At 47.4% G+C, this 66,644-nt stretch overlaps 1 protein-coding gene across 2 annotated transcripts; it reads left to right on the top strand.

The window, feature by feature from the left end:
• The first annotated feature begins 6,250 nt into the window (after positions 1 to 6,250).
• Positions 6,251 to 20,288, top strand: SPRY4 (sprouty RTK signaling antagonist 4). 2 transcript variants are annotated; one of them, XR_010413037.1, is made up of 3 exons: positions 6,255 to 6,460; positions 15,588 to 17,964; positions 19,294 to 20,288. XR_010413037.1 is itself a non-coding variant. In XM_045894398.2 (2 exons), the coding sequence occupies exon 2, from the start codon at positions 15,635 to 15,637 to the stop codon at positions 16,532 to 16,534; it is 900 nt and encodes a 299-aa protein (XP_045750354.1). In that variant the 5' UTR covers positions 6,251 to 6,460; positions 15,588 to 15,634; the 3' UTR covers positions 16,535 to 20,288. The 2 variants fall into 2 exon arrangements, 1 of the variants encoding a protein (XP_045750354.1); XM_045894398.2 differs by having other exon boundaries at positions 6,251 to 6,460; positions 15,588 to 20,288.
• The last annotated feature ends 46,356 nt before the right edge of the window (positions 20,289 to 66,644 follow it).

The raw sequence follows: 66,644 nt of genomic DNA, 5'->3' as shown, positions 1-66,644 counted from the left end.
TTGACAGAGAGAGACGCAGCGAGAGGGGAACACATGCAGGGGGAGAGGGAGACAGAGAAGCAGGCTTCCTGCTGAGCAGGGAGCCCAATGCGGGGCTCGATCCCAGGACCCTGGGATCATGACCTGAGCCGAAGGCAGAAGCTTAAGGACTGAGCCACCCAGGCACCCCTCCCTTTGTAGATTTTACCAACATCTAAAATTGTTATTATTTGGGTGTTTACTTTTGATAATCTGCCACCACCATTAGACTAAGCTGTATTAGAACAGGGGATTCCTAGAACTTCTTTACTGTTGTATCCTCAGGGCCTGGCATGGCACCTGCGACCTAGAAAGTGTTGAATGAATGAGTGAGTGAATGGATAAATGACCAAAAGAAGTGGCATCAGTGGAAGTCAGGGGAGAAAAGGTGGCCCGAAGCACAACTGTCAAGTCAGAAAGAAGGACACAGCCCCCATCACCCTCATGATGAAAGATGGGCCTCCAGAAAGTTGCTGACCCCCCTAGTCTAGACATCCATTCTTTATCCTTGTGTTTTCCCAGGGTCCCCATTCTGTTGTATGAAGGACAGAGGCATTTATGAGGTATTTACTGGACCATTCTACAGAGTAGGAATGAATCATCATGCCCATTATATAGATATGATTGAGGGTGTAAAGGATCAGTAACTCACCTGAGATCCATCAACAGTTAAGTGTCCAATTCTTTGGATAAAGTCTAAGTCTGTTTATTCCTAAAGCCAGACCTTGCCAACCACTATATCACCTGATTTTTCAATGTTACTAGGGAATTTCTGTGATTTGCAAGCAAGGACCAAGAGGGCTACTCTTGGCCATTTTTTTTCCCTTCTCTTTCTGTTCACTGCTCTCAATGGTTGCTTTCGATTTAGCTCCCACACCTGAAATGAACAGTGTGCTTGCATTTTATGTGAATTTGAACTAAGGCAAATCTGAACTGTGCCACAGAAATATATTCACAAAAATCTTGACTCGGTAGCCAAAACTGATAGCATGCAAATCTGACTTCACAGTCACACCCTATGAGGAAATTGCTCTTGAATTACGTGAGGTCTTCTGGAATGCTTCTTTTTCGTACCATTCTACTGCCCTGCTCAGCAAACAGTGAAAACCCAGGGTCTCAGAGGAAAAATAGGGCAAAGGAAGCTAGAGAGCTGTATTATCACAACCAAGTTAAAATCTGTAAAATATTCCTGTTACACAGATTAATTTGAGGACCACAAAAATGTGCACTTGGTTCTCAGCTAAGTTACTTGAAAAACATCATGTTTAGTGCTCACAATTCTCTGAAGCAGATACTATAACTATCATCCCCTTTTTTACAGTAGAGGCTTGAAGAGATTAAGAAATGCAAAGTCACCGGGGCGCCTGGGTGGCTCAGATGGTTAAGCGTCTGCCTTCGGCTCAGGTCATGATCCCAGGGTCCTGGGATCGAGTCCCGCATCGGGCTCCCTGCTCAGCAGGGAGTCTGCTTCCCCCTCTCCCTCTGCTGCTCCCCCTGCTCATGCTCTCTCTCTGTATCTCTGTGTCTCAAATGAGTAAATAAAAAAAAATCTTTAAAAAAAAAAAAGAAAGAAATGCAAAGTCACCAAGTGCTTGATACAACAGAATCATCATTTAGCACACATTCAGCATTATATCACACGTGCACTACTGCCGAAATTCAAGCATCTGTATTGGCCATGGTTAAAATCAACTCTTGGGTCAACTGTCTAAGATACCCAGCCACACAGCTGAAAATACCGTAACTTTCGTCCTGCAAAATTGTACTAGTTAAAGCAGTGATGACAGCCACAGTATTATGGTTTTAACTGTTTATTAACAACGAAAACCTTGTTTACAGTTTAGGTTGTTTTTCTCTTTCTCAGGTTTTGATACACCCACATAAATGGACTCCTCTTAAAATTCTAACTCATTCCTTGCATCAAAATGGCCGGGTATTTTGAATAATCACCTAAATGCATATTTGGCATTTACAATTTGCCAGATGCTGTTCTAAGTGCTTTATGTACATTTTTCCATTCAATTGCCACTCAACCCTCTGCGGTAAGTACTACTATTAGTTTTCACATTGCAGAGGAGGAAACTGAGGCACATAAAGTTTGGATCACTTGTCCAAAGCTATGGAGCTTGTAAGGGTAGGACTGAACTCAGCAGTCTGTGGTCAGTGTCTGCACATCTGTCTTTCATGGTCTCCAGCCTTCAAAGCTGAAACAAATGAACACACTGAGCCAGAAAGCCCAGGAGCTAGGGCCAGAACAGAGCTTTAACTCAGGCCTGACATACCCTCCCTTCCTCAAAGGACTAGGGAAACTGTAGCTATCTTCAGTTGCTCTAATAGTCCTTGAGACTTCTTTCCACTTCTGAGCCTTCTGTCACTGAGCCCAGCTTGGCAGAGACTGCATTCTGCAGATCTGAGCTGCAGGGAAGCTTCTCCAGAGCCCCTAGGCTGTGTCCCCCTACTTCGCTCTCTGCACTCTCTATCGCATCACTGATGTTAACTATAATTAAATCAGTCTTCGATCAATGGTTTGTTTAATGTCTTATGTTCCCTACTTGACTACGGGGGAGGCAGGTGATCTGTTTGGGTTGAAGGGCTTGGCTTCCAGTGCTTAGTATGTGCAATAAAGTTGAGAAATGTCAAGTGAACAAAGAAATGAATGAGGGCGCTGATGAAGATTATGGGGGAAAGCACACCCTGCCCCGGCCCTCTTACCACTGACTGAGAGCTCTATAAAGGCAAAAATTGTGTCTATCTCTTTTATCACTATAACCCCAACACCTGGCACTGTGCCTGACTCACAGGAAGTGCATAATAATTTTTGGTGGAATTTAATAATTGAAACATAGCCTCTGACTTCTTATTTGACAAAGAGGGAGAGTAAGACCCAGAACACAGCTTTTTAAAGCAACAGTCCACATGAAAACATGCTGAGCACAGGCATGGCACACAGCAAGTGTTCCATGAATGTCTGTCATTCAGTTGGAATTCCTGCCTCTCCTAACGCTCACTAACTCAGCTTCTAGGTCTTGGCAGGGCCAGGGGCTTAACAAGAGGGCCAAGCCCAGAAGTGAACCCCCTCGCCTCCCCTGGCCATGATCTGGTAGGGGTGAAGATGTTTACATTGAAATTGGGGTGAGAGGACTGTAATTAGCACAAGCAGGAACACAGGGCCGTTAGCATCTGCCTCTAACATAAAAGTTATACCTGGGCAGGAGACAGCCCCTTAGGAGTAAACAAAGTCAGATGAAGTAGAAGAGAAAAAACAGCACAGGCCTACAGGCCACCCAATCCGAAATAACAAATATGGCACCGTCAGGCTGTCAGGAGCAAACATCCTGCATTCCCCTGTCACTCTGTCCCCTCACCCCCAGCCACCAGCCTCTGGGCTGCTACAGAGGTTTAGAACACAAACCAGAATATGTCATGACGCTGCTTGAAACCCTTGAGGGGATAATATCTGAACTCCTCACCAGGCCAACTTCCACCTTGTTCGCCAAGCTGTGGCCGCAGAGGCCTACCATCAGCACTTCCACGTCAGGTTCCCACACAGGGCTTCCACCCAGGCTCCCTCAGCCCCACCTGTCTCCTCAACCTCCCTCAGGCTCATGGCTTCTCAGATTTCAGGTCTCGACTCAGACCCCCTCCCAGCACTTAGCACAGCCTGAAATTGTGAGGTCTGTCTGTCTCCTCAAAAGATAGTGAGCTTCACAAGGGCAGGCAACACGGGCTGTCTCTCACCACTGAGTCCCCAGAGTCAGGGCAGGCTCCTAACAGAATAATATGTGAATGCATGCATGCATGAATGAACACATGCACACACTTCTCATAACACTTGCTCCAAACCTCTCTTTAGGTTCCAAGTAGAGGCAGAATATAATCCTCACTTACCTCCCAGACACTCTGAATCACACTCTGCTTACAAATCAGGGGCCCTGCCCAGCCCAGGCCTGGGGGCTCCTCCATTCTCTCCACTATATCACCAGGGCTGTGGTGTCTTCATCTCATCCTTCAGTAAAGCTGAGAAAAGACCAGGAATGGAACCCCATCTATCTCTTGGCTAATTCCTCTAAATAAAGGAAACAGAACAGCAAACACACACTGCCACCACCATCTTGCTTTCCTTTGATAGTTTAGGAAGGATGTATTTACTGCCATTCTTTTAATTGTTCAAGCAAGTCCCAGAGTGAGCACTGGCTGCAAAATTACTACTCCAACTTCCCTTGTTTAATGTGCTTAAATGACTTAAAAAAAGAACAGGTTTTGGGTTTGTGATGCCAAGAAGGGGTGGTAGCAAAGTAGAGAGAGTTAGGTTGCAAAGATCTGGAAAATCAGCTCTACATTTACTAGATCTTCCATTGAGCAGGTATAGGACTCTTGCCCTCAATTTCTTTCTACCTCTGACAAATGGGAATAATGATACTGAATTCAAGACCAGCAAAGGTCATCCTAAACAACTGTACTAGTAAAGAGTTTTTCTTTTGGCTTTAAGTAAGGTCTTAGCCTTGAAAGACTGTGGTCCTCTAGGGAAGGGGGGGTTCTGCCCCCAAGAGCTAAGTAAGTAAATCACATTGCAAAAGTACCTCTGAGTAGCAAGAAGACATTTTTAGACTGAGACTCTGTGACCCCGAGTCCTAGTCTGGGTTTGCAAAATGTCCTTCACGGCCCATCTTCAGAGCCCCAGACCCAGCTCCAGCCCAAGGCCAGACCTCTGACCTGGACTGGAAGCCTTTCATTGGCTCCTCGGCAGCCAAGCGCAGTCCTTCGGTGGTGTAGAAAGAAAAAGACAGCTCACAACCTCGCGGTCAAGCCAGAACACCAGCAAGACAAACTTACGGGGGATTCAGGCCCTGGCCTAGCTCTTATTCAGGCATCAAAGCCATCCACATCCCCTCCGCCCCCCTCCCCCCCCAACTCTCCTCCCCTCCCAGGCTACAGTCTCCTCCGTTCCTGGGCGGAGCTGGGCCTGCTGCTGTTGTGAGGGCTCCCAGCCTTCCCGGAGTCAGGCCTAATGGCGGGGGCTTTTCTTTTCAACAGCCTGGGCTGATGCGATACCCCCCACCCCACACAGCATCATTAACTGCAAAGAAAGATCCCTGGCCCTTTCCATTTCCTCTGCGGCTTCAGTACCCTGTTGTTATTTAATCCCAAGGCCACTCCCGCAGCATCCTCTGCTAGGCCGACTCCACCCATCCACCTGGCTAATTCTGGGCTGTTCCCGCTTCCCCGGAGGGTAGCTGATGGGGGTGAGTGGGGATAGGCTCCCACCGCAGCAAAGGGCAGTGGCCTTCGGTGGACAGAGGCTCCTCAGGCCCGCGTCCCGTGAGAGTTGGGAAACGCAAAGGGGTGCAGAGGGGAGCAGCTAGTCTGGGCAGCCTAGGGCGGGCAGGCGCCAAGGCACTGAGGACATTACACTGGGGTATGGCGGGGGGTAAGTGGCGCTGTGAGGCTAGAGCCCGGCCTCTAGCTGAGCTGCCAGCGTCGGCCCGGGGACAGGGGGTACTGGAGATGGAAGAGGCCTAGGTCCTGTCGCTGTCCACACCCAAGAAATGGTGGAGTGGGGGTGGGGTGGTCTGTACTCACTCAAGGAAGAATCTGTCTTAGGAATGGAACCAGATTCATTCAAGCAACCCCCACAATGCCCTTCCTTGCTATGGACATTTGACATTTTCTTAATTTTTGGTAAGCGCAGCTTCAAGACCCCTCCCCCCGACGCCCCTAGGCTAGAGAAAGATAAGGACCCCCGTAGGGGTCTTCCCGTCTCCCGCCCCGCCCCCCACCCCTGCGGCGGGTCGAGATCCCTAGATCTAGCTGACTCCTCCCCACCCAGCACTCGACCCAGGATTCAGAGGCTGCAGTGCCCCCCGCCCCCCAACGACACTGACGGTTCCTGCCCAGGCCCGCAGTGGCGTGAAGGTGGCCTTTACCTCCTCTCGCAGGCTGGGAGGGGGTACAGCCCGCGCAGCTGAGCCAGCTGCAGCAGTCGCCGCCGCCCTCCATTCATTAAAAAAAAAAAAAAAAAAAAGACAACAACAACCTCCACCCCTTTTTGTAAAAGAACGACGGCCTCTGGAGGAGCTAGAGTCAGCCCCAGCAATCAGGGGTTAAGTTCTTTTCCGGCCCCCCATTCATAAAAAAAGGAGCGCGGCGCATGCGCGCGCGGGGTCTCTTGTGCCCACCCATTCATAGAATCGTGAACGGAGCGCGTGCGCACTGGAGCTCCCTTCCCTCCCATTCATAAAAAAGCCATTTTCCCAGGCAGTGGTTGCAACACCGCCGCGGAGGCAGCGAGAGGAGCTGACAGCGCGGAGCTGGCCCTGCGGTGCGCAAGGAGTCCTATCGGTTTCTCCCGCCGACGTCTGCGTGAACAGCGGCGTCTGACCCGCCCGGGTTCGGGGATTTACACAGGCGTGGAGCAATGCTTGTGGTTCTGCGGCTCCTCAAAGTAAGTCCCTGGCCGGTTTCGGGATCCGAAAGTACCCCCTCTGAGTCGCGACACGACTCCCCCTCCGGCTGGGGCAAATGGTGCGCTATTTCTAAGCGCGCCTCAGTGTTCCTTCCCTCTCCCTGCGCCTCCTCGAGCCGCTGCGGTGTGCCGCAGCTCCCTGACGCCCTCGGCTGGGCCGGCACGGCGCCGGGGGTGTTCACAGCCTGGCACCGGAGTTTCCGACCCCGGGGCACTGCCAAGCCCGACTTCCCCACTCTGCGACTCAGAAAGCCCCGTGCGTGTCCCGGGAGTTTGCTTCTGGCCTGGTTTCTTTTCTCCTGCCACCACCCGCCTCGAGCGTTGGAATGGGAGGCTCTGGGCTCGGTCAGGAGCCACCTCTTGGGTCCGGCGGGCGCTCTTGCCCTGGGCGGCTTGCCCACCCCGGGCTCCGTGCCCACGGTGCCAGCTCTGCCCAGATCTCCCCAGCCCACTGCAGCGGCCTATGCTCGACGTAGGTTTTTCTTTTCCCTTCGGAGCCGTGACGGACTGGGTTTTCTACCCTTCTGCCTCCTCCTCGATGGTCAGCACCGAGATGGCTCGGGACTGGGCATTTCTGCTCCCTCTCTTTGGCGAGGCGGTTCCTCGCCGTCTGACCTTTGATCTGCTGCTGCATTTTATGCTGTGCATGCCTTGCAGTTGTCTTTCCCTTCCCCGGCCTCTGCAGGGCCAGAGGCCCCTCGGCCTCCTCGTGCCCCCCTTCTCTGGGCACCGAGCCGTGCCGGGCCCCGGGGCCGGGCCGCGCTGGGGCTGTGGTGGGGGCTGAAGGTGCGTTTACATAACGCCGGGCGTGTGGGAGCTGGAGAAAGAGGTTGCATGCGTAGGAGAGATAAGGTTCCCGCTTTCCCTCCTTCTTGGTGGTACCAGGTTGACATCACCGAGAAGAGAGAAATAGAGAGACGGTACGTTCTGAAAATTCTGACTCTCCAAGGCCAAAGGGGCAAAGAAGGGGGGCAAAGGCGGGTTTGGGCATCCAGGGCAGCTGGAGGTTGGCTTCATCACTGGGGCCAGGGCTGTGCCCAGTTCCCCCTCTATGCAGACGATCAAAAAGCATTTAGACAGTAGCTGCTCTTGTGCAAGAAGACGATTTCTCAATTCTCTGATTGGGGCTGGGGGTTGTGGGCAGAGAAGGCAAGAGAGAGGAAAATGGTTGCATGACTTGACGGCTGAGTGACGGCCAGAGAAGCAAACTGGGCCGGTGGGGCTGAATGGTGGTGATTAGAGGGGAGAGCTGCTGGCTGCCTCATTCACCAGCTGCTGGATGGGCGTCCATGTTGCCAAGGCTGGGTGAGGGCAGGAGGCTGCGTTCTGGCGCACTGAGTCTCCGGGAACCCCCAAGCATGGTTAGCGTTGAAAGGAAAGGTGTGGGTTCAGTGGGGTGCCCAGATCCAGTGGGAACCCCCACTTTCCTGCCTCCAAATCAGTGGTGTGATTCTCTCCCGTTTGGGGAGGGGCAGGAGCAAGTGCATGCCTGTCTGGTTAGCTGACCAAGGCTCTCCAATCTTTCTGATGAAAGCACACAAAGCTGGAAGGTGAAGGCCTAGAGCATTTAGGAAATACGGCCTTATCAATCTCTTAATAAGCTCAGTCTGGCCTGCAGCCCTACCCAATATTGCACTGGTGATTTCACAATGTTTAGAGTTCTCTGGATCTTCACATGAATGGAGCATAAACATCTGAATTGTTCAGTTTTTTTTTCCTTTAGTCTGTGGGTGTGGGGTGGACTAGGAAAAGGAAGGCTGCAGTAGACTCTTTTAGCTCTGTTTCAGCAGAAGGGTGGGAAAGATGTAGACTTGTCCAGTGTGAAATCTAGTTTCCTCTCTTTGCCAGACCTTGGGAGCAACCTCACTTGCCAGCAGGCTTCAGACAAATCCATTAATGTAGGCAGTGCACACAATGACCAACTGAGATGCTACGTTTGGCCAGTACCTGGTAGGAGGCATTTTGATGGCATATTTCTGAAATATCCATGATGGACAAATGTTGGTCAGTTAGGTTGAGGAAGACTTTCATAAGACATCTCTTATTTTCCTTTTTTAGATTCTGAACCCAGGAGTCATTCCTCTTTTTGTGGAGTGGAAATCCTCCTCATTCCCACGACCTTTTCCAGATTACCATCATTTTGAAATGACAACATTTCCTTAAAGCTTTGGTTAGGCTTGGTGGGAGGAGACAGAACACATAGACTAGAATGATTCCTGGCTAAGCAGGACAGAAACTGGTGATCATTTGGAGCTTACAGATGCCATTTTTGTTTTAATCCTTCCAGAATAGGTATTCCACCCTCTGTCCAGCGTATTTACTCACTCCTCCATCTCCATCCCCCCCCCCCCACTCCCACTCTGGTAAACCTGACTGATTTAGTCTTTACCCAGAGGTGTGGCTGACTTGAATAACAAATGAAGGCAGCCTTTCAAAGCAAAATTCGAAAGTGAGTGATTCAAAAATAAAGGGAGGAAAAAACACTCATTAACACCTTCAGAAGTGGCCCTTGAAGGGGTACTGCTCTGCGGTTTGATACTTTGGGATAACACATGGGGACTTCCGCATCCAATTCCTGATGCTAGCCCCTTGGTGTGACATCTTCTAGCCCCAAGTGTGGGGCCCCCACAAGCATTTTTCTTTCCTCAGGCCATCCTCTTGGGTAGGACCTAGATGTTTTTACCAAGGAGGTTTGGAAAGGAGCCCCCTTTCTTTAGTCAGAGAAGTTCAGTGTTCTTAGAGCGTTAAGGCATTTAATCTGGTTCTGACTCCAGAGTGCCTGTCCCGTTGTCGCTTCGGAGTTGGAAGTTCCCCTGTGAGGAAAACTTCAAGGAGTCTTGCACAAAGCTGGATTTAGGGACACGGTTGAAAAATTTGGATTTGGGATGTAGATATGAAAGTGTTCTTAAGGAAAGGGCGAATGGCAAGAGTGGAAAGGTCCCATCTCAGGGCAAAGCTGGATCTCCCTGATAGAAGGGAAAGCAGTGACCTGTTGGAATATATTTTTGGTCTTTCAAAAGAGCCAGAGGAAAAAGGTGATGAAGAGCAACATACAGAAAACTATTACTCCTTTCAGACCAAGCTAGGGGCCAGGTCAGAGCAGATGAGTAGCTAGGAAACCTCCTAAGTTTGGGCCTTAGTCTCTCCATCTGCAGAGTCGGGGAGGGGCGAAGGAAAGAAACTTCCCAAGGGGGCTGGGCTGGGCTGGGCACCTCAATGAGGACCTGGTTCTAAGGGAGCCACTTCCTACACAGGAGTTGCATGAGGTTAGAATATGGGGTATTCTTGGCTCTCGGGGGTCTGGGGCCACCCTGCGGATCGGACAGCTGACAAGGCTGGGAATGTATCCGGGACATGTGGCTGGATTTAAGAGGCTCCACCATTCAGCTGTAATCGTGATTGTTCTTTCCAAGGACAGTCAGTGGAGGAAGCAAGGGCACTGGGGAGGGAGCACAGATGTGCTGGATCTAGTGGAGAAGGGAAGAGGCCCTTCTGGGGCAGGTGGCCATTTACAGAAGAGTGGCTTCCCTTGTCCGGTAGTCTTTCTTTTTCTGGTTGGGAGAAGGGGGCAGTCATCTCCTGCCCCATCCCAGGAGTAAACTAAAATCTATTATTAGGAATCTATTATTAGAATCTCTTAGAAATCTCTGGTGGAGGGTGGTGAGACAAATTATCTTGGTGTCAGTGAGCAGGGCCCCTCCAAACTTTGATGTGGGCCAGGAGTTCCCAAACTGTGATTTCTAGTATCTCTTTAAGGGGATCTGAGCAGATAAACAATGAAACCAACATTTAAAGCCAGGTAGAACAGCCCAGAGCCAAGTACAGCAAGACCCTCCCCGCTAGCTAGTCCTTATGCTGGGGCTTTGGCGCTCAGCTGACTGGTTGTGGATGAGGAAGAGGAGAGGGTTGGGAACTGCTAGCTGGTAATGGCACAAAGGGATGAGAAGCAGCTGCTTTCTTTTGTGATCTCTAACGGATTATGGCCAGAGGTGAGCTCCTTAGTGCTGGTGCTGGAGAGGGGTGGGATTCTCTGAGAAATCCAGCTGCATCAATGCTTTGTTCTCTGCAGAGATGCAGAGATGGTCTTCCTCAGTGGGGTGTAGGGAAGGCAGGTCCCTGGCTTTCCTCACCACCACCACCACCACCACCACCACCCCGCCCCCGCCAAAACACCTTTTAAAGTCTTTTTGAAGTAATAAGGCATTATTCAGTTGGAGTTTAATTAACTAAACTGGGCTGTTGTCACAAAGAACCAAGTGGCAGTGGGGGCGGGATCCCTGGCAGCCTAGAGACCTTGTCTTCTGACCTGATAAAAGGGTTAAACAACCCTTTTCCTGGGAGGACCTGCCGAGACTGACTGGAGCAGTGCAGAAATGGCCCATTCATTCAGAGCCTCTTGCCAGTCTGTCATGTGCTGACCTCTAGGTTCGAAAGCACAGCTGTCAGGTTTTCCAACTATTTCCCAACTCCTCTTCCCAGGGTAAGTCAAGGGGAAGAGGTGGGTGGGCGGCGTGGACCTTTCACACACCCCTTGATTCTTTTCAGCCTGCCCACCTCGTGAGGTCTGCATCCTGACGCCCAGCCCCTCCCACAGGTACACAAGCCACAGACCACAGACCCCCAAGTGGCAAAGACACGAGTGTATGTGCTCTGGGCTTTGCGATATCTTGCTGATTCAGTATTCTAGGACTGGCTTCTGGCTCCCTCTTACTCAAGCCCCTCCCTCCCTTCCCCACAGACCTGGAACAGAAAGCTCCATCTGAGAATGTGCCCTAGGGACCCTTAAGTTCAGCTTTGTAGGAGAGAGGAGAGGGAATTCCCTCCCATGTCAGGACCTCCTTTAAGAGACTGCTTTGTGGTGAGATCCTACAAGTGAGACTTTAAAAAAAACCCAAAAAACTAAAAATGAACACACTTAGTAAAGCAGCGGTGTATGAGGTGACAGAAGGGATGGTAAAGAAAACTGAATTGGAAGCCAAGGTAACTTGAGCTCTGGGCCTTCCTGTAATGACAGATTTCAACCCCCCCCCTCCCCCGCCACCAGCCTCCACTCTGCACGGTGAGAATTCCCTCAACGGGGGCGGTGGAGGGCGCAATCTGATGTAACCCCTGTCTGGCTTCATTTCCCTACTGGTTTGGTTAAGAACCCCATGAATGGCCTGATGAGGCTCCCTGAGGGCTGGTGGCAGACTGGGGAGACTAGTAGAGTTCTTGGCGGTGAAAGTGATCGGGGCTTTCCTGCCTTCATGTGAATACCCAGACGTTACTGTAAGTCAGGACTGTGGGGTTGAGGTGGCAGGCTCTGGAGCCTTTGCTGTCTGGGTTCAAATCGTGACCTAATCACTTAGCCGCATTATGACCCTTTGTTCTTCATTTCTTCCTTGCAAAATGGGTGTTACTCTCCAAGGTGATGGTGTGAGGATTAAATGAGAAAATCGCTGAGGGCTTAGCACAGACAGCCTGACACGAAGATATGTTTCATAAATATTAGCTGCTTCCACAATTATTGTTATTTATTATGAGAAGTTGGGAGTCGAGGTAAAAGTTTCCTTTCCTTATGCTAATCCATAATAATGCCACCTAAAACTCGATAGTGGTGCTTCTCTGACTAAGTGGAGTGCTGGCTTTGTTTCTCTGTCCACAGTCTTCCAAATTGGCCATCAGTCTTCCAAAGAGCCTAAATGAGGCAAAGCCTCCTCTCCCCTATTTATATTATAAATCTCTTCCTTCCTTGCAGGGGAAGCAGAGTACATATTAAACTGCACTTAAGTTCCTCAGCATTGCTTAGGCTGGAGGCAGGGTGTGTCCCAGTGAGTAGAGATTGATCTTCTAAACCAACTGAGGGTTGGGGGTTTTTTTGAGACCTCATTTAGCTATGCTGAGGGGTTATCAAACAGGCTGCTCAGGAAGTAGTTTTTCTCGGTCAGCCAAATGAGTTCTACCCTCCTGTGGAAGTCCCCGCTAATGGGGCGGTAAGGCAATGAGGCTGGAGGAGGGTTTTGGGCACAGCAGCTCTGAGCCAGCCACTGGTTTTTGCTGAGCTGGTGGCCGGAAGGAATCCGACATCAGGTTATGATAGGGAAGATGCATTTTGGAATATGCCTGCTGGAGCCCTCTTGGATGGAGCATGTCCCAGGAGAGCTGAGTCATCATGGACCAAGCTCCCACCCCCATGTCTGGCCCCAGCTCTAAGTCCAGATGTTGACAGCTACCTCTGGAGGGTGATGGGAGCCTGCTGAGGCCAACATCCCATTGCCTGCAGGCTCTGCGCCCACCCTGGCATCCTGGTGGGAATTTTCCATGAAGGTGCCTTCTGATTCCAGGGCCTGTTAAAGTCCTTGAGCATTGCCCATGCCTTTTGTTTTACCCACAAAAAAATGTGGCTGTTTTGAAGAATCCCAGGAATAGAACTGGAGGAAGAAGAGTGGATAATTTTCTTCTTTCCCCTTACTTTTTCCAACAGCATGGCAAGTCGCTATCCTAGCCCTAAGAGACAAAAGCCCAACTACATGGGATAAGACCCTGAGCAGTCATGACCCAGGCTTCTGGAATAAGGGAATCACGTTGTCTTTGTCTGGGGTAGGGGTTCAGGCTGAGACACCTCTTGGCTGGTGCCAGAGAGTCTCATCCTATGCCTCCGTCAGCATTTTCCCTTCTTGTGCCCAGTCACACCTTTTCCTCCAGGCAAAGTTCCTAATCCTCGTCTGTTGACCCTAAACCCATTTCTTTTGGAGCTTGGAGCCCCTGCAAAGAATAAGTGGGCTGAGAGAGCATTCCCTAAAGTTCTGCCCCACGGTTGGCTGGGTCCTTGGAAAAACTCCTCTCCGTAGATGCATATTTGACATCCCCCCCATCCAGCCCTGACCACAGGGTCCCTATAAGAGGCTGCCTTGGTAAATGACCATTCTTGGTGGCAGAAGTGCCAGACACTTAAGGCTAATTCTGCTACAGGGAAGTCTGCCATTTGAAGAAGATGCTCTCCTTTCCTCCGAAGGGAGTGTGGAGACGGGAGGCAGGTGTTGCCATTAGGCAGACTTGGTCCCACATGAGAAAAACCGCACAGAAGTCCCGGCATCTTTTAAGTAGGTAGAGCCATGGAAGCAAAGCCCCATGGGCATACATGCCCCGTGCAAATGGGAAATCCCAGTTGACTGAGCACTGAGCCTTATGGAAAAGACTTGATGGCTTTTTTTGCATTTGCAGTATAGATGAAATACAGATGAGAAGAACCCTGTCGTAAAAGTGGGTAAAGTTCCCTTTTATCCCCTTCATGAACTCTGTATCTAGAGCTAGCTCTTTCTTTTAGACAGATCAGAAAGCATCTATAGAAGCCCTTCCCCCAACAAGTTCACCATTTCTGATCAAATATTGTTTCCAAGTAGGGGAGTATAAATGAGTTATCCTGAATGCCTGCCCCCCCCCCCCATTCCTCAGTGTAGACATTGATAAGTGTGGATGAGTTACCTGGGGCAAGGTGTCATTCCCGTGATTGGAGTACTGGGATAGACCAACTGTGTACCCAGTCTGGAGGGGCAGGGGGTTAACTGGAAATGGAAACCTGTCAACCTCCGCCCTCTTCTTAGCATTACCTCTTAGGCCAGATGAACCTCACAGCAGAGGCACAGGGACCGCTCTCCTAATGAGAACCTCATTAGCATCATGAAAAGGCATTTACCAAACTCTACCCCGTAACACATTTATTCAGTGGTCTGTTCTTTTTTTTTTTTAAGACCATTATCTTTCCCTTCTATCCGCACCTTGTTCTGTCTCACACCCCCACTCCCTAGTGGACTCTTCCCAGAGTCTAATCTTTCTCTTGGATTCCAAATTGTGTCCCCTTGGGCAGAGGTCTTGGCCTTCTGCTGCTATTTCTTTAAATTGATCTCCAGCTGAATTCCGAATGTAAAGGTCAGCAGGCGAGGAAATGGCACTTCTAATAGAAAACAATGTGCACTTTCTAAATTTGAACCAAGTCGTTTCCGCTCTTTGATTTAAGTGACTTCCTGGGGTTCCGTGTCAGGCACTGCAGTTGAATCTTTGGCGGGATTCCAACTTAAAATTGCACTCTCTTGGTGAAATTAGAAACTGATCCAGAGTTGGCTTAGCTATTCTAGTAAATAGCATTTAGGCTGAATGTTCAGCTCAGCATTTGGAAATGGGTGATGTGAGTGCCCCTCGAGAGGATTTCCCATCCAAGTTGTCAGAAGTGCTCCTAGCCAGGGGTTATTAGCCACTGGAGGTTGCTGCTCTTAGAAGTGGTGGTACTAAGTTAATATCCTGGATGTGCAGGCATCCCGTACAGCCCTTCCTTCTCTTGTGGCTCTGTGAAATAAAGACTTGTTTATCCAGCTGATACACTCCATGGGAGCTTACCGGGGGTATCTGTCATGGTCACTACATCCTCAGCACAATGCCTGGCACACAGTCCTTTGGGTGTTCAGGAAATCCAAGCTGACGCTCTCTGGAATAGTGACAAGATTACTGGCAGGCAAGATGCTAGGTACTGGATAGCATTTTCTCATTTAATCCTCACAAGAACCCATTTTAGAGATGACAAAACTAAGGCATAAAGGTTACAGAACCTTACTTAGGGCAACATTGCTAGGCAGGGGGTGAGAATTCAAACTTGGATCTGATTCCAGAGCCTGTGTTTATAACCACTGAGCTATCTATCTTGAAAATAGAGCATATTTCACAGCCGTTGCAAGAATGAGTTTGGTCGGGCTAGGTTTGAACTCCTGCTGAGTTCTGTTGATAGTTTTGTGTGCCTTTGGACAAGTTACTTTGAACCTTCGTTTTCTATAAGTACAGAAGGGATAATCATAGTAGTTACGTTTTAGAGTGACGCGTCAATGACGTAATATATATGGTGCTTAGCAGAGCGTGTCGCTCATCAAGTGCTGAATAAGTGTTGTTTCTGCCACTCATTATTAATTGTTATTATTAATCATCTAAGCCTCCATGCTGGAGAGTCCACTCAGAGAATCCAGTTTCCATTTCATTTGTACTCCCGACTACCTGTTGGGAGGGGTGGGGGTGTTAACAGGCCAAGTACTGATGCCTGGAATCCACTCTCTCTTCCTTTTCCCCACCTCCCCCCACCCAGGGCCCCTAGAAGCCTGTTCCTCTGCACAGTCCAGGACCTCCAGCCCCATGGAGCCCCCGATCCCACAGAGCGCCCCCTTGACTCCCAGCTCAGTCATGGTCCAGCCCCTACTTGACAGCCGTATGCCCCACAGCCGCCTCCAGCACCCACTCACCATCCTCCCCATCGACCAGATGAAGACCAGCCACGTGGAGAACGACTACATAGACAACCCTGGCCTGGTGCCCCCGGTTGGCCCCAAGCGGACCCGGGGCGGGGCCCCAGAGTTGGCCCCGCCACCTGCCCGCTGTGACCAGGACGTCACCCACCACTGGATCTCCTTCAGCGGGCGCCCCAGCTCCGTCAGCAGCAGCAGCAGCACGTCCTCTGACCAGCGGCTCTTAGACCACATGGCACCCCCTCCCGTGGCTGATCAGGCCTCCCCGAGGGCTGTGCGCATCCAGCCCAAGGTGGTCCACTGCAAGCCCCTGGACCTCAAGGGCCCGGCGGTGCCCCCGGAGCTGGACAAGCACTTCCTGCTGTGCGAGGCCTGTGGCAAGTGTAAGTGCAAGGAGTGCGCATCCCCCCGGACCCTGCCCTCCTGCTGGGTCTGCAACCAGGAGTGCCTGTGCTCGGCCCAGACCCTGGTCAACTACGGCACCTGCATGTGCCTGGTGCAAGGCGTCTTCTACCACTGCACCAACGAGGACGACGAGGGCTCCTGCGCCGACCACCCGTGCTCCTGCTCGCGCTCAAACTGCTGCGCCCGCTGGTCCTTCATGGGCGCCCTGTCCCTGGTGCTGCCGTGCCTGCTCTGCTACCTGCCGGCCACCGGCTGCGTGAAGCTGGCCCAGCGCGCCTACGACCGCCTGCGCCGCCCTGGGTGCCGCTGCAAGCACACGAACAGCGTCATCTGCAAGGCGGCCGCCGGGGACGCCAAGGCCAGCAGACCCGACAAGCCCTTCTGACACTTGGGGTCGAAGCCCCCGCGCGCCCCCTGAAAACCTGGTTCCCTTCTGACACCTGAGAAGACCACAGCGGGGCCGGAGGTTTTAGCGTCCCGAGGCTGACCTTGCCGGGCTGCCCACTCCCCACCCTCCGCTTCGGAAGCCGTGGGGACCACCGCTGCCCGCCCTCTCGCCCTCTCTTCCCCGAAGGGATGAAGAAGCACTTCGAGTCGTGTTTCGGTTTTCTTTTTCCGGGCCCTGGAACTCTGTGGCAGGGGCGTGGTGTGGCGGGGCGGGGGGGGGGGGGGGGGATGGGGGGCGTTCTTTTTCAGAAGACCCAACACAGATGGGGGCACATATCCGGAAGTTGCAGCTGCTTGAACCGCCTTCCCGGTCCCTCCTCCCACCCCCCCCGCCCCCCCCCGCCCCTCCCCTCCCCGCCCCTCCCCGCCCGCCCTTCCGTTCTCTTCGGCTGCCGGGAAGGAATCATTAACTGCGGGACCAGGGGACCTTTGAAGAAGACCCTTGGAACGCTGACTTTCGTACTGCTCCTCCCCCCCAGCCCCGGTTGCCCCAACACCCTGGGGAAGGCGAAGACCCTGGCAATCCCTGTTGTATATACTTGGGACCCCCCTCCGAGCAGGGGCTCATTCCCCACTCTGCCTCCCTGGAGCTGCAAATGGATTTAGGAGCCACTACACCGTGCAGTTCTCCCTTCCAGCTTCATCACTAACTCTCGGGGGTGTTGCGCCCATAACACCGTCCTTCGGTTCTTACCGAGTCACAGACTCACCTGCCACTACGTGCCCCGAGTTCTCTCTACCCAGATCCTTTCCAGAAATTTTATGGGTAGAGAAGGCCGGGGCGGCACACGCGAGACCAAATATCATTTTGCCAATGAGTCTGAGGCTGTGGTCTCTGGATCCAGTCATTATGTTTTTATAGAACAATTAAACCAGATGCTATAACGGTGTTAAAAAAAAAATAATAATGAAACACTTGCTTCCTTTTGGGCCACCCCCCAGGAAGGGCTGATTTCAAAATCTGGGGGGCGAGCAACCTCAAGGACCACAATCCCCCTTCCCACCAAGAAGAGGATTTTAACAGCAAAGAAGAGAGGCAACACCTGTTGGCAGAGTGACAGAGCCAAGCTGGGTGTGGGTTCCTTCTCTTCTGAGTCTGCTGCTTGCTGTCATAGCCTTTTGTGTACAGTGATGTGTCTGTATCTTTAATGTAAATAGACAGATGATGAAAAAAGAGTCTATTTTAGTGTTAGGAAGCCCTGGCGGGGAGTAAGAGCAAGGGGGGTCGGAATTCTCCAGGGGCTTCTTGGGATTGAGCCCTGCTTCTGTGTGTGGCCACACCGCCTGCCCCCTCCCAGCAGCCCCCAAAGACGTAGCAACTCTTTCTCTCAAGGTGCTAAAGGACTCAAAGTGCAGCACGTCCAGTGGGTAGGTACTTGTTGCATGCAAAAGCTATATTGTGTCTGGTCCTTCCTCCCCAGCTGTTGTGCAGGGGGTTTTGCCTCGTGTGATATTCTGTGTGTCGTCCCACCCCCATGAGAGGAGGTGGCCTGGGTCAGAAAAGCTACCCCAGGTGAAACTGGAAGTGTATTAGGCAGACCTTGCGTAGCATTTCCAGTTTGTTCTGTAGGAACAGAACTGCCTCCAGGGCGGAGGCAAAGAGGCAGGTAGCTGTGATTGGCATGCACCCAATGCTCAAGGACTTTTTTTTCCTTCTTGAAGACTAGTAACATCTTATGATTTAGAATAAGTTAATCGTAACCGTAGGTATTTATTGATTGGAGGAAAGGAGGGGAGGGTCTTATTATTTTAGGCTTTATTTATATAACATTTGCTAGCTTGTAAAAAGTATGAAATATTGCATCTGCATTTTTCTAAGGCTGATTCATGTAGCTACCCTTGCCATAGTCGTGATGGATGTATGGATGTTCTTGCACAAATAGGAGGGAATGGTAGGAAAAACACATTCAGCCAACCACTTATTCTAATTGAATGTATCAGATGTGTACTGAAGGGGCTGGAGATGTTTTCCTCGGAATAGGCGTGCAGAGGTTACCCCCAAAATGAAGGGCACGCGTCCACTCTTGGCAAGGCTTCAGAACTTTTCCCAGGGCCCCTCTCAAATGTCTCCATGGGAAACTTGACCCAGTGGCAAGTTGCACTTTGGTGATCTTGGTGTTCTACACACCCGTTCTGTGGAGAATTGATTTACATAAGCTGTGCACACACACACACACACACACACACACACACACACTACAAACCTACCCCACCGACCCTCTATCTACACAGACCCTGTTTCCTGACAAACAGCCTCCTGACCCCTGATGAACCCTGACTTTGTGTACATAGTTGTAAACACAGATTTTTCTGGTTTGGGTTTTCTTTTTTCTTTTTTTCTTCCCTCTGTTTTGCCTTGTTCTTTTTGGTTTGCATTTAACCTGCTAGATGGATGTGTGCCGAGCTCCCGGTGTCCCCTGTGCTCAGTGGTAAAGGGAAGCAGTGAAGCAGCTCTGGTTCTCCCAGCTCTGTTGCAGGGCAAGCCCTCAGCATGTTTTTCTCAGCTTCTTGGCAAAACAACAAAACTGGCTTGCCCGTGGGTCCTGGGGGCCAGTCAAGGGCCACTGAGGGACTGAACTCTCAGAAACACGACACATTTCTCTGGGTGCTCTGGCTGATTGTGTTTCCATCGGCAATAGCTTGCTTGGCTGGATTATGCCTCATTTTAACCTTTTTTTTTTTTTTTTTTTTTTTAAGAGCCAGCTGGTTCCCACTTCTGTTCAGCCTGGGGTGGGTGGTGGTTCTGCCTGGAACTGGGGATAGGGTCCACAAGCCTGGGTCCAGGACACATGTCCCAGTAGGCCGTGGCTGCTCCCACCCTGAGGGTGGGTTTGTGAAGGCCCAACACTCCAAGAAGCACCCTGAGAACTGGCTCTAGGATAGCCCAAGATCTTCCGGATGGATGTCAGGGTGCAACCAAGGCTTCTCACAGTCCCTCGCTGGAAGGAGGTGAAGACCAATCCCCGCTGCTGGTATGGGCCCCTTCACAGCCAACAGAAGTGAAAGACCTTCATGTGACACGTCTAGTTCTTCAGCGCTGTGGAGTCTGCGTGGGTCCCCAATGTACATTGAGTGGGGCCCAGTTAGATAATGACTGGCCCAAGTTTGCACAACATGGAAGGTATTGGTCGGGAGCAAACACCCCGTTTCCATCACCTCGAAGCTTCATAGTCTCCCCCGCTGCCCCAGGAAATGGCTGATGGGGTCGGGGCAGCATGACTTTGCACTGTACAGTTCTCTAGGGCATCTCCCAAGCTTCACCGGCCTTCTGGTTCATGCCTTCGGTAAGCATTTCCATGCCCTCTGCTTACTGTGACAGTTGATGACAAATCTTGCGCTGCCATGTTTGCTGTGGGTAACTCCGTGTGGTGTCTGTCCTACTTTGCTTTCTCTTCTCACTGCCCCACAGTTTGGTTTTGTGTTACAAACAGAAAAAGCTGTTCCGAGATTCCCACCCCACCACATTCCTCCTTCCTGTTCCCTCTTCACTGTAGCCCCTTCTCACCCCACATCAAAAGTTACCACAGAAGGTTTCCTTTGTATAGAATATTTATTTTGAAGCTCTATTTTAATAGTATTTATTTTAGAAAGTCTACTATTGTAAGAGTTCTTCTGTTTGTGAAGAAAAAAACAAGTTAAAAACTGAATGTACTGATCTAGAAAATATATATAAATATATATTGTTAAATATACACAGGACTGCCGTTTCCCGTGTGTTTGTGTTCACACCCCAGCACCCTCATCCAACAAGACTCTGAATTTGTCAGAGTTTGTCATCAAGTGGGAATGCGTACCCCAGCTCTGGCAGGACAAAGGGGCAGAGAGGGGGCTCTTTGTGCCAGAACAGTCCCTCGTTCTGCCTCTAGGACACACTGATAACCACTGGAGGTGAGCTTCACTTTCTTATCTAGCTGAATTCTGCCAGGTGCTGCCACCTCTTCCCTACACAGGTGTGTATTTGTAACAGATGACAAACCTCAGGGAGGCAGAGGAGGTGGCAAAGGGTCATCTGACCTGTCCAGTTTAGAAAAATTGTGCAATTTTCTCCTTTTGGTAAGCCCTGGTGCCCCCAAAGCAGATCTCAATGCACACAGACACATACAATGCTTTGAGAAGGCAAACAGAAAACCTCTGGTTGTTTCCTTATTTTCACCAGATTGGTGGATATTGTACAAAAGCAATTCCTTTGACTAAGAAGTCTCCCATTTAATGCCTTGCCTTTGCCCTTCTAACGTACCTTCTATGTGTTTCCCCTGTCCCCACCCCATCCCCTCAAAAAAAAAAAAAAAAAAAAACTGGTAGAGACCTGGCCACTTCTCACTTTATGTACCTGGGGGAACTTTTTTTATTTTGAACATGTGAACACCTGCCTCTTGTTTTCTGAAAGAAAAGGAGTTGAGTGATTTTTTTTTTTTTTTTCTGTTGCCATTAAGCACGGGCACACAGGCAACAATGATGGGCGAGGGGGCCTGGAGGGGAGGAAGAGAAGGAGCCCAGAGTCCAGTTCTGGTTTTCTCTGGAGTCATCAATTTCTGGCATCTTCCAACTCTTGGTTAAAGTCTCAGGTTCCTCTTGAGATAGCTAAACCCATTCCAAGGACCCTCTGGTCAATGCCAAAGAAGGCACAAAGGATGTTTGTCCTCAGCGTGGTCCTGTCTGCTCTAGAATTTTAAGAATAAAGATAGGCTCCCATTCCCAAATGGATGGATGAAGAGTAATCTGTACTCTGAAGTCTTCCTGTGCTGACAAGGTAAGTGTCACATTGCTGATGCTTTTCTTTCTAATCCCCCTCAGTCCCAGTTGCTGTATATCAGGCTTTGATTCAGCCTTGGATTTTCCTGATGCTTGGCCTGACCCTGGTTTTACTTGGTCTCTCCTATTCAGAGATGAAAAATAACAAAAGCCTATGCAGGGTGCTGGGTGGTTAGAATCTCACTAATCCAAGTGCTGTTTAAACAAACATGCACTGGGGGCGCCTGGGTGGCTCAGTCGTTAAGCGTCTGCCTTCGGCTCGGGTCATGATCCCAGGGTCCTGGGATCGAGCCCCGCATCGGGCTCCCTGCTCCGCGGGAAGCCTGTTTCTCCCTCTCCCCCTGCTTGTGATCCTGCTCTCACTGTGTCTCTCTCTGTCAAATAAATAAATAAAATCTTTAAAACAAACAAACATGCACTGGTTTTTTAAAAACTCGATGTCCAGAGAAAAAGTTCCACATCTGCCGCCCTTGTCTTTCCTTCCCCGACTGGCCCTTCCTCCCCTTGCTTCCCAGTTACAAAATGACTTTGGGTAATAATAATAGTTAGCATTTGCTGAATAGGATGTTTTCTTTCTGCCCGGAATTGACTGATACACGGCAGATAGTACTTTTAGCTACCTCTTACAGGTGCAGACACAGGCTCATAGACCAGGGCTCATGCCCAAGACATGGTTGGGAGTGGATGGAGAAAACAGGGAGTTGAAGGCTTAGCAGCTCAATTTGTGTTAGAAGCAGAGAATAGAGTAAAAAGGCTCCCCAGTGATTGAATTTTAAAATAAGGGGGAAGAAGCAGAATTTCTACCCTCTCTGTGCTGAGAACCACATATTCCTAAGAGGTACTACAGGCCTGGTGCTCATTCCACAAAGAAAGGGGGGCCTTGGTTTGCCTGCACTGGGGGCAAAAAACAAGATTACCCCCTGGACAACTCTGTTGTATGGCCAGGAAGCCCCAAGCCCCGCCTGTAGCTCCCCAGCCGTCCCCTCCAGCCTGCTGAACCCACAACTTAAAATGAGCTCCACTTTCTGAAGTACGTTGGTGAGGTAATCAAATGAACCCAGGCAGTCCGACAGCTCCATGCCGGAGGTGTGTGCCAGATGAAAGCCAAGAGGACATTTTTAAGAGTCTGAAGTTTATTCATCGGAACTTTAATAAAACAATATGTCCATGGCCTGGGGCAGGTATAATTTTCATAATTTATGGGTCTCCGAGACAGGAAGAGAGCTCAGGGTTTTATTGTGTTTTGCACGATAAATGGCATTCCAATTGTCTACATGATGTACCTTAAGGACTCTCATCTGGCAGGAACACGGGCCTTCTGGAGCCCACCTGGGCCTCAAGGCCCAAGGCGAAGGATAATTATGAATACATCTGTATCTGTTAAGCAGGAGATGATAAACTCCCTCGTTTCCTTCTGTCCTTAGAAGACACTTCCTATGCCGACACCCACATTAATATTTAACTGTTGCAAGGTTTGGAACCCTCCCTGTTCTCTTCCTCTCCACCTTCTCCTCCCTTGGGTCTGGCCTCTCCTTCCTGCCTTCCTGTACGTGAAGAGACTCAGGTCAACTTATGACTGGCTCCCCTCCCAGGGAATGGTGAGGGAGGGAGCGGCCTCGGACTCTGAACAGAAAAATGTACCATCCACGGAGCAGGATAATGGAGCTCCAGATGACACGCTAATTGAGATCAGTAGTCAGAATACCTACCATCTTCTGGCAAGCCTTCAACAGGGGAACAAGAATCAAGTGGCCAAAAAAGAAAAAAAAAAAAAAAAGAATTAAGTGGCCTTATGAAATCACTACAAAAACTACTGCTTCTGAGCAAAGATGCTGTGTTATCATCTACAGTCTTGAAAACATTCAAGTTAGGGTGATATAATCAGTCTCATAGATGAGAAAGCTGAGGCTCAGAGAGGTTAAGTCATTTGCCCAAGGCTACACAGCTGATAAGTGGTGGGCCTTTCCCCGGAGCCTGTGTCTTATTTTAATTTCCAAACCCAACCCAAGTAACACCTCCCCTTGGATACTTTCCTGTGTTCCCAGAAAGGTTTCCTTCCGCTTGTGCTTTTGTACAAGTTGGCAGAGTAGGTGATCTTTAACCAAGATTTCATGGACTAATTGACAAGAGATTTGAATTCTGGTCTAACCACCTCACCACAGCACGGCGTTTGAATTTTGAGGCTACATCTCCAAACCGATCTCAGGAGGGATCCTCCGTGACCACATGACATTACAAGAACCCTCCCGACATTGCCCCTGGCCAGGCTTCCTGATTCCTTGTGCCATCAAAAGAGGAACTGTTTCCCCAGATTATGGAATTAATTTGGGCTGTGGTGGCCAGGGACGAGAATCCTACAGGGAAGTGAGGGAGATGTAAGTTGCCCCTTATAATTCACACATGCGTTCTGCTGGCCTCGTGGGTGAGTGGGGCAGCAGCTATGAGAGGAGAGATGCCTACCCAGGGTGAAGGGCATAGGCCACCCCTCTGCACGTCCAGGGGCCAAGTCACATTCTTTGCACCAGTCCTGGGGCAGGTGGATGGGGCACAGATCAGGGAGCCAGAGCAGTCAGGGTGGAGATGGAGGGTGGCAAGGGTAGGGGGCCCCTAGTTAGAAGCAGTGCTCCTCCCAACCCCCCAGGCTACTGCTTGATTGATTTCCAGGCAATGCTCCAGCCAGCCCTGGATTACTAAAGCTCTTGGAGATGCCAGGCCTAATCTGATTAGAGAACTAGTATCTATCCAGGCAGGGCTAGTCCCCAGGGTGGGCACAAGCCTCCGGGCTCTCTGAGTAGTGACTGCCACTTCCACAGGCCACCCCTCGTAGGGCAATGTGGTGAGAAGAGCACTGAGCCTTAGGGTCCCTAGGGCTCAGGTCCCTGTTCTGTCATCTTCACTAGTGTGACCTTGGGAGAACGCTTGCCCTAATAACTGTTGGAGGATGAGATAGTGGCTGTGCACAACCCCGATAAATGCTGTTCCTACTATCAGAGATGAAAATGGAGCTCACGTAGGAGGGCAGGGAATAGAGGAATTTAGGTATCTATTCTTGAGCCTCAGTTTCTCCATCTTATGCTGGCATCCTGGACCATGGAGGCAGGAAACCACAGAATGCTGGTCCACAGTGTTTTCAAAAACTGATTTGAAAAATAGATTTTCAAACCCCATATACAACTTCTCTTGGAAAATACAAACAGCTGGTGCCTCTGAGCCCCCATTCCCCATGGTAGGAATTGGCTGGAACGGAAAGGCAACTGCCCTTTCCAGACTGGGCAGGGTCCCCTTGCCTTCCCATAGCATCCCCTCTCCTTGCACTGCCCAGTTCCCCTGGGTTGAATGCCCACCAGCATTGATGACATTTGTACCATGATGTCCCTTGATCCAGCCTGCTTCTCTTTTTTTTTTATATTACCTGCCTGGCTCTCCACTCCTGATGCTGGCTGGTGTTAAGTCTGATTGGCCTCGCTGGGCACTTTAACCCAAATCATGATATCCCAAACCCCATCTGGAGGCTTCCTAAGGCTGTCCACCCTGCAGGCTTGTCACTCAGATACATGTACCAGAGTCGTGATTCCAGAAAGCACATCTAAGCTCATGGAGGCCAGTGGTTCTTAGCCCAGAATTTGGGGAGGTTTAAAGGGAGCCATTTGACATTGTTAGACAAATTTCTGTATGTTTGTGCTTTTTGTCTGAGAGACACTTGTGACCCTCCCAAAATGTTAAGAATCCCTGGTGCAATCCACCCACCTCCAATAAATGGACGGGGATGTGAGACCAAGTGGCTTTTCCAAGGTCACATAACAGGTTAGCTGTAAAGCGAAGAATAGGAGCCAGGTTTTCTCTCTAGGGAACAGTTCATGGTTTTCAAACATTTATGAGCCAATCTATAGTGTCTCCTCCAAAAAATTCCCCCAAAATGGCCTCAACCATAATGATACCATTAGTAATCACCCGACTGTCTTGCCCCGACTCTCTCTGATCTTTATTTGGCTCTTCCTGTCACTTCTGCAATATGCAGCGATTTGATGACCTGTCTACTTGTTCGCAACATGTCTCATCCTCACTAGAGGATGCATTCTGTGACGGTGGGAAACTTGGCTTCTTTTGCTTGTGACTTCAGTGCTGCCTGGCCTTTGTCACAGCACACAGAGAAACTGCCCCCTCAGGTAAACCGGTAAGGTCTCCCGCCAGTGATGGGCAGCAACACCCCAGAGTCCAGGGGCTCCGTCCTCCCCAAGCTACACCCACTGCCCTGAACATCCAGGGGATCAGTGTTTCAATACACCCCACATCCACTGGGAAGCTTCCAGCACAGCATCTGGCACATGAGGGGCAGTCAATAAATATTTGTCAAATGTAGTAATCAATTAATGATACACTGAGAGGAGAGTTAAGAAGGAAAGAACAAGGGGCGCCGGGGTGGCTCCGTCAGTTAAGCACCCGACTCTTGATCTCAGCTCAAGTCTTAATCTCAGGGGCATGAGTTCAAGCACCATGCTGGGCTCCACCCGCGTGGAGCCTACTTTAAGAAAAAAAAAAGGGGGGGGAATGAACAAGTGGTCTCAGGCTTTATTTCAGTCCTAAAGCTAGCCATGTGAGAGAATGTAGCATTTCATAATCATAATGATATGAATAAGACCAGCTTCCACCTTAATACGGTCGAGTATAAATACCTGAGTATTTACCACATGCCTAGCACCATACCAATCAACTGCTTTTTATCCATTTTTCCTTTAGTCCTCACTCTGTCTTAGTACTTTTATTTCGCCCATTTTACAGATGAAGAAACTGAGGGTCTAGAAGGTGAAGTCATGTGCTCAAGGTCACACAGGCCTGACTCCTGAACCCCTACTTTCCTACCCGAGTGCCCAGCCACGGACGCTGGGAAGAGGCATGAGCATGCTATCTGGGCAGCCAACTGGGGGTGGTTGAGGAGGAGGAGGGAGGAGGCCAAGTAAGAAGGCCTAGCTGCATTGCTCTAGAATCACTCATGGACTGTGAAGGTATTGGGGCCAGGAGTTTGCAAAAATGAATCTGACGAATTCCCAGCCCTGAGCTCCCTTCACCATTTGCCTGTGACAAAATATCCTCAAAGAGTAAATGAGGAGGCCAGTTTAGGAACCTATGCCATTTGGTTCTTCTGACCTTTCTAGAACATGTATGGTTACCAGAAGTGTTTGTTAATGGTCAATAGTGAACATTCACTACTTAGACCAGGCCAGCATAAGAAGAATGATTATTGATCAGCTTCAGGAAAAATAATCAAGGTGGCACTTAGTTTTTTTTATATATATTTTAAGGAATGAAATATATTTTTTAAAAAACAACATGACTTTTGCAAAAAGGAAAACAACAGAAAAAAATAAAATTCCCCACCAAATTCCCAGCTTCAATCTGACATTTTGGAGTATACCATTCATTCATTTAACAAACAGTGAGTGTGCAGAAACTGTCCTTCCATCTTTCAAACCATACGGGGGAACACCGTGCAGAAAACTCTTCCACACAACACATGTGGATGGACTTCCTTCCATATCTCGACAGCTCCACTCTCGTTTTTAGTAAGTGGTGTTGCATGGCATTTCATTTTACAGCCTTCCCACTCCTGTTTCCACCTCCGCTTGTGATAGCTCAGCTCTCCATACCCAGCCACAAACCTCACGTGGACCACAGGACACACACCCTCTGCTTGCCCTGCGCGAGGAGGCCAGTGATCAAAACTAGGAGCCCTGTTGGCCCATGTGAGCGTGGGTGGGCACAAGGGGTGGGGCTTCACACAGGGCAGCGTGTTGGAGCTATTACTGGGGGGTACCGGAAATTCCTCTCCTTCCAGAAGACCTGCCATGTGGCCTATCTCTGAGTTAGGACAAAATTTAGATGGTATGACAGTCTCCTTAAAAGATGACCACAAAAATCAACAGGAGAGAACATGAAAGACTGTGGTCTTTAAGATACACAGCTTTCACCGGGCCATCGTTTCCAGGTCTGTGCTATAGAGAAGTGTATTCCAAAGTAACCATCATTTATTTATCCAATCCCTTCTTGTCACTGCCCTTCTTAAAACCTTCCAGTTTCTCCCTCCCCTTGAGTGTGGGCTGGACCGGGTGACTTGCCTCTAAAGAACAGAGCATGGAACAGGGACAACGGTAACTTCACAGTAGAGAAATCTGGCAGATGTCACCTTGATCAAGTGATCAAAGTTAAACATCACCAGTAATAAGTCACACTGACGTCATATACTCCCTGAAATCATGTGACAGGAAGGGCACATCACCTCTCTTATTCTTCCCCCAAATTCATAGCCTTAGTGGAATCATGAGATAACAGCAGACATACCCACATTGAGAGATACTCTTCAAAATACCTGATTACTGCTCTTTAAAAGTGTCAAGGCAATGAAAAGCAAGACTGAAAAAATGTCACATACTAGGGAGGACTGAGGAGACATTAGCACTAAATACAACATGGTGGGAAAAAATGACAAAATCTAAATAGAATTCGTATAGTATTGTACCTGGGTTAATTTCCTGGTTTTGAGCAATATACTATGGTCATGAAAGATGTTAACATTAGGGGAAGCTGGGTGAAGAATATAGGGAATTTCCTGTACTATCTTTGCAACTCTTCTGTAGATCTAAAATTATTTCAAGATAAAAAGTTTTTTAATAAGTAATTTTTTTAAAAAAAATCTTCAGTTTCGGGTGTCTTGGTGCCTCAGTTGTTAAGCATCTGCCTTTGGCTCATGTCATGATCCCAGGATCCTGGGATCCAGTCCTGTGTCGGGCTCCCTGCTCAGAGGGAAGCCTGCTTCTCCCTCTCCCACTCCCCCTGCTTGTGTTCCCTCTCTCGCTGTGTCTCTCTCTGCCAAATAAATAAATAAAATCTTAAAAAAAAAAAATCTTCAGGGGCGCCTGGGTGGCTCAGTCGGTTAAGCGTCTGCCTTCGGCTCAGGTCATGCTCCCAGGGTCCTGGGATCGAGCCCCACATCGGACTCCTTGCTCTGCAGGAAGCCTGCTTCTCCCTCTCCTTCTGCTGTTCCCCCTGCTTGTGTTCCCTCTCTCTCTCTCTCTGTCAAATAAATAAATAAAATCTTTAAAAAAAAAAAATCTTCAGTTTCTTCCCATTGAACTTAGAATGAAAGTCCAACTCCTCACCAAAGACTACAAGACCTTGCCTAACCTATGCCAAGTTTCTTCCAGAGTTCATCCCTTCACTGTGTGATTAAGGGAAATGTAATTCTAGTCACAGATAAACTCTAAGGAGCGTAATCAAAGCATGTTGGCCCCAGTCCCCTTGCCAGTGACTGGTTCTGCACGGACATGTGGTACAGTGACAACTAATTGGATGCAGGGGGAAAATCTGCTGAGGGTTTCTGGGAAGTTTCTTCATAAAATGAGACACAAGGAAGAAAGGAACACACTGTAGTGTCTTTGTGACATGGGAACTGCAATCTTCTTAATACCATGAAGGGAGCTGATCTGAGGATAAGGGCCAGAAGCTGGATGGCAGAGAGAAGACAGGGAGAGACCCTGGCACCTTTGTGATATCACTGGGCTGCCTAATTAGCCAATCCTGAAGTCACTATATCTGGAGACTTCTTTTATAGAAGTGAACACATCTTTCTTATAATTAAAGCCAGTTTGAGCTGGGTAATTTTCATGACTTGTAATTGAAGGCAACCTAGCTGATGGAGTTGGTACATTCTCTGCTTCTTGAGAAAGTTGGCATTTAGAAAGATCCTAGGTTTGGGAGGGGCCTTAAGTCATCTTAACTATAAATGCGCTGAACAACTGTGTAAGTACAAGAAGTCATTGTTGTCAACCCTGTCTGAGATTTTCCTTGGAACTAATGTTACCATGTCATGTCTCTCTCTCTCTTTTTTTTTAACATTATATATATATATATATATACATATACATATATATATATGTATATATATATATACACTTAAAGATTTTATTTATTTATCGAGAGATAGCATGCACGCATACACAGAGGGAGGGGCAGAGGAAGAGGGAGAGAGAATCTCAAGTGGACTCCGCGGTGAGTGTAGAGCCTGATGCGGGGCTCGATTTCATGACCCTGAGACCATGACCCAAGCCAAAATCAAGAGTAGGATGTTTAACTGACTGAGGCACCCAGGTGCCCCTAGATTTTTTTTATTTTTAAATAATCTCTACACCCAACGTGGGGCTTGAACCCACAGCCCTGAGATCAAGGGTCACACACTCCACCAACTGAGCCAGCCAGGTGGCCCTACCACGTTATGTCTTAAATGGGCCAGTAACTTTTGTAGAGGGCTATGTCCAGTTCTAGAGAGTCATCTGCAGCATCAGAGTCTGGTTACCAGACTACCCATAGGTAGTAGCTATTTCCACCCCCAAGTAAACAAATTAATGTAGAAGGAGTGCTACAGTGTTTCAAAGTGTATCCTATTAGTTAATTTAACATTCCCTCTTTTCAAGGTGGGCTACCCCCAGAGCTACAACTCCTAAAACCTTCCAAAGTAGATTACATAGAATGTTGTCTCTGAAATCAAAATAATGTTTTCCTTGTAATTCCAGGAAGGAAAGGGGAAGTCAGATCTTAAATAAATCCCAAATTAGAAACAGTCTTTTCTTCCCCCCCTCTGCTGAAGCTACACGGCCCCACAAGTCTTTCTTGTGGACTTTCAGACTGGATCACTGCCAAAAATGTGAGCAAGAATTTGGCCCATTGTTACTTTAAATATCCTGTGTCGCAGGCCATCTAGGAATGTCTAAGTATGGGAATTTTCCTTCTGAGGTCTGGGATGGAGCTATAAATAACTCGTTTGTTAGAAGCTGTCTCCATCCTGCCTCTCCTGGCTTTGGTGGTGTGAATAAGCCAGCCTTGTAAATAATGATTACCAGTCCACTCAGGGTGAGGCCAGCAGCGCAAAGCATCAGGTGAATGTTTCTCACCTGCTCTCCAACAGTAACTTCTCCCTGCGAGGTCAGGCCAGCAGGTGCACAACTACGTCCAAGTCTGCCCCAAATTTGTCTTGAGAACGTTGCCTGGAAGACCGCAGTGTAGGTTGACCCATCATCATCTTTCTAGCCCCTTGTTGAAGTGTGAAGAGTTTGTGCTTCTGGCGGGGTCAGAAGGAGCGAGTTTTATTGCGTCCTTCTTGCCACTTCTTTCCCCAAAATGGTCTGCTGGAGTCAGATTTCCAGTCATATTGTCACAGATGAACAGGTAGATGCAGTTTGTAGGTGCTTCTCTCCTCCCACCTCTAACTTCCCCAAGTTTCTCTGGCCTTCAGGTCACAACTAAACCAAGCAGGCCTGCAGACAGCACCTGGACGGAGAGCAAAGGGACCCCCCACTTCTCTCAGGAGCAGAGTGCACAGGAGGGGTGACTGCAAGGTGTGACCTCACAAGCCCACCCATCCAGGCACCCTGTTGGCCTTCCCAGCCTCATCTTCATCTGCTCCAACAGGAGATCACCATGTCCTCAGAAACGAGTATTTGTTTTCTGTCAGAACCATGGCCTAACATAGAGCATAAGCATCAGAAGATCTGGGTTCAAATCCCAGCTGGACCATACACTGGCTGTGTGAACAGACAAGTCACAAAGCCTGCCTAAGCATCCATTTCCCCATCTGAAAAATGGGGACAGTAATGACCTATCTCACATAGACTCCTGTCAGGGGTCAACACGTGTGTGTGTACATATAGCAGTTACCATGAGGTAAAAACACTTTAAAATAAAGAAGTCAGAACCGGGCGCCTGGGTGACTCAGTCAGGTAAGCGCCTGCCTTTGGTTCAGGTCGTGACCCCAGGGCTCCCTGCTCAGTGGGGAGCCTGCTTTTCCCTCTCCCTCTCCTGCCACTCCCCCTGCTTGTGCTCTCTCTCTCTCTCTGTCAAATGAATAAATAAAATCTTGAAGAAAAAAAAAAAAGAAGTTAGAGCAAGGAGAGGGAGGATGAGTGGGAGACCAGGAAGAAGAGAGAGGGAGACAGAAATAGGGAAACAGAGGGACAGAGAGGAAGAGAAAGAATCACAGAGACAGGGGCAGGGGGAGAGCAAAGAAAGCTCAGATCCAGAGAGGGACATGGGGAGGTGGGGTCTGAGGTGACTGGGAAGTCCTGAGGGGAAAAGAGGTACAGACAGAGCAGCTTCCTCTCCTGGTGGAAGGTCAGTGAATCTCTACTACTTCAGCGAGTGAAAAGTGTTACATGGAAATCAGGTGACCTGGTAGAGAATGACCCACATAGTGGTCAGAGAAGGCTGTTCTGAGGTGTGAGCCCTGGGATAAAGATAGGGTCTTCCGTGGGAGGGCCTCCCAGAACCTGGTCCCTACAACACGCACACACCCCATAAAACAAAGTCAAAGAGAAATCTGCAAGAACTGCCCAAATAAAAGATGGCTGAGATGAATTGGGCTGGCAGGTTTTTAGAACTCAGTCACCCCCCTCTCACGTGGCAAGAGCAGGAAGAGGCTGTGAGCCCCCAGGGTGGCAGGGGATGGCAGACAAATGGTTCAGATAAAGATCTCCCTGCTGTGTGCTATTTTCCTTCCTAAGGGATAGCACCTCAGCTCACTGAATCACCAGGCCTTCCTCTGGCTGGGGAGAGAGACTTCACACTTCCCAGCGCAGGCCCCCAACCCACCTCCACCTTTCCTGGGGCCAGCGGGGACTATAATCTACATTCAAAAAAGTGCTTCTGGGCTGGGGGCGGGGGGGGGGGGGGGGCGTGTGGGGAGGGAGGCAGGGAGAGAGTTCAAGGCAGGATGCCTCCCCTTGACCCCAGTACAAGTTGAGGTGAAACTGCTCTCTTCAGGTCAAAGCTGCCAAAACAAAGTTAAAGGTGTAAAAACAGTGTGAGAAGGTCACACAGGGATAGCCTCTCTCTGGAACCCTGGGTGGAGTGGGGGGAGGGGGATGTGGGAGAGGGAGGGGGAGGACTTGACTGAGAAGCACCTTTTAACTATTTTAACCACAGATGTCCCTCAACTACAATAAAAGCATGGGAAGGATGGCCAGTTTCATCCATTCAGCAAACACGCATTTTTACGTGCTTTAAACAAGCCAAAGTTGTGACTTTCTCTCCTAACCTGCTCTTGCTGCAGCTTTCCCTTATCTTAGCAAATATTTAATTTACCCAGTAGCTCAGCCCCAAAATCTTGGGCTCATTCTTGGCTCCTTTCTTTACTTCCAACCCCACATCTGAGCCAGCAGCAAATTGCATTGGTTTGCATTCAGGTAAATCCAGGATCTGATCTGTTGTCACCACCTCTGCCACCATCCAAGCCACCCATCATCCTCTCTCATCTCCATTATTGTACCCGCTTCCTACCACAGCTCCCTGCTGTCTCTTGCAACCCCTACAGTTAGCTGATTCTCTGCACAGTGGCCAGAGAGAATTTACTGAGAACACTGAGCAGCTGGGTGACCTTAGGCAGGTTTCTTTCATTTCTTTGTGCTTCAGTGTCTGCATCTAAACAAGAGGGAGAATAATAGTACCTGCCTCACGAGACTACTGTGAAGATTAAATTAGGTAAGAGTGCCTGGCACATAGTAAGTCCTAGTATTATGATTTGTCTGTCATTTCACTTACCATGCTGTGTCATAATTAGTTTTTTAAGAGTCCTTTCTTCCCACTAGATGGGGTGTTACTGGAAGGCATGGACCATACTAACTCCTAACACAAAATCAGAAGTCATTCCTCTGCTCACACACTCCCTACTGGCTTCTCATTTCATTTAAAACAGTATCTAAAGGCTGATTTAAAACAGTAACTGAGGCCAATAGGGCTCCCTATGATCTGTCCCTGACTATACCTTCCCTGACTCTCCTTCCTTTTACTCACTTCCTTCCTGCCACATGGGCTTCCTTGAGGTTCTTCCATCTCCCCAAGCATGTTCTGCCTCAGGGCATTTGCATTTGCTGGTTCCTTGGTCTAGAAAGCTCTTTGCCCAGATATTTGCATATCTCATTCCCTTACTTCCTCAGGATTTTGCTTAATTGTCACCTCTTCAGAAAGGCCTATCTCACCTCCCTGTCCCCGAACAATCCCCATTTCAACCTCCCACCTCCCATCATCCTATTTTACATTTCGCCACTACCTGCTCTTATATTACATATACATTTTTGGTTACTTTTTTATTGTCTGTCTTGCCCACTAGAATGTAAACTCTATGAGAAGGCAAGGAGGTTGTCTTTTTATTTCTATTTTTTTAAAGATTTTATTTATTTATTCATGAGAGGCAGAGAGAGACAGAGAGAGAGAGGCAGAGGGAGATGCGGGACTTGACCCCAGGACCCTGGGATCATGACCTGAACTGAAGGCAGACACTTAACAGACTGAGCGACCCAGGCGCCCAAGGAGGTTGTCTTTTTTTTTTTTTTAAAGATTTTATTTATTTGACAGAGAGAGACACAGCGAGAGAGGGAACACAAGCAGGGGGAGTGGGAGAGGGAGAAGCAGGCTTCCCGCTGAGCAGGGAGCCCGATGCGGGGCTCGATCCCAGGACCCTGGGATCATGACCTGAGCCGAAGGCAGACGCTTAACGACTGAGCCACCCAGGCGCCCCCAAGGAGGTTGTCTTTTTAACCACTATATTCCTAATGTCCAGGACAGTGCCTGGCTCATGGTAGGTGCTTAATAAAAATGTGCTGGATGGATGAATGAATGAATGAATGAATGAATGAATTTGCTGAACACTTATGAACCCTGGCACTGTAGAAGGCATTTTACAAACTACACATCCTTTTGTTCAGTCCTCAAAATTATCATACTACTAAGTGGGACTCATATTTTTTTCTTTTTTAATATTAAAAAAGAATTAAATATTTATACTTATCAAACTGAAGCCTATGAATGCATCATTGGTCCTGGGCAAAATTCTTGATTATATTGGTAAACTAGTGACTTATGAGCACCTAGAAAAGAAAGCTATGGTCACCAGAAACCAGCACAGATTCACAAAGCAAATTCATTGGACTTCTTCTTTGATAAAATTACTATCACAAAAGTATGAGCCAGTTCAAGGCCTTTGTGAAAGTCTCATGAATTCTTTTGAATACAACTGAAAAATGTAGGTTGAGTGAAATACAACAAGGTCCTTGATAAATGATGATTTCAAAATCTGGAGGGAGGTACATCTTTCTTGTTTCTTTCCTTTGTCCTCCTCAAATGAATATTTTGATTAGTGATTTGATTAATGATAGAGAAAGAAATGCTTAGAAAAATATCAGTAGATTCCATGAAGATAGAAGGAATATGCATACTTGGGGCACCTGGGTGGCTCAGTCGGTTAAGCGTCTGCCTTCGGCTCAGGTCATGATCCCAGGGTCCTGGGATTGAGTCCCGCATCGGGCTCTCTGCTCTGTGGGGAGCCTGCTTCTCCCTCTCCTCCCCACTTGTGCTCTCTATCTCACTATCTCTGTCTCTCTCTCTCAAATAAATAAAATCTAAAAAAAAAATTAAAAAAAAAAGAAGGAATATGCATACTTGGCTATCACAATAAGGTTTTTTTTGTTTGTTTGGTTTTTTTAAGATTTTATTTATTTATTCAAGAGAGTGAGTGAGAGAGAGGGAGAGCAGGAGTGGGGAGAGAGAAGCAGACTCCCGGCTGAGCAGGAAGGCCAATGTGGGGCTCGATCCCAGGACCCTGAGATCATGACCTGAGCTGAAGGCAAAAGCTTAACTGTCTGAGCCACCCAGGTGCCCCCACAATAAGGTTTGAATAATTTTTTTTTTTTTGCTAAAAACGTAATTTTTTTTTTTTTTTAATTTCAGGTGGGATTCTTATTTTAAAGATTGCAAAGGAAACCAAGTCAAGTGGTGAACCTTACAGAGCTGGACAAGAGCAAACCCCAAGTAGAAGGGACCCCACATGCTGTTCCCTCCCCTGCTCACTCCTGCTTGGTCTTCTTAGCCTACTGGACCTTCAAGATCAACTCAGACATCTTTTCTTCCATGCAGCCACTCCAGCCCTAGGCTGGCCGGGCACCCCTCTGACATCCTGTACGGTCTGCCTGGCTTCCCATCCCACTTCCAACCGCTGGGTGGACTTGGGCAGGTTACTTCACTCCTCTGTGCTGTAGTTCCCACATCTGAAAAGTGGAGAAAATACTAGTATCTGCCTCATGAGACTGTTGTGAAGATGAAATGAAATAAGATGAGTAATGAGCTTCACAGAGTGCCTGGCATATCCTAAGTCCTAATATTGTGTTCCATTTGTCATTTCATCTACCATGCTGTGTTGCAGCTGGGTGTTTCACGGGCCATTTCTTCCTACCAGTGGGGTTTCACTGGAAAGCATGGACTATATCCAACACCCAGCACAACGCATGGCACAAGGTACATTAACAGTCACTGTTTGCCAAGTCAACGACAGCAACGGTGAAAGCTTACATTTAGTATGTCCTCTTCAGGTGCCAGCTTCCATGCCAAACACTTAAAAATGCATTCACTCATCTGAGCCTCACAACAAACTATGAGGTGCTACATTTTTGGCTGTTTTACAGATAAGGAAACTGAGGCTTTCAAAATTTAAGCAAATTGCCACCCAAACAGTGAAGCCAGCATTCAAGCTAGAAGGAAGGGTAGGAGCAAGGGGAGGAAGTCAATCTGACCTTTCTATTGGCTCAGCGAACCCACAGCTCAAGGGGATTAGTGTACATTTGTGTGAAAAAGGGAAGGACAGAGCTAATAAATTTGCAAATCTCCCACCCAAGTCCCTAACCTCACTCTGGCTCCAGCCTAAATAACACAACATCAACTAATTGTTTCCTGGTGCTCAGACACTATCTCTTTAGCACTCAAGCACCCAGCTTGGGGTCCAGGTGCAGAGCTGGAGAACTGTCCTTGTTCACCTCTGGGTGAGGGGTGAGGGGCAGCGGGGGACTGGAGCCCCAGGAGTCTCCTTGTGTCTCCACTTCCCTCAACAACAGATTCCTCCAGAGGAGTGTATGTACCAAAGCCACCTGACAAATAAATCACCAAACCCGGAGGAGCCCAGCCCAGACTGCAGCCCCAATCCTCCAGTTTCAAGACTGGGAGAGAGAAAAATTCCATCTCTGAGCACGACACTGGGGGAAGTTTCCACTTGCCCTGCGCTTCAACCCCCTTCGGGGACTGTGGGAAGCACGCAGCCCAGTGCTGCCAGCGCCCAGCACACAGAGCAGCTTGGGCTTGTCCACGGCTGAGAACACACTCTGATGAGCTGGTCTAGCCTTTCAAAGTGGTCCTGCTAGCGCGGGAAATGGGTGCCGGGAAAAGAACAATAGAGGCACAGTTTGAAAGCCACAGTGGGCTAACCTGGCCAGTGCAGGAAGTGTGGGGTAATTCAGAGACCAAGGATTCCAGGGCTGGCCTCAGGTTCAGATCATGGCTCCGCCGCCCACTGACTGGGGAACCTGGATGGGTTACTTGTCCTTTCTTCACCTTAGTTTCTCATATGTAAAATAGGGACCCTAATTCTCCCCTTATACGGCTGGTGTTGGGGTTGAAAGGAACAGTGGCTATAAAATGTCAATGACAGAGGACTTGGTAGGTGCCCTGTAACACGAGAATGCACTCCCCCAGAGGGAGAGGGACCTCTGAGCCAGGAGGCCCAGAGCAGAACTAAGGAGAGCTGCTCACACAAGGAATCCCCTTCCTTATTGCAGACATGCTCTTTCATCATCGCTATCCAGGTCCCATGGCCGTGACTTACCTGCTGATTCTGATTCATTATCATATTCCTAGGAGCATGAATTTACTTTCTGAGGCCTTTGAGATTCAAAGCATGTGTTTCAAACATGCCTCCTAGACACTGAACACGGTGCTCAAGGCTTCTCTTCAATAATTAATTCATCCGGGCGCCTGGGTGGCTCAGTTGGTTGGGTGACTGCCTTCGGCTCAGGTCATGATCCCGGAGTCCCGGAATCGAGTCCCGCATCGGGCTCCCTGCTCGGCAGGGGGTCTGCTCCTCCCTCTGACCCTCCCCCCTCTCATGTGCTCTCTCGTTCTCTCTGTCTCAAATAAATAAATAAAATCCTTTAAAAAAATAATTAATTCATCCAATAAATATTTATTGACCGCTGATGACTTGTCAGGCCAGGATCTGGGATGACCAACACAGACCTGGAGCCTACCCAGGAGAAGCCTGGCCATCTGGGTGGGGAAACCAGACACAGGCGTGATGGGAAAGCTGAAGGCAAGGCCACGGCGTAAGTTCTGCTGGTGAGCCCGTGTATTACGAATTTTTAGCAGAGCCCCTTTCATAAATATGGCGTGAAATGAATATATTATTGAAATGAAGATAAGGGAACACATTGAAGGAGCACCCACAGTGTTCCAGAAGGCAAAGCATGTGGTGTCAGCCTCTCAGAGCAGCCGGTAGAAGAGAAGGACCACCCCCCGCTCCTCCATACAGGCAAGGCTGCTGAGACTCTGGGAGGTTCATTTCCCCAGCATACGGGACTATTGGAAGAGCCGGGATTTCAACACTGGCTTTTCTTGACTCCCAGTTTGGTGTTCTTTCCACTGTTACAGGCCATGAATACAGTATGTCCCCATTCTCTGAGGATTTCAGACCATCTGAAGATGGTCTGACTGTGGGGGATTTTAGGATCAGACCTTAGCGGCCCTTGAGTACTAAAATAACATGTTCAGTCTTGATTTTTTGAGCAGGGCAAATGACAAGTTAGGAGCCGTACTCGAGAAAGAGAAGCACTGACTGGGGGCAACAATCACAGAAAGAATATACCATCAGCTACCATGGTTGCATTCACCCCAGTCCTGCTGTTATTAAGCTCATGTTAGAGGTAAGGAAAAGGAGGATAAGAGAGGTTAAGTCATCTGTTCAAAGTCCCAGGGCTGGTGAGAGGGGTTTGAATTCATAGCCCATGATCCTGACCACTTCCTCACCCATCAGAATATTCTGAGAGGGGACGAACTAGACAAAAGGCTGGGGAAAAGGTGAGGCTGGTGGTCTGTGGAAAAGACCTGCAGAGAAATATCACGAGTCTTGGGCCTCCACAAGCCTGGTCCAGCCCAGTGTCAGTGTCCCATGACAGACTCTGCCTTTTCTACTGCATCCCCCTCTTACAATCCTTCCTCCTTCTTGAAAGCTGACCCACCTATCCCAAAGGCCACTCTTTCCCCTGACCCCCCACTGCTCTTGGCGCCTCTGACCCCCAACCCAGCATTTGAAGCCAAGATCAGAATCTGGACCTGTCACCTCTTAGCTGAGCAACGTGGGCTAGTCTCTGCCTCGATTTCATCGTCTGTCATAAAGATGTCATAAGACCTACTGGAGTTCAGTAATTAAAGGCAATAAAGATGTGCTCTAAAAGAAACAGTGATGTTTTTATGTGACGAGCAAAACTTCCCATTTTTGCCACATTACCCCACTAGATTATGAGATTATAAACCAAGGTTTTTGTCCGTCCCTCTGCGGCAGACCGCACAGCTGACCAGTCACGCGAAGGCCTTCACTCTTGGTATCTTGCTGCGGAAAGGCCCTGGGAACCAAAGGAGCCAGCCACGGCCAAGAGGCCAGGCTGCCTGGGCCTCCCCAGAGCCTGCCAGTTCTTTCCTGAGTCTGCTGGGCCTCCCCAGAGCCTGCCAGTTCTTTCCTGAGTCTGCTGGGCCTCTGGCTTCCGAGGCAGCTGCAGCCATGCACAATTCACCTCCTTCCCGTGGAACCCATTTCAGGATTAGCTGCCAGGAGGTCATAAAATGCAAAGAGGAAGTGGGAGCATCCCACAATTGTAGGAACCTGGCTCCGAGGGAAGTAACCTGTCTGTTGGTCTGTCTGCCTCTGGGGAAGTGGGCCATAAATCGCAGTCTTAAGGGCTGGTGAAAGGCCAGAGCTATTTATAAAAAGTCTGGGCTTTTGAACTCTTTAAAGAGGCAATAGCCTTCTCTCAGATAATTGGGGTTTGGCATCAAGGGCTCAACTGCTTCAGCAAACAAAGCCGTCAGTGCCCAGCTGGGAGAATGCGGGGGAGAGTGTTTGCTGGGAAGCCCAGGAGCACCCCCCGCCCCCGCCACACACACACCAGAGACAGGCCTGCCCAGTCCCTCTTGCATCCCTGACCTGGGCTGACCACCAAGCACGCACAGATGAACCCAAGCAGGACTGTCCACTTCCTCACAAGAGTAGGAGAGGTAGCGGGAAGCAGAACTGCTCCCCCAGGTTTGCATCAAGGCTGTGTGACTGTGCACTTGCTCTTTCTTCCACCTTGAATACTCTCCCCTCTAGTCCCTTCTTGAATGTCACCTCTTCCAAGGGCCCTTCCCGGACAACACTGGCTTCTTGCAGCACCTTAGTTGGTTTTATTTTCTTCAAAGAACTTTCAACCATCTGAGAGCTGGGCTTCATAGCCGTATGTCCCCACCAGACCCTTAGCACCAGCACCCTGAATAGCAGGTGGAAGATGCTCCCTAAAAGTCTGTTGCATGAGTGTATAAACTACCATAAGATCCACATAGAGGAGGGGATCATGACTCTGTTGGGGGAGTGTAGATTGGACCGGGAAACGCTGCAGAGAGAAGGTGACAGCTAATGGTGCCCTGCAGGAGGGGCAGTCCCCGAAGTGCAGGCCAGGTGGGGACTGCACACTATATTTCAGAGAGTAGGAACCATGTGGTGTGGCCAGAGTACAGGGTGCAGGAGACAGGGCTATAAAGGAGGAGTGCAAGTAGGTTATAAAGGCTCTGAAGGGGCACAGAATTTGCTGCCCTAAAATATGCCTTTTTGGCATAAGGATTACTTCAAGCTGGTTATTTTTAAGAAACTGCAGATAGAGGAGAAGCTCTAAAAACTGAGCAGAAGTTACCCTTTTGTAAGAGACATTTACATGGATAAGAGAAACCTCTATTTGTAAGGCTGTCTTCCTCGCTCTACCAGGAAGGGGGAGATGACCAAGTCTCTAGAGATTCTTATCAACGAAGAAGGCAATGACTTAAATCTTCATTAACAACCATATGCTTGTTTTCTGTGCTTTCCATAACTGGCCTCCCCCTGCCTGGCTCTCCAACAACATCTTCCTTTTGTCTTTAGCTAAAGATGGTATTTAAGGTGATGTCCTGGGCCATTTTGGAGAGTTACTTGATTTTCCTGGGTCTCTCCCATGTAGACAGGAGGGCTACATGTTATTTAACTTTGTTTTTTTCCTGCTAATCTATCTTTTTATTACAAAGGTATCTCAGCCAAGAAACAAGAAGGGTAGAAAGAAAATTATTTTTCATCCCCCTCCCCCAGTTTTGGTGCCCCAGATGGGACTTTCTGAGACACCATACTCATTTTGTAGTCTACAGACAGAATCCTCAAAAACTGGCAGAATCCTTGAAGGATAGGAATCCTTACCAAAGCCAGCTCTCCTGGATCTCACTCTGTACTGCCTGGTCAAGGGAAAGATAAAAAATGTTTGCCTCTTCCTTTCCAAACTTAGATCAGCAAGAGAAAATATTTGGGTGAACTAGGTCCTTATGGACAGCCACTTTGGTAAAAATCTGCTATGAGCACTCTTGTTTGCTATTGATCCTCTTCCTCCTAGAGATGGTCATTATTTTCTTTTGTCTCTGTCTTCTGTGCTGTTTAGACAAAGAGGAGAACCATAGGTCTGATGAGGTTTTTCCTTTCGTCTTGTTCTATGCTTGAGATCTTGGCTTTGCAACCAGTAAGACTATTCTCCCAGTCTCGACTAGCCAGAGGATACATATACCAGCACGTATCTAGCAGACGGCCGAACAGGCTGTGGATCCAAGCAGCAGCGTTTTCTTTGTCCAACTGTGACAGCGCTCAGGGGAGTTTGTCATAAGCGGTGCCAATCCATAAGGAGCCTTTGTCATGTCAACCTTCATTGTGTTGTTATTGCTGGAAAAGTCCCATTCCAGCAGTGCCTGTCCAGTGTCACAGACTAGTGGGTCTGTGACTGAAGGCATCTCGCATTCTCATGGGAAACGAGCAGACTCCCTGCTGAGCTTGGGGCCTGACACAGGGCTCAATCTCATGACCCTGAGATCATGACCTGAGCCAAAATCAAAAGTCCAACACTTAACCGATTGAGTCCACTGAGGCGCCCCTAGGAATGAACTTTCTGGATCTTGTGGGGGCTGCATTTTTTACATTCCCTTTTGGGATGTCTCTTGCATCCATGGTTAAGCCATAAAAAGGCTTACTGGTTTGAAATGCTATTGAGATTATGGCCAGATGATGGATCCTTTGAATTAAACAAACTTCTACATTTGAAAAAATATAGAGAGCTCTCATTCTAAACAATTATCTTATTGGTGCCTATGGAAAACTCAAATTGAGAAGAGGACACACAAACATACACACACACACAAACACACACACATGAGTATGGTGGCTAGCCTTAAGGCATTATTTAACCAGATGAAACTAGAAAGCCCTTTTTGCCTTTACTTTGAGATGATCCTACCAAATTTAGAGAAGAGTTAGAAAGATCAGTAGACATTCACAATCCCACTCAGAGGGACCTCAACTGACTACAAGACTATTCTTGCCACTCCTGATTTATACTGTAGTTATCAGACAAGCCAGACAGCTCCCTGGGGAACCACTCCAATCACAAAGAAAACAGATGACAAGAATTTTTCCCAGGCCTTACTATGAATCATCAGGAAATCAGTTACCTGGAAGCCAATATTCAGGGACTAATAGGAGCAGTAGTAGAGGTTTTTCCTTCTAGGTAAATTGGTCCAAGGTTTAACTGTGCACTCAGAAATGAGGCCTTTGTTAAACACTTTAGATAGACTTCTTAAAATGCACTGCATTGAACCCTGAATTTCTAGAATATAGAAATGTTTTGACTTCCATCTTAGTTGGAAACCTCCTGGATGAAAGAAGCAAGGTTTAGTTGGATGGGTGCATCCTTCTATTGATGTTTAGGCTACAACTAGATTCTCTGAGGAATTAGAAACAACTGTCTTTGATGTGCAGGTCTATAAAACCAGAAAAATGGCTCTAGACACAATTCAAAGTCCACCTATCCTTACCAATCCCAAAACCTCCCTTATTCATCTCAAAATGCTACAGATGTTGGGACACCGGAAATACAATTGTCCTGCACTTAAAAAAAGAAGGAAAAATTTAAGTAGTAATTATACTCTAAACCTCTGATAATAGGCAATATATGCCAAAACTTGGATACTTTCTCTATGCCTTTGTGATAGAGATTTTCTACCTCTATCTTCTCTAGGACCTAAGAGCCATTCTCCAAAATGCAAAGTTTTGTGTCAGAAAGAGAAAAAAAGGAATGATTTGGAAACTGGGCTAATGAAAAATTTAAATGTCCTCTCCACAAATATTAGCAAAAAGCTTTAGCCATCTGAATAGTTATGAGGCATAGTGAGAAGTTTTTGTTGAGGGAAATGAAAGAAAGTGATTTTGTCCTTAAGTAAAATTGGCTATTTCAGAATGAGAAAGAGAAGAATAAAGGACAAAGTGGTACAGAAAGTTGGGAAAACAGAGAGGGAAGAGAATTTTACTTTGTGTACTCAAACTAACATTGCATTAAGTTTTTTTAAAAAAATAAGATTTAATATTAATAGTGTACTTAAGTAAAACTGGAACTTCACTTTCTTTCATTTGCTAAAAGGACAAAGTTTTCTTGGACTACTGGTCTGCTTCTGGTAAGAGATTGTGAAAGGTTTTTCTTTATCTTTTAAGTAATCTGCCTAGAAAGCAAAGATTTTTGCGTTTTACCAAAATAATTTCCTGTGCTTCATGTTTTCTTAATTAGTTCTTTAATTACTTAAGAAAACTGGGTCTTCTCAACATTAAAAGAGATTAAGTTTTGCTTACAACTATGTAACCTCGGGCACCTGGGTGGCTCAGTTGGTTAAGCAACTGCCTTCGGCTCAGGTCATGATTCTGGAGTCCCGGGATCGAGTCCCACATTGGGCTCCCTGCTCAGCAGGCAGTCTGCTTCTCCCTCTGACTCTCCCCCCTCTCATGCTCTCTCTCTCTCCCATTCTCTCTCTCAGATAAGTAAATAAAATCTTTAAAAAAAAAACAACCAACTATGTAACCTCCTGTATTTGCTTTAAAATCTTTTGTCACTTTGGACAAATAGATAATTACTGTTTTATAAAGATCTGTAATTCTATTTAGTCAGGTGTCCAAACCTTTTGATATATTTTTAAAAAAAAAATATATATATTTTAATTTTATTTATTTATTTAAGGGAGAGAGCGCACGAGAGAGAAAGAGAGTGAGTGCACAAGCAGGGAGGAGGGGCAGAGGGAGAAGCAGACTCCTTGCTGAGTAGGGAGTCTGAGGCAGGGCTCGATTCCAGGACCCTGGGATCATGACCTGAGCCAAAGACAGTCGCTTAACTGAATGAGCAACTCTAGTGGCCCACCTTTTGATATTTTTGATAAACTTCACAAAATCAAATTCTAAATGAAGTCTTCTTGACCTCTGACTAACTTCGGGATTTTTCAGAAGGTCCTTGGAAGATCTCTAAAGATTTGTTCTCTTTGTTAAAAAAGGTGGAAGAGATGTTAAAACTAATTATGCTTATTTAATATGTTAAATTACAAAGGAAGCTTTGACAATTAAGAGATTAATACTAAGGATTCTTCAGGTTGTCTCTGCATAGATATGTAAGACTTCCAGAAATTGTATGAAATTTCTAAAATTCTGGTATGTCCTAGTATAATGTTATCAGTCATAATTCTAGTTATTATCTTGAAATAATCAGTACATTTCCTTGTCAAATGAATTATAATGAACTCTCATCAGATCTTTAAGCATGGACATTTTAAAGTCTTGTCATTTACAATTATTGTTTTACTCTGATACTTTTGCAAAAGTGTTCCTGCAAAAGTACTTCATCTGCAAGGAGATACATGGAAAGGTCTCTAACGACCACGGGCTTTAGATAACTTTTAAGATCATAAAAGCAAACTGGGTACGAATTTCTAGAACTAAGGGAAAAACTACACCCAAACAGAACAATAATTAATAACATGGGACTGAATGCACTAATGAGGATGATTATAATTTTTATAACTTTTTGTGGGAAATATTGCTGGTTCTTTATTGTTTTGTTTTTCCAGATTTAAGGACACTATTTTCTCTTAAGCTAACTATGACTTATAGCAATTTGGTAAAATATACCTCTGTAAACAAGAATGAAACGTCTTTTTCTCCCTACCTGATCCCTCCAGAATGGAAACTCTTAGTATTCTTATTTTCATGACAATACATATATTTGTATAAGTTCAATAAGAATCAGTTCTCCTTATAACAGGACACAGTTGGAAACACTGGTTGTATTATCAAGGCTTTGACTGCAGTGTCAGATTTGAGAATGTGCATACAATCAGATATGCCAGACAGCTTTAAGGAACTAAGGTTGATTTCATGGAGCCAATAAAGCCCCTGGGAAAAACAGCCTGGAACCTTATAGGGTCACTTGTGGGCAGATGCAGGAACCTCAGGACATTTGGGGGACCTTAAGAAGAGAAAAATTCACCCAAATCTACAGGTACCACAGGCAAAGTCTGACGGTGAGTCCTTGACTTGGTTTCTTAGCATGGAGAGGCTTTTAAAAATTCCACCTGAGATTCCTTATGAAAAGTTCCAGCAAAGCAGACTGAAAGAAGCCTACACAGTTGATTACTATGCTTGCTGCCCTTATGTAAATAATCAGGCCAAAGGTTACTGAGACCAGACTTATTCTGGAAACAAATCTGTCTTAATTTGGCCATTTTGGGTAGAAATGATGGTACTTTTAGAGAGAAAATTTGTATTTCAGTAGAAACCATAACACACACTTGTGGTCATCACATTCCAGTTCAATTAATTGTCTTTGAGGTTTCTGTTTTCCACCTGTAAAATGGACCAGGTCCCAAATTCTAGTTTCTTCAAGTATCTGGCTACAAATCTCCAAGCTAACATTTTGAACTTTCTCTCACTTTTTTTTTTTTTTTTTTTTTTTTTAGAGATTTTATTTATTTATTTGACAGAAAGAGAGAGAGCATGAGCAGGGGAGAGGGAGGGGGGAAGCAGCCTCTCCACTAAGCAGGGAGCCAAACTCGGGGCCGATCCCAGGACCCTGGGATCATGACCTGAGCAAAAGGCAGACACTTAACCAACTGAGCCACCCAGGCGCCCCTCTCTCACTGTTTTGACTTAGAATCACTAAGAACACAAACTGCCCTTTTCCCCAAAGCCCTGCAACCTGAAGGTGAATGACCTGATGTACCCTTCTGAGAGAACGCTGCACTAGCGCATGTTTAGACAACCTTCATGCCCGCTGCTGCGAGGGCCATACAGAAAGTTTACCTGAACACCCAGTAACCATCGCAGACATTCAAACTGTGAGACGCGTTCTGAGCCTAACATCTAGAAATCCTGACTGACTGCCCTCAGGACTCAGATTAGGTTTCTAACTGGCTCCAGTCATTAACATTTTTTTTCTTCTGGGTCCATAGAAATGTCTTATTAAATCCCTGATTTCTCGCGCGTGCCTCAATGGCTCAGTGTGGTTAAGCGACTGCCTTCGGCTCAGGTCATGATCCTGGAGTCCCGGGATCGAGTCCCGCATCGGGCTCCCTGCTCGGCGGGGAGCCTGCTTCTCCCTCTAACCCTCCCCCCTCTCATGTGCTTGCTCTCTCTCATTCTCTCTCTCTCAAATAAATAAAATCTTAAAAAAAAAAATCTTTGGGGTGCCTGGGTGGCTCAGTTGGTTGAGCGACTGCCTTCGGCTCAGGTCACGATCCTGGAGTCCCGGGATCGAGTCCCGCATCGGGCTCCCTGCTCGGCGTGGAATCTGCTTCTCCCTCTGACCCTCCTCCCTCTCATGCTCTCTGTCTCTCATTCTCTCTCTCTCAAATAAATAAATAAAATCTTTAAAAAAAAAAATCTTTAAAAAAAGAAATAAATAAAATCTTTAAAAAAAAAAATAAAATAAAATCTTTAAAAAAAATACCCCCCAAAATGAGGTATTTTTGGGGATCCTAGCTACATTATCACTTCCTGAAATGAGACACAACTGTTTGATTCAACTGACCTAATCTCAGGATGGAGTGACTGGTTCAGTGAGATATGGAGCAATCTATCAATTTACCTTCTGGACTGTGAAACTTCTTGTTTAAAGTTTCAAAGGCAGGACTAAGGGGGAGCAGAATTTGTCACCTCAAAATATGCCTTTCTGGCATAGGATTATTCTAAGCCTGTTATTTTTAAGAAACTGCAGATAGAGGAAAAGCTCTAAAAACTGAGCAGAAGTTACCCTTTTGTAAGAGACATTTACATGGATAAGAGAAACCTCCATTTGTAAGGCTGCCTCCCTCGTTCTACCAGGAAGAGGGAGATGACCAAATCTCTAGAGATTCTTATCAACGGAGAACGCAATGACTTAAATCTTCATTAACAACCATATGCTTGTTTTCTGTGCTTTCCTGGTGACCTCCCATAACTGGCCTCCCCCTGCCTGGCCCCCCAACAACATCTTCCTTTTGTCTTTAACTAAAGATGGTATTTAAGGTGATGGCCTGAGCCATTTTGGAGAGGTAGAGCACAGAGGATTTTTAGGGCTGTGAAACTATTCCGCAATAGTGGACATATGTCATTATGCATAATAATGTACAACACAGGCTGAACCCTAAGGTAAACTATAGACTTTAGTTAATAATAACGTATGAATACTGGCTCATCAATTTTAACAAAAGTAACACACTAATTCTAGATGTTAATAACAGGGGAAACTGGGGTTGGAAGAGATAATGTGAGAACTCTGTACTTTCTGCTCATTTTTCCATAAACCGAAGACTAAAGAATAAAGTGTATTATTGGGAAAAAATACTAACAAACAATGTGTCCACCAATAGGATATTATTGGTTATATAAATTTTGAGAGAACCACACAGTGGAGTACTATGCAGCTATAAAGCTTATGTACCCAACACAGAACAATCATCAAGAAAAAAGTAAGTGCTAGCCAGTGAGGATGGCATGACCCCACTGATGGAATTACTCATGAGTTTGCTTGACGATAGCTAGACTGTCTCTGGGATGATACCCAAGACAATATGGCATCACTCATCTCTGAGAGGAGATGCATGGACACTTTTCACTATATATCCTTTCATATTTTTTAGATTTTATACTATACATAAGTAACACTTATTCAAAAATGACATAAAGCTTAAAGTTTATCTGTAAATTTAAGAACTTCCATCCTTCAGGTCTAGCTTATACAAGTACAGCAGAAAGGAAAGAAAAATCCAGTGCACAGTCCCTGTCTCCCAGGAGTTGATGGTCCCCCAGCACCTCTATCTGGCACTGATCACACTCATGCTGATCAATTATTCTTAAGTAGTTGTTATTATTTTCTTCCAGGTTAAAGCATAAATACCTTGAAGGTGAGGGTAGGGTCAGTCATATGTATTACTATTTCTCTGGTGCCTGCTAAAAAAGATGTTTTAATAACTATGTTGATACCCTGATAGCTTAAATCCAGCCTCTTTGAAGACTTGCCTGATTGCTCCCTGGAAATACCTCCTAAATTTTACTGTCTGCCTGATTTTCTTTATTTGATTCAATCAAAAAATGTTTACTGAGTGCCTATTGTGTCCAGACACTTCACCATTCTGTTTTGCAGTACAGTCTTTTGCTCATTTTTCCCTTCCCTTCCATTTGATCACTGCTTAGGTGCAGAGATTGTATATTATCATATACATACAACCTAGAATGTTACTTACCATGCATATAGTACATCCCCAATATGTATTTGTTGCATGAGTGAATGCATTAGCTCAATTCATGTCCTAACCAAATGAGTTCATATAAATAACATGGGAACCAACAGTGACTTCCCATTTAATCCTCACAGCAAGCCTTTGAGATCCGTACCATTTTGCAGATTAGGAAACTGAGGCGGGAGACATTCGGTGACTTGCTCAGGGTTACAGAACCACTAAAATGTGGAACCTGATTTCTAGCCTAGACCGGCCTACTGGGAACTAGCATAATGTAGGGGGAGAGCCAGGTTACCTTTTCATTTAGGCATCAGGCAATGTTTCTGAGACAGAATAAGAAATGGCTCTGCTGGTCTCACAGGCAACATTCTGGGACCTTCCCCTGAATGCAGGCAGTGGCAGGGGGATACATTTTAAAGGTGTCACTTTCGGGGCACTGGGTGTCTCAGTTGGTTGGGTATCTGCCTTCGGCTCAGTTCATGATCCCAGGGGATCAAGCGCCACATCGCTTCGGGCTCCCTGCTCGGTGGGGAGTCTGCTTCTGCTTCTCCCTCTCCCTCTGCCCCTCCCCCCACTCATTCTCTCTCTCTCTCTCTCTCTCTCTCTCAAATAAATAAAATCTTTAAAAGATAAAAATAAAAAAAAATAATAAATGTGTCACTTTAATGGCAATGGTTCAGTTAAATCACCCGGGAAGGACACCTTCAGTTACACCACACTGGTAGGTACCACAGGTGATCAAAGGTGGGCTGCAAGCACCTGGGAGGCAGCTTCTCCACTGGAGGGACCGCAGGGGGGGAACAGGGACTAAGGGGAGAGTGAGAGCCATCAATGACCAGGCCAAGGCCCGCTGTCATTCCAATCATAATACTGCCGAATAATCACGGTATTAAGCCATACTGGCGTGGTCAGAGAAGGGGCGGGGGGGACAGTGCCACAGTCAGACGGGGCATGGAACCCCTCACATTCTGGTCGGGGGCAGCAACACAGAGGGTTGTGGAACTGAATGTCACAGAGGAAGAAGTGAGGGCTTGGCAGTTAGGACCATGGCCCAGAGCTAAATCCCTCACCTCAATGTTAGACTAAAATGAACTGTCAAAAAAAAAAAAAAAAAAAGCCAATAAACATAACTTCAGCAGAAACCACCAGAAATCCTGTCGTACGTGGGCCGGTGTGCTGGCTGGCTAACGCAGGCTAAGTGCTGCAAGCGTGAGTCTGACTCTACGTGCCGGGCTGCAGGAAGCACCTTTTATCCCAGGCTACCCAAAAGATGCACTCACCAGTCATAGATGGGGACCCAGGCTCTGGCCCAGATCTCACAGCTGCCGAGCGACAGAGCAGGTGTTCAAGCAGATCCATCTCACCCCAACCACAGGCCTTGGACCCCTAGACTCTATGAGGCACTCCCTTGCCAGACGTCATGCTAAACACTCAACATGCATTATCTCATTTGATCCCTGTGGCACCCAATGCCTAGTGTTATTATCAGGGCCAGGACCAGGGTCAGCCTTGATCGGAACTAAAAACAGAATCATGATTACTGATTTTTCCTTTTTCCTTAGGCTGCTATATGGTTTCATATGGCTCTTCTTTATTAAAATTTTTGATATTTTGGGGGCGGCTGGGTGGCTCAGTTGGTTAAGCGCTTGACTCTTGATTTCGGCTCAGGTCATGATCGCAGGGTTGTGAGATCAAGCCCTGTTAGGCTCTGAGCTCAGCAGGGAGTCTGCTCTGAATTCACTCTCTTCCTCTGCCCCTCCCCGACCTCACACTCTCTCTCAAATAAATAAAACTTAAAAAAATTTTTTTAATATATTTTGCTCATCATGGATTATTTGCACCGATCTTGACACTCTAAAACTATTGCATTAAATTCCTATTTATCAGGGTGCCTGGGTGGCTCAGTTGGTTAAGCGACTGCCTTCGGCTCAGGTCATGATCCTGGAGTCCCGGGATCGAGTCCCACATCGGGCTCCCTGCTCGGTGGGGGGTCTGCTTCTCCCTCTAACCCTCCCCCCTCTCATGTACTCTCTCTCTCTCTCATTCTCTCTGTCGCAAATAAATAAATAAAATCTTTAAAAAAAAAATTCCTATTTATCTTGATCGCCAAGGTTTTTTGGGGGGATACCTCTCTACATGGCTTGCCGGCATCATACTCAAGGCAAATGCCTCACCCACCTTATCCTGGTCCTTGCCTGGAATTATACCCACTTTTCAGATGAGAAAACCAGTACATTGGGAAGGGTTTATGCCATCTGTCTTGATTACAGAGCTGGTTAAGTGCTAGTAAAGAAATTAGAATTCATGCAGTCCAGAGCCCATTGTCTTAAACTACCGGGTTCAGTTCTCAGGGGTTTGTGTCTTGTGGTCAGATGCTTTTACCTCGTCTCTGATTCTCTCAGTCTTTGTTCTGCAGTCTTGTGGCATCAGATGCACCCTCTTTGCTCCACTCTGGTCCCTCCTCACGCCCTAGGACGCTGCTGCACACCGATCTGTCCTTCCAAACCATCCCCCACCCAACGGCCTCCCTAGAGCTCTTCCTGACTTCCTGAGTCTCCCAAACGGATGTGGCTTCTCCGTCCTCTGTACCAAAGGCCCTCTTTGTGTCTTCTCCGTGGCACGTACTCTGCTCTCTCCAGCAGTAGGTCATGTCTGGACTTGTCTTACTCATCTTCCCAGGCGGCCCTTGCTATCATTAACTCCCTGAGTTAGGAAATGAGAGGGAAACAGATTTCATCTACTCCTGTTTAAATGCCCTCCGTGCCTACCCTAAGGCTTTCTTCATAATAAACATTTAGGAAAAATATTTTAAAATTCCGCATTAGTGACGGTTAGGAATTCAGGTTCTGCATCCAGCTGACTGTGTTCAAATCCTGGATCTGCAATTTACTACCCATTTGACTTTGGGCAAATCTCTCACCTTGTCTGTTTCTTCAACTGCAAAGTGGCAGTAATATTGAAAGAGGACTTTGGCTGCCTCCATTCTGACCTCAAACTTTTTAGTTGGGTTCTTTCCAGCTTGTCTCTTGGCTCGGGCAGAAGACCCTGAGAGCAAAGCATCCCCTGATGGAAACGCAAACTACCTCAAGCGACAAGGACTGTCCTGGGCTAGCAAGATCCCGCCCAGTGACTGACCCCAAGACAGTGATCCTTTAACCTTTACTACCCACCTGCACAGACCCACCCACCTTTGCCCCACATTTTCCTCATGTAAACCAAGAAGTATTTTCAGCATTTTGGAGACAGTCTTTGAGACACTAGTCTGTTGGCCTCCCGGTGTTGGCCTCCCGGAAATAAGTTCCTTTCTGGGTTTCCCCACCCCTCGTCTCTCTGCCTTTGGATTTTGTCAGCTGCAAGGGGCTGACCCTGTTCTGTCTGGGACCCCTGGGGCCCGGTGCTCCTGCACCTCTGTGCCCTAGCTACAATGCTGGACAGTTACATGTAAGTTTGTGGTACACTTCTTAACAGACGGGGCCCTGTCCTAAATGTTAGCTGGAATTATTAAGTACTCAATATAGGTTGCAACTGTTTTTAGGTCAATGAATGTGCTAGCCATTTATAGGATGGATTCGAGAAGCAGGGACAGGTCTGAGATTAGCCAAGTAGGCAGGCACCGAGCTAGAGTGTGGTAAAGAAGACACAAAAAGGAGGGAGGGATATGAGGCACATGGCAGGGAGTGAATGGACGGAAAGACAGTAGGAAGTCAGGGTGAGCTAAGGGCACTGTAGGAGGAAGTGTGTGTGTGTGTGTAGGGCCCAGTGGCTCCTGGCACCTGCTGACACGACTTCTGCATTACGGAAACCTCAGGCCAACTTTCCTCACAAAATGATGGCGGAGCTTAAAACATATACCACGGGGAAGCTGTGACCCTACGTAACCAAACAGCAAAGAGAGAGGCGCTGCGAACATCTCCTTAGGGCCGGGGAAGAAGGAAATCTTCCTGTCCCTTCAGACAAAAGAGGCGGTGGGAATTCGAGCACATCCTCCTCTTCAGCCCCGGAGGTGCTAGTTTCTTCATGGGTGAGGCTGGGGGCAGGGGTCCTTGGGCAAACCACCAGGAGAGCTACGGGGCTGCCCCTTCCCCGCAGGCAGGGGCTCAAGTGGCCGGAAGGAAGGTCCATTAGGCGGCCATAAAGGGGGCAAGCCTCCTGACCCAAGGGCCTCTGGTCATGTTGTGGCTGAAGGGCCAGGCTCTGGGTGAACAAGGGGACCTTCCTTGGCAGGAAGGGGACAGCAGGCTTCATGGCCTCATTTTCTTCCCTCCTCTCACTCGTCCAATGGCCCCTCTGCCTCACCGAGCTGTAAGCTTCTTCCTCGCCACAAAACATGGGGAGGGGGTGTTTAATGACAGATGAAAAGAAATCTCCCTCCTATAGAAGAGAGTTGTCTCCGTGGAGTGACAGGGAGACTTGAGGGGGGCCAAAAGGCCCCCTCCATTTGGTGCCTGAAATTGCCACCCTTAACTGCCACCGGGGTCCCAGGCCCTGGGAGGTGTCATTAGCACCTATTAGCATCGTCAGTAAGTTTTAATGTCCTGGGAGGGGCACTGGAGGCAGGCTGGGAACCATGAGGAGGCCCAAGGAAGGGGCTCCAGATCTAGTCTCCCCAGGGGGCACTGAGAAAGGAAGGAGGTCTGCGACGGAAGGGGGCTCAGGGGAGTTGAGAAGACAAATGCTGCCTAGTTCAGATTCCCGAGCACATCCTGTCTCCACCAGACTTCCTCTGGCCAACACCATCCCAGCTAACCTCCGCAAGACTGTACGGCTCACCAAAAAAAACCACCGCCTCCTTTTCTCGGTACAACAGCCTCAGACCTCTGACGAACAAAACGCAGAGAGTTTCTCTTGAGCTCTGCCGAGCCTGGCAATGGACGCGGCCGGCCGTGGGATCTAGTGCTTGGAAGACAAGGCAGTGGAAACACCCAGCTGTTACGTCAGAATTGCTGACATCTTCACTCCCACCAAACCTGTTTGGTGCTTCCCAGGAGGCCCCAGGCTGGCCCTCCCCCGAGAAGAGTCTCACTTTCGGGGCCCTTTCCAAAGAGCATGTGAGAAGGACGGAGCTGGTAGGTCCTGGCAGTGCTCGGTGCTGTTCGCAGTCACTCGGTGGGTGGCTGCTGAACATGGAGAGGGCCTGGCCGGGGTGGGCAATATTGGCACTCTGGCTGTGCTGCCAACCAGCTGTGTGACCCTGGGCAAGTTACTTAATCACTCTGGGCCTGTGTTTCCTCTGTTGAAAATGGGGCTGAGAATAGCAACTACCTTCTAAGATTTCTGAGAGGATGAAGCGCTTCCCACCTTTTGCATTTTGGATAGAGACCAAAATACCTAACCTGGCCTCGGAAGCCCAGGAGGCCCTGGGCTACCTGCCTGCCCATCAGTGAGAGCTGCTCTGTCCCTCCTGGTAGGACGTCCAGCGGTTCCATCTTACGTCCTCAGCGCTCTGAACCATTGTTCTCAGCACGTCGTGAGCCAGCTTCCTAGAAACTCTCTCCCCTTGAGTAACTCCTTCCGGTTTTAACTTAAATGCTCCCACCTTGACCTTTGCCCCATCCAAATCAGGCTCCCATTTTATTCTCCTGTCATACCCTCTCTTTTCCCTCCCCAGCACTTGTCACCCTCCACCACTGTACCATGATGTGGGTGATCACGTGTTTCAGGGCAGCTCCCCTCAGTACCCTGCAAGCTCTCGAAAGACAGAGGCTCTTGTCTCATTCACCATGTAACCCCAGTGCCTAGCACGCAGTTGGTGCTCAAAGCGACACTGGTCGAATGGAGAGATTAAAATGGAAGGATGCAGGTACAATAGCAGGCGCAGTCCCAGGTCGTTAACAGCATCCGTCACTTTGGCGGCTGCCCTGTGGTTGCTGATCCAAGACCCTTCAGGGAGAAAGTGAAGGAGACAGGCCACTCCCTGCAAGCCCATTAGAGAAGAGCCAGGAAAACAGGATACACACCAACAGAGAACAGTAAGGGACAGTGCTGAATTGAACGTTCCATGATGGGATGTCATTGCCTCAGAAACTCAGAGGAAAAGGAGCTAATGAGTGCAGAGAAAAAGTATATCAGACAAAAAAAGAAACAAAGCTGAAGGAAACGTGGCACTGGAACAGCAGAGGAGAAGAGGATAGAAGTCCAGGAGGAAGGAAGATCAGCCTTCCCCTAGCCAGCGTTTACTATCAGGAGGAGCAGAAATCATCATCATCATCATCATCATCATCATCAATCACAGAGCGGCATCCAATTTGGACCAGGGGCTATCCTAAGCCTTTTACAGAACTGTTTCATCTTTAAAACAACCCTAAGCAAGTTTTTCTTTTATCTCTTAGAGGTAAGGAAGTGAAAGTTCAGAGAATGCTGTGTAATTTGCCCACGAACTCAGAGCTAGTAAGTAGATATGAGACTCCTACTCCGCCCACTTCCAGACTGAGCCTTCACAGTGGACAGGACAGCAAACCTGAAGCCGGAGGCCAGTAAACCTCGAGTGGGTAGGGCACGCCTGGTCCACGCTAGTACAGAAGGAAGGGAGTCAGGTTTCAGAGCTGACAACTTGAGCGCCTGGGCAGTGGGGCCGCAGTGGACATGAAGAGGAAGGGATGGATGGATGCAAGAGAGATTTTAAAGAGGGCAGAGCCAGGCCCTGGAAGCTGACTGGCTGGAAGTGTGGGGCTGTTAAAGGTTATCATTTAAAGAGAACTTTCAAGTTTTAAGCCAAAGCGTACTATGTGGCCACCCCCATTCTGTCAACAGTTCTCAAGGACTTTAATTTGACAATCTGCCCCAGGGCTCAGATTTTTCCCCACTCCCCAACATTTTAAGATATCTTTCCCTGGGTCCACCGGTGTGCCATTGTTGGCTCAAGGCTCAACAGCCAGTTGGATTCTAGGAGGAGTCTGCTTCCCAGGAACCTCTGTAGGCTCGGTGCCCTCAGCTGCACTTCCAATCTAAAGGTGATGGTGTGAGTCATCAAAGGAGGTGTGGAGGCTGGGGTTATCAGTATTGGCTTTGAGGAATAATGCCCTTTTGTGACAATCCCTCTTCACTGAGCATGACTCAGCCTGCCTCTTTAGAACGGGCTTGCAGTCTCCTTTGGGTCTCTGGGACTTCACCGCACAGGCTCCAAAACAAAATATTGTAATAGTAATTTAAAAAGAGACAGCGAGGAAGGGAAAGAAAACATAGGAACATGAACAGCTTCTCTTCTTTCCTCTAGCTCAAATGTATTAAAAATACAGATCTCCTGGGGCGCCTGGGTGGCTCAGTTGGTTAAGCGACTGCCTTCGGCTCAGGTCATGATCCTGGGGTCCTGGGATCGAGTCCCGCATCGGGCTCCCTGCTCCGCGGGAAACCTGCTTCTCCCTCTCCCACTCCCCTTGCTTGTGTTCTTTCCCTTGCTGTCTCTCTCTGTGTCAAATAAATAAATAAATAAAATAAAAAATAAAAAAATACAGATCTCCAAACAGGTTCAGTGTCAATCCAAATCAGGCCCTCATTTGCACCTCAGAATGGTACAGATATTATCCTAAATACATCATTATCCTTAAGGCATCCTTATGTCAAAACTGATGTATTCAGAGAACACGCAGCATAAAGCCCTCAGGGACATCTGGGCTATGTTTCCTAGAAAGGTTTTATCTTGTAACCGACCCACCCCATGTTCCCATCATTTTTTTAATAGATACTACTTTTTAGAGTAATTTTAGGTTTACAGAAAAACTGAGCAGAAAGTACCAAGAATTTCCATATGCCTTATTTCCTCTCTCGCACATTATCTCCTGATAAGTAACATCTTGGATTAGTGAGGTACGTTTGTTACAAATGATGAAATACGGGCGCCTGGGTGGCTCAGTCACTGAGCATCTGCCTTCGGCTCGGGTCATGGTCCCAGGGTCCTGGGATTGAGCCCCACGTCGGGCTCCTTGCTTGGTGGGAAGCCTGCTTCTCCCTCTCCCACTCCCCCTGCTTGTGTTCCCTGTCTCTCTGTGTCTCTCTCTCTGTCAAATAAATAAATAAAATCTTAAAAAAAAAAAAAATGATGGAGCAATCTTGATACATTATCACTAATTAAAGTCCATAGCTTATATTAGGGTTCCCTCCCTGTGTTGTACATTCTATGGGTTTTAACAAATGCATAATGTCGTGCATCCACCATTACAGTACCTTACAGAGTAAAATCATTGCCTTAAAAATCCTGTATTCCAGGGGCGCCTGGGTGGCTCAGTTGGTTAAGCGACTGCCTTCGGCTCAGGTCATGATCCTGGAGTCCCTGGATCGAGTCCCGCATCGGGCTCCCTGCTCGGCAGGGAGTCTGCTTCTCCCTCTGACCCTCCCCCATCTCGTGCTCTCTCTCTGTCTCATTCTCTCTCTCAAATAAATAAATGAAATCTTAAAAAAAAAAAAATCCTGTATTCCACCTATTCATCCTTTCCTCTCTCTACCTAAAACCCTGGCAACCACTGACTGATTTTGTACTGTCTCTATAGTTTTGCCTTTTCTAGGATGTACCATGGTTGCAATCATGCTGTACGTAGCCTTTCAGATTGGCTTCTTTCACTCAGTAGGATGCATGTAAGTTTCTTCCATGTCTTTTCATGGCTTGATAGCTCACTGCTTTTTTTAAATTTATTTTTTTCTCGATAGTTCTTTTCTTTTTACCGGTGAATAATATTCCATTGTCCAAAGTGCCACAGTTTGTTTCTCTAGTCACCTTCTGATGGGACAGCCTGGTTGCTTCCACATGTTGGCAATTATGAATAAAGCTGCCATAAACATTTATATGCAGGTTTTTGTGTGGACAGAGGTCTTCACTTCATATGGATCAATACCAAGGGTGTTTACTTGCTGGATCATGCAGTAAGAGTATATTTAGCTTTTTTAGGAACTGCCAAACCATATTCCAAAGTGGCTGTACCTTTCTGCATTCCCACCAGCAGTGAACGAGAATCCTTGTTGCTCTGCATCCTTGTCAGCATTTGATGCTCTCGTGCCCTGTCAGGGACATCCCAGCTGTTTCCAAGAAAGATTTTATCCTACAACCAAACCACCCTATTTCTCCATCATATTTGTAGTTAAAAAAATAAAGAAAAAAAAAAAGATAATTGGTTGTAAGTCTCTAAATTTAGGGGTTATTTGTTATGCAGCATTAGGTAGCTAAAGCAAGAGTCATACATAGACCCCAAGCTATCAGCCAGCACCAATTGCCAGGCATGTGGCTCAGTCATGCTGAATCCTTGAGCCTCAATCAAGCCTTCACATGGCTGCGACTCTAGCACAAGAGATCCCAAGAAGTGGCAAGACCTTCCTAAATTCCTGACTCACAGCAACCATTTATTTCTTAGACCTCATCATGACTACACAGTGGAAATTCAGGACTCTTAGGTTCCTCTCATTTAGTAGAATTGAAGAGAAAAAAAAAGGGGGAGCAAAACTGTATTCTCACCTTGGCTTAGTTGCTTGTTGGCTATACATCAGTAGATGTGGTCCATCACTTTTTAAAAAAAATATTTTATTTATTTATGAGAGAGAGAGAGAGCAAGCATGCGAGTGGGGTGAGGAGCAGAGAGAAGCAGACTCCCCCTAAGCAGGGAGCCCGATGTGGGGCTCGATCCCAGGACGCTGGGATCATGACCTGAGCCGAAGGCAGACGCTTAACGACTGAGCCACTCAGGTGCCCCTCATCACTTTTGAGAGACTGTTTTCCACGTTATAAAATGGAACACCACTCCAAGCTCTGCCCACCTGTCAGAGTTGACATGAGAATAATTGTGGCAGTGTATAAAGTATCACTTACCGAAGAAAATTTCAAGGGTCACATAAATGGAGCGAACCAGTAGTGAAAATTTCAAAGTGATGTCTACCTGACTTTGGACCATTACATAGGATTTTCTCTCCATCCAAACTGCAGTCACCCTCAAGATTGCTTGGGGGCTCGCCTTAAGCTGAGACTGTGTCCTTTGGGCATGCTTGTAATGGCCTAAGGAGAGGTCAACCAAAACCTGAAAACTTGCAAGGTAATCCATAATATACATAATCTACTTGACCGTAACTGCCCTTGACAAAACAAAATGTCTATATAATTCGTAACCATCCAGACTGGGTCTACCTTAGACCAGTAAAAACTAAAATAACCATAGTGATCACAATTTTTTTTTTAAGATTTTATTTATTTATTTGACAGAGAGATAAAACAGGTAGGCAGAGAGGCAGGCAGAGGGAGAGGGAGAGGCAGGCTCCCCGCCGAGCAGGGAGCCCGATGCGGGGCTTGATCCCAGGACCCCGGGATCATGACCCGAGCCGAAGGCAGACGCTTAACAACTGAGCCACCCGGGCGCCCCCATAGTGATCACAATTTATTGGGCACTTACTGTGTGCTGAGCACGGTGCTAGGTACTTCACATGCATTATTTCAATCCTTTACCAACCCCATGGGTAAATATTATTATTCCTTTTTAACTCATTAAAGGAAAAAATTGACTTACAAGTAAAGATGAGGGTTTGAATACACAGAGATGTGTGTGCTCCCATCCAGAACACCATTAAAAGAGTAAATTGATTTTTTTAAAAAGCCAAACCAGTGTCTGGCACACAGCACAGGTTCATAAATATTTGTGGGATAGATGAATAAAGTGATGAATGAAAAAAAATTAAAAACCTACAAGATAGGGGCGCCTGGGTGGCTCAGATGGTTAAGCATCTGCCTTCAGCTCAGGTCATGATCCCGGGGTCCTGGGATCTAGTCCCACATCGGGCTCTGTGCTCAGCAGGGAGCCTGCTTCTCCCTCTCCCTCTGCTTCTCTCCCTGCTCGTGCTCTCTCTCTCTCTCTCTGTATCTCTGTGTCTCAAATGAATAAATAAAATCTTTAGCAAAAAATAACCTACAAGATAAATAAAATAGACATTGAGCTCACACCAACAAAACTTTGGAAGATGGAATGAATATTAATGGACTTTGCAGACTTGAGAAAGTTGAATGTTAAATCAGAGAAGCAAGCCAAAGAAATGCCAGGTTATAGCCCAGACTTCCCCACAAGGGGCTAGGATAGGGAGCCCTAGCTACCCCCTAAAGTGGGAGTGGGATGGAGGTAAAAACAGGATTCACTGATTTAAGAGGTGTGGATCCTGGATCCCCTACCCCACTCCAGTCAGTCTTGTGACTCCCACTTCCACAACTGAGTGGAAGACTGAGCTGTTTTCCCAGGAGAGGGCAGAACAGAAGGAGTATGGATTAGAGAAAACTCTACAACTGAAGGTGAGGATAACTTGGAAAAACGGAGGGCTCAAGTGACACCAACATACTAAATGTTGAGATCCCCCCACCTCCTTCTTACTTCGGTGCCCAGAGAGCTAGCAGCCAGTCTAGTGCTCTCCTGGCAGGAGATGGAAACCCCCTCTCTGGGCACTTTGACTAGCTCAAGGGGAAAGATACAAAACACTAAAATCAGGTGTTCCCCAGTGAAGGAGTGACCCAGATCAGCATACAGCAGAGATCACAGTCCCTAAGTACCACACACTCAGAGCTTCCAACAAGTACCTCATTCTTAAATATGAACAGAAAAGCGCCACTAGACATTTGAGGAAAGGCAAATGAAAGGTAGAGACCCAAACAAACATTTAAAAAAGCATTTTGGTGGAGGTAGAAACCGTGCATGAAGAAGAAATCTCTTTTAAAAACTATCATTACTGGGGTGCCTGGGTGGCTCAGTCGTTAATCGGCTGCCTTCGGCTCAGGTCATGATCCCAGGGTCCTAGGATCGAGCCCCACATCGGGCTCTCTGCTTGGCAGGAAGCCTGCTTCTCCCTCTCCCACTCCCCCTGCTTGTGTTCCCTCTCTCGCTGTCTCTCTCTGTCGAATAAATAAATAAAATCTTTAAAAAAAAAACCAAAAAGTATCATTACTATTTTCAGAGTGTTAAGATATTTTTACATCCATGAAAAAAGAAGAGTATGCTACAAAAAGGAATATCCAGAGACTAAGAAAGAACTCCTGGAAATTACAAATAGCATAAACTTAAAACTCAATAAAATTACTGGACGATAAAACTGAGGTACAACCCTAAGACACAGAGTAAAATGACAAAGGTGGAGAATAAGAGAAATGATAAGAAAAGTGGAGGGTGTACCCAGGAGGGCAATCTTCTGTTAGCAGGGGTTCCAGAAAGAAAGAACAGAGGGAATGAAGGAGAGCAAATCATTAAAGAAATTACTCAGTCAGGGTGTGCAGAGATGCAGAACAACCACAAGTGACAGAAGATAAGGGATTTGTTCCAGGGCTTAGAGCTTACACAGTTGTGGAGCTGGTTAGAACACTTGCTATAAATCACTACACATCACCACATTGGCCTCTCAGGTCCTCATCTGGTCTGTAGTGGACCCACCGTCTGGTGGGTCTGTACTTGGGTGATATTGGACTTGGGGCAGAGAGGTCAAGGGCACAGCTGGTGAAAGGGTATAAAGACAGAGAGAAAGAGGTGGTCAGGTACACAAACACGAGAGTCCCTGGAATCACCTGGGCACCAGGGGACTTGAGAGGCACAGCTTGTGCGTGCAGGGAAAGAGGAGCCCACAGGGGCCAGAAGTTCAGGCTCCCTGTACAGATGCTGGTGTGTGGACAGGAAGGAAGGGTGGGCTGAGGAGGGAAAGGACGCTCCCTGGACAGGAACCTGAGCACAGCCCAGGACAAAGCCCATTCAACGGGGCAGCTGCAGGTTTTCATTCTTGCTTCCAGAGAGAGCAAACAGCAGGAGCTCCACAATTATCTGCAGAGTGCATGATACGCGAACAGAAGTCAGGGGCTCGGCGGCAGTTCAGATTCACCTTCCGAGCCCTAAGCAGTGGTAATGTGGGTTGTTTTGTCTGTTTGGTAATATGCATGTTTCTGAGGCTCTCGTCAGACAAAAAACGTTCCCATCCTAGATTTCTCACCAAGACCCCTACATGGAGCACTGAGAGAGACCCCTTTGTACCAGCTCTCAAGAGCAGAATGTTAAATTTTCAGGAAATTTGTAAGCCAGTTGTCATCATACTTGTAGCTTGAAATTGGCCATGCTGGGAGAATTAACACTACAGAAATCAGTAGAAACTACGAATTCGGGCTTCGTTTTACTTTCAGAAAGCTCGTTGTTGGAACATTCACCAGCACACCACTGCCTACGAACGTTAAAACAGGGGAAAATAGATACAGACTGAGTAAATAAGGAAAGTATCGTGATAATGTTAATTATAAAGCTCTTATGGGGGTAAGAGCTACATGCTGCCAACTGTATTAGATGCTTCTTGTCTTGCTTAATCTTAGAAAAGCCCTATGGGGTGGGTATTTATTTTTACCCATTTTATACATGTTAGGACTAAGGTCCAGACATTAGATAATGTGTTCAAGGATACAAGCCAGGAAATAGGAGTCAAGATTTCCAGTCTACGCTCAGGACACCACCACCACAGCAGAGGCAATGTTGTGGAGCACGTCCGTGGGAGGATGCTGGAGCCAGTGAGCCTGGATTCAAACCCCGGTTCTGACATGCACTAAATGTGTGACCTGGATGAGATATTTAATCACTCCTTGCCTGACTTTCACCATCTGATGAAGTGGTTCTTTTTTTTAATAGATTTTATTTATTTATTTGAGAGAGAGAGAGAGCCCAAGCAGGTGGAGGGGCAGAGGCAGAGGAAGAAGCAGACTCCCCACTGAGCAGGGAGCCCAATGCAGGGCTCGATCCCAGGACCCCGGGATCATGACCTGAGCCGAAGGCAGACAGACGCTTAACTGCCCGAGCCACCCAGGCGCCCCTGATGAAGCAGTTCTTAAACCAGAGTCTGGTACTAACCACAAAATTAGTTACTATTACCTTAATTAATGACAAAGCTTGGTGATTTTTTAAATCTTACTTCATATTTAGTAAGACTGACTCAAAAAACACATTTGCTATCTGGAGGATACACAAGAAACTGGCTTGCTGACCCAGCTACATGAAGAGGGGCACTCATGTCTGGTGCTGGTGTCTTTGAGGGGGGTGCAATGAAGCTGGGGGTAGAAAAACTTCAAACTGGTTTCAGTTGCTGCTTCAGGAGGCCAAGATGGAGAAGTGAGGCTGGGTTGGGGAGGCGGGTGCGCTCACAGTGTAGGAAGCAGCAGGAAGCCCATAGAAGAAGCAAGTTTCTTCTTCTCCCTCTGGCCCTACAATCTCCCTGACACTGCTGTTGGCAAAGTCTCACCTGAGACAGCGACCAAAGCAGAAACATACTGTACAGAGCCCCAGCCCCAGCCCCCAAAAACTGAGTAGAAAAGTTTGGAACTGAGAGACAGTAACTGAATAACTGGCACAGAGACTTTAGCTGAATAGCTTGGTTACCTTTGGGATTTTATTCCATTGAAAGTATTACCTAATTTAAGAAATACTTAAAATTTGGGGTGCCTGGGTAGCTCTGTGGGTTCAGCGTCTGCCTTCGGTTTGGGTCATGATCTTGGAGTCTTGGGATCAAGCCCCTGAGTCAAGTCGGTTCCCTGCTCGGCAGGGAGTCTACTTCTCCCTCTTCCTCTGCCCCTCCCACCACTCCTGTTCGTGCAGGCATTCTTCCTCTCAAATAAATAAATAAAATCTTAAAAAAAATAAATACTTAAAATTTAAGCTTAAAAGGAAAAAGTGCCTGACAGTTGTCCCTGAGCTTGGCACTAAGTGCTCAATATACTGTTATTGAGTGAATGAATGAATGGAAGGAAGCAACTCATGCAAGAATGCATCTACAAGAATTTGTCAAAAGCTACTCTGTGCACTATTCTGGATGTGGACGACCCACCAGGAAACAGAGCACACCACAGTCCCTACCTCCATGGCGAGGGCATTGAACAGATTTATCACATAAACAAACAAGTTAATTTCAAACAGTGCTAGAAGGTAGGAAGGGGAACAAACATGGTGAAGAATGGGTGGAGAGCATTTTAGGTGCAGCAGGGAGGTCCTCTCTGGGATGGTAACATTTTTTTTTTTTTTTAAGATTTTTATTTATTTATTTGAGGGAGAGAATGAGACAGAGATAGAGAGCATGAGAGGGGGGAGGGTCAGAGGGAGAAGCAGACTCCCCGCTGAGCAGGGAGCCCGATGCAGGACTCGATCCAGGGACTCCAGGATCATGACCTGAGCGGAAGGCAGTCGCTTAACCAACTGAGCCACCCAGGCGCCCTGGGATGGTAACATTTAAATGGAGACCTGAACCGTGACAAAGGACCAAAGTGTGAAGGGCCATTGCAAGGCCCAGAGGGAGGAGAGACCTCAGTGAGCTTGGGACAGTGACTGTAACAGGAGTGTGCTGAGGGAGAGGGCGGGGGTGTGAGAGCTGTCAGAGCCCAGAGACAGGAAGCACGGGGCCTGGCTGGGTTTCATGGGCTATGCATAGGCCTGGTATTTTATTCTATATGTGGTTCAACACACACACACACACACACACACACACACACACACACACTGTAGTATTTTTAGTAGAAGTTATGGGATTTGTATTTCTCAAAGATCACTCTGGCTGCTGGGTGGAGAATGGATCACAGTGGGTCAAGAACAGAAGGGGAGCTTGGGTGGCTCAGTCACTGAGCATCTGCCTTCAGCTCGGATCATGATCCCAGGGTCCTGGGATCAAGCCCCGCATCAGGCTCCCTGCTCCCTGGGAAGCCTGCTTCTCCCTCTCCCACTCCCCCTGCTTGTGTTCCCTCTCTCGCTGTGTCTCGCTCTGTCAAATAAATAAATAAAATCTTAAAAAAAAAAAAATGAACAGAAGGAGGGAACTGACTCTATCAGTGTCCCAGGGCTGCCGTAACACATATCCACAAACTGGGGGGCTTAAAACAACAGAAACTTATTCCCTCACTGTCTGGAGGGCACAAGTCCAAAATCAAGGTGTCGGCAGGACTGTGCTCTCTCTGGAGGCTCCAGGGGAGAATCTCGTCTCTCAGCACCTCGTGGCCCCAGACGTTCCTTGGCTTACGGTAGCATAATGCCCATCTCTGCTTCTGTCTTCACAGGCTCTTCTCTCTGTGTCTTCTCCCTGGTGTCCCTGCGCTTCTCCTTTTCTTTTAGGACACTTTTTTGTTGGATTTAGGGCCCACTCAGTTACTCCTGGATGATCTCATCTTGAGATCCTTAACTTAATTCCATTTACAAAGACGTGTTTTTCAAATAGGCAACATTCACAGGTATCAGGGGTCAGGAGGGTCAGGGGAACCACAATTTCCCCACTAAAGAGACCAACGAGGAGACTAAAGTGGTTATGCAGGGGAGGGACAATGGTGGATTAGGGCAGGAAGTGACTGCAGAGATGGAGAAAAGTAGATGGTCTGGATGGGTGGCGTGTTAGGCTTCCCCAGAGAATCAGAACCAGTAGGATGTATATTCTTTTATAGAAGGAGATTAATTACAAAAAATTGCTTCACATGATTATGGAGACTGAAAAGTCCCAAGGTCTGCAGTCGCCAAGCTGAAGACTCTGGAGAACCGCCATGTATTTCCAGTCTGAGTCTGAAGGCCTGAGTGTCAGGAGAACTGGTGACGTAAATTCCAGTCCCAAAGCTGGCAGGCTCAAGACCCAACAAGGGCTGCTATTTCGTCTGGGTCCAAAGGCTCAGCAAACAGCAGTGTCCCAGCTCATTCAGTTGGGCAAGAGGTGGTCATTCTTGTCTGGCTTTTCTGGTTCTATTCAGGTCTTTAGTTGACTGGATGAGGCTCCTTCACATTCTGGAAGGCAATCTGCTGTATATGGATTCAAATGTTCATCCATCCAAAAACTCCCTCAGGGATACTTGCTGAATGACATGTGGCCAATGTCTGGTTATCCTGTGGCCTGGTCAAGCTGACATAAAACTGACCATCACAGATGGGAAGGAAGGGAAAAGGGGGTCTCGGGTTCCAGAAAGACACAGATACTGGGTAGCCTAATTCAGGACCAAATAGCAGAGGTAGAGAAGAACAGCCTTAGTGAAGTCAGGGGCTGGTGGATGCTGCCGTCTTGGAGAAAAAGCTGAGTCATTGCCTCAACAGTCATCTGTCACTGTCTTGCAGCTTCTACCTTCCCCCATCCCTAGTATTTCCCTGCCAACTACTGAGGCACTTTCCTCTCTTGATGATGGAGTCCTGTGGTTATGATAACATTATCACCAAGCAAATGGATCAGTGCAAAGCTGGATTACACTGGGCACCATCTTGTCGCACAGAAATGGAATCTATGAAGCCCTTTCCTTTACATCTCCAGCTCATGCAGGACTGCTCAGGAATATACAATTAATATCAGTCTGCCATACTGCATAAACTCTGTAGCATTCTGATTTCAGTCTGAGTGGGTGACTTCCACACCAGTGGAATTATGAGGTCTGTAACTACACTCAAGATCTTCTAGCTTCTGCTACCTTATTGTTGTCTCCGTGTACTAACATGGAAATCCACTGAGATTTTGATCTATAGCTAACTCTACAGATTTGCACCCCAATATTTTTCTAGAAAGAAACTTCCTCCAAAGTCTGTTTTAGGTAAAGGTAATGTTTAGTTATCTATGGCTGCATAACAAATTACCTCAAAACTAAGTGGCTAAAACAACAAACATTTATTCTGTTGCAGCTTCTGTAGGTCAAGAATCCAGAAGCAGCTGAAACTGTATGGTTCTGACCAAGGGTCTCTCATGAGGTTGTGGTAAAAATGCAACTGACAGCCTGACTGGGGATGGAGGGTGCTCTTCCAAGATGGCTCACTGACATAACTGTGATCAGCAGACCTCAGTTCCTTGCTGCCTGGTGGCAGGAGGCTTAAGTTCCTTATCCTGTGAGCTATTCCCTGGGGCTGCTGGGGTGTCCTCCTTACAACATGGCAACTGGTGTCCCCCAGAGTGTGTGATCCCAGGCAGTGGGCAAGAGGAGGTCATTCTTGTCTGGCTTTTCTGGTTCTATTCAGGTCTTTAGTTGACTGGATGAGGCTCCTTCCTCATCCAGTCAGTAAGGGGGAAGTAAGGGGGAAGCTGCAATGGCCTTTTAGGATCTGCCTTAGAGGTCACACACCCCATCCTTTAGACCACATTCCATTTGTTAGAAATAACTTACTAAGTACAACCCAAACTCAAAAGGAGGGGAGTGAAACTCTACTACTTCTTCTTCTTCTTTTTTTTTTCTTTTTTGAGTTAAACTCTACTTCTTGAAGGAAGAAGCATCAAATAACTTGTGGGCACATTTTAAATGTCCAGGTACTCTGGAAGCTTGTCTCTGACACCGAGCAGGCTCTGAGAAATGGTTATCATACAGTGAAGGATGAATCTTCCAGAGCATGTTTATTCAGGAAAACTAACAAGCCACAGATTGGCATTTTCTCTCCCTCTCCCTGTGAGTTAGGTGGTGAGAACATCAACAGCAACATCATCAACGAAACATCAACAATAAGAATGGCACCTAATATTTGCTAAGCAAACTTGAGGATGTGAGCATCTCAAGAGCAAAAGCACTGCCTGTCTAGTTCTCTACTATATTTCCGGCACCTAGAAGCAGGTGCTCAATAATTATTTAGAATTGAAAGAAGGCATTTTTTTCATTGTAACGTCACTAGAACTTTCTGAGGTAGATATGGTTATTGTTCTCA

The sequence above is a fragment of the Mirounga angustirostris genome, unplaced genomic scaffold, assembly GCF_029215605.1.
Source record: "Mirounga angustirostris isolate CCGP_5_RB_7025 unplaced genomic scaffold, mMirAng1.0.hap1 SCAF_7, whole genome shotgun sequence".
NCBI classification, from domain to species: domain Eukaryota; kingdom Metazoa; phylum Chordata; class Mammalia; order Carnivora; family Phocidae; genus Mirounga; species Mirounga angustirostris.
This window is presented reverse-complemented; position numbering and strand designations above follow the sequence as displayed.

Excerpts from the sequence above, each read along its gene's own strand:
- SPRY4 (XM_045894398.2), top strand. The coding sequence starts at position 15,635 with ATGGAGCCCCCGATCCCACAGAGCGCCCCCTTGACTCCCAGCTCAGTC.